At 29.2% G+C, this 72,089-nt stretch overlaps 3 protein-coding genes and 2 pseudogenes across 3 annotated transcripts; 2 read left to right on the forward strand and 3 right to left on the reverse strand.

Annotated features, from left to right (window-relative positions):
• Positions 1-6,187: 6,187 nt before the first annotated feature.
• Positions 6,188-10,220, reverse strand: LOC124945168 (L-ascorbate oxidase homolog). The gene is made up of 8 exons (XM_047485556.1): positions 9,993-10,220; positions 9,801-9,910; positions 9,450-9,720; positions 7,824-7,926; positions 7,397-7,742; positions 6,903-7,268; positions 6,722-6,800; positions 6,188-6,652 (listed from the first exon to the last, which is right to left on the reverse strand). Exons 1-8 carry the CDS (start codon positions 10,128-10,130, stop codon positions 6,440-6,442), a joined length of 1,626 nt encoding a protein of 541 aa, XP_047341512.1. The 5' UTR covers positions 10,131-10,220; the 3' UTR covers positions 6,188-6,439.
• Positions 10,221-16,163: 5,943 nt separating this feature from the next.
• Positions 16,164-20,747, forward strand: LOC124909566 (annotated as a pseudogene).
• Positions 20,748-21,471: 724 nt separating this feature from the next.
• LOC124909568 (MADS-box protein FBP24-like) lies at positions 21,472-22,020 on the reverse strand. Its single transcript, XM_047450236.1, has one exon. It carries the CDS (start codon positions 22,018-22,020, stop codon positions 21,472-21,474), a length of 549 nt encoding a protein of 182 aa, XP_047306192.1.
• Positions 22,021-53,062: 31,042 nt separating this feature from the next.
• LOC124909569 lies at positions 53,063-55,960 on the forward strand (annotated as a pseudogene).
• Positions 55,961-56,602: 642 nt separating this feature from the next.
• LOC124909570 (agamous-like MADS-box protein AGL28) lies at positions 56,603-57,034 on the reverse strand. Its single transcript, XM_047450237.1, has one exon. The coding sequence runs from the start codon at positions 57,032-57,034 to the stop codon at positions 56,603-56,605; it is 432 nt and encodes a 143-aa protein (XP_047306193.1).
• Between the last annotated feature and the right edge of the window lie 15,055 nt (positions 57,035-72,089).

Consider the following 72,089-nt stretch of genomic DNA (forward strand, 5'->3'; position numbering starts at 1 on the left):
ATTTATATTTTAAATATTAAAAAACATTTTAATCATTTATCCTTAAAAAATTAATATTTTTATCAATAATTTTCATTTAATAAAACCCATAAAAATCTAAAAAAAAAATAATTAAATTTTATAATTAAAATTTGTACAAACAAAGAAAATGCTGAGATTGATGGACCCCACTTTTCCCAATATTTAGAGGGTCTGAGAAAGGATCATTTGCGTGCACTTTTGTTCACAAGGCTCTCTTCATAAGTCCAGCATGTTCCAGCTCGATTTACGCACATACAGATCCAATTATTTATATCATGAGAAATTAAATTAAATTAAATAAATCAAAGTAGCAGTAAAATGGCATGACGTGCCAGAAAATGCATAAAATTAATAGTAACGGGATGATGAAATTAGTTGGATATATCTTTTACCTTTATTTCTTTTCACCATCAATGGATACAACATATGATAAAAACACATAAGAGTAAAGAAAACCGATTGAATTGAATCGTCAATCATGAAAACCGACCTGAATGATCAACTATATTTTGAAACTATTAAAGCGAACTCAAATGTTATATTGGACGATCTTGTTACTCTACCAATTGTAGTTAGAATTTAAAATTATATATTAGCTTCTTCAAAATCATTTTTTAATATAATTAAGACGATTTATTAGTTGTTCGCTACAAGAGTTACTCGCAGGTTAGTCTTAAATGCGAATGGACATACATACAAGAGAAAAAACACAATAAAAGTGTAAAAGAAACCGATCGAATTGGCTTAGTATAAATCGAACTTAATGATAATGATTTTTTTAAATCATTCAACCGAAACCAACAGTTAGATTGGACGGTTTAGTGACGATTGATAGGTTGACCAATCATAGTTAAAATTTTAATTATGAAAAATTTAATTACAACTTAGAATTGATAATTATAATTTTATTTTAATATTTAAGGATTTTTTAAAGTGTAAATATTAATAATAGATTTTGTTCTCAATAAAATGATTTTTTTGTATTCTAAAATAATTTATATACAAATTATTATTATTATTATTTTAAATATTAATATAATTGCATTATTTAACCATGTATTTTACGAACTAATAAAATCGATAAACAACGCAGTAAAGTTATTTGACTAAGAAAAGGGATAAAAATTCAAAATATTTTTACGCAATATTAAAGGCGTAAGCGAGAAATAATGCGATTAACTCGATTTCGATTCAGGGAATTTTTCATGATTGTAAACCGATAATTTCGGATAGTATCGTGCAATTTATTACTAATTTGGTTAAGAAATTATACACGGTGAGACCAAAATTGGATGGTATATCTTTTGATATTATCAATGAGTAATAGAAGGGTGTTTGTGAAGAGCGTTTCACACTTGAGAAAGTGAATTGACAATCATGAGATATGGTAGTGATAAGGCTCCGTAAAACGATAACTTTACATTGTGATTTTTCTAAAATGCGTGGTCCATAAATTTGATATCATGAAAGTGTTTGAGCATTTTTTTTTCTTAATCTCTTTATTTGACCAGAATTAGAACTAAACGTTAATTTGTTTAATAAGTAAGGCTCCAGGAACCATTGATATAAAGAACTTTAGACCGATTAGTTTTTGTTTCGTCGTTATATAAGATTGTATCCAAATATTTGGTGAATAGGATCTTCGTGATTGTGAATGGAAGTCCTAAAAGATTTTTTGAAAGTTCAAAAGGTATTAGATAATGTGACTCGTTGTCTTCATTCTTATTTGTCATTGTTATTAAAGCACTTTTTAGAATGTTTAAGTTCGGGGAATAAGATGGTCTCATTAGAGGAGTGGATTGTGAGGCAAATATGTCTAATTTTTTCATTTCTCATTTGCTCTTAGTTGACGATAGATTGTGCATGATACATACCATACGTAGAAATGTCAAGTATTTGTGTGATATTTTATGGTTGTTTGGTGCATACTCTAGATTGCGGGTCAATATCGGTAAGTCTAATATTTTCTTCTCGGACTCTATTTCCAATAGGAGGAAAACATATTGACAAGTATTCTAAGCTTTGACATTAGAACATTTTCGTCTACATATCTTTGTATGTCTCTCGGTGCTAAAGTCCGCTCCAAAGCCTCTTGGGACTTGATTATCTCTAAAATGGAGAGACTTTACCTATCTAGAAGAGCAAGATAATTTAAAAAATATATTGTTTGGTCCTCATCAAGAGTGCATTGGACAATATGCCCACTTTTATGATGTATTTATTTCTTATTCCCAAGAGTGAGAGCGTGGAGATGGAAAAAATTATGTGTAAATTTCTTTGGGATCCTCTAAGTCCTCCTTTGGTCATTTGGTGAGTTGGACTAAAGTAAAGAGATTCAAAGATCAACGGGGCTTGAGAATAAGGAATTTATATTCATTTAACAAAGTTCTAATGTCAAAATAGTGCAATAAATTCTCTTCAGAGCCTAACTGTTTATGGACTGATATGATTAGATACAAACATGTAAAGAATTGGCCTGGATGATTTACTAAAGCTAACCCCGACCAATTGGTTATAGTGTTTGGAAAGACATCTCTACTATGTGGAAATATTTTTGTGTGTAGTCTAGATTCTTGGTAGGCGACGACTCATCAATAAACTTCAAGGACGATATTTGGTGCATTTTCAGAAGTCTTGCATTGTCATTCCCAACCTTCGCTTCGACTGAGATATGTAGAAATGTTCAAGGACATATTCGATCAACGTTCAAATAGTTTTGCGAGTAGAATCAGATACATGATCATGTAACGCAATGATAAAGATCTAACCTCACATAAAAAGATGTTGCTCTTAGTTGGTTGCAAGGTGGTGATTCTTATAAGGTTGGTGATTGTTACACATTATTTGTGGAGATTGCTACTGACTTCATATGTGAGAAGTTTTGAGATTTTAAATTCTCTTCCAAAATCTCAATTTTAGATGGAGTGTCATACATTGAGGGATATTAACGAATGAAAGATACATAAAAAAATGTTGCATTATGGTTAGTCTTTGTAGAATGTGTTGTGAAGAGGTGGAGATGACACATCACTTGCTTTTACATTGCAAATGAGTGGGTGCGATTTGAAACATACTTTGAAATATGATTAACATTAAGTGAGTGATGCTTGAATTAATTATCGGTTGTTGAGATATTTGGATATAAACCACAAGCTCGGTTGGATTGATTCGATGAGTCTTTATCCCAATTATTTTATGGTGGACTATTTGGCTTAAAAGAAACTGTATTAATTATGTTCAGTGATCGCGGTCGACCAATGTGTTTACTTTACAGCACTATTATTTTGACGATGTGTGGGATCTCTTCTAGAAAATCGGTGGAGGAGGTCGGTAAACTCATTGATTTTCTTGAGAATCTCCAAGCTCGTTATTGTTAGATTTTATGCTACGTTTGTTTGTTTGTGAACATTTTTGTTTATATTTTCATTGTTGCTCTCAAATGATTAATTTTATTGTGTTTTTGTGTGTTTGATGACAAAATAAATACTCATTCTTGTATTGTTTTTATTATTATATTTAAACGAATATCATTTATATCCTATTAAGTGATTTTTTTTTTTAAATTAATCAATAAAATTAATATTTTAATTGACCAAATTGAACGAATAAACAACAATAGCTTATAGGGTAATATTTATGGTATGAGGGTAATATTTATGGTATGTTTGTCAATAAGCGTAAGTTGTAATGTAATTAATTTACTAAAATAATTTTCAAATTATTTGACTTGCAATTTTTTTCAAAAATATAAGTGTACGCGAATATGTGATTTAAAATTAATAATTTGTGAATGATGAAGTAACTTGATATATCATTTAATTAAATATATTAAGAATTTATTTAAAATAAATATTTTTGATGACCTATATTTATAATCACTTATAACTATAGATTTAAGTAAAAATGTGTTAAAAATAATAAACTAAAATATGAAGCTATTTATCCTTTTTATTTAATAGAATTCCTTTTATATATATTATAAAAAAATTATATTTTTTCTCATTACATAACAAATTTTCTTTTATTATAATTCATCTAATTATTTTTACGAAATTATTTTCAAATATTATAAAATAAAAATATAATTATATTTAAACTAATTATAAAATATAAACAAGAAATATATATATATATATTATTATCATCTCATATTTAAGTCTATATAAATGGGTTTGATGTTTCAATTTAATTAGTTTTTGGTGGAGTGATTTGATTGTTTTTTAAAAATGGTTTAATTGTCAATTAAAATATGGTTTTTATATTTTGTGTATGATATGATGTATGACCACGATGATTTTTTAGTTTGGAATGTTTTCATGGACAGGGAGGAAGACATGGAGGCAAGACATATTGGGATACAATGATTTGTGAAATATGCAATGTTGAATGCACTAAAAGAAATGATTAATGTAAGGTATGAAAGGAATGTTGAGAATGAGACATATATGAATGCCGGACAAAAAAGAAAACGTAAAAAATGCGACGAATAAGGAATATGTAAAGATCATAGAATCGCATTAATGAAATTTTTGTTTTGACTCAAAATCCTAAATTGACGATTCTAGATTTTCTAACCCTAATCCTAATATGCAAACAATTTAAGAGACAAATAAAAGAATTTAAATCACATTGTAAGTAAAAAGTTTGTCTTCATGATCAGGGCCTTTGGAGTTGTTATGTTATCACATAATGGAGCCGCTTGCGTAAGTGTCGACATTCATGAAGGCTGATGGTGTGAAATATTGGGATGTTCTTGTTGGAACTATCGTTTTAAGCATCCAGAGTCACTCTTTGTCACGATACCAAGGAGTAAAGTGGTCGTCATAATTTTTTACAAGGTTATTAAACACTTGGGTTTAGACTTTAGAGTATTCTAAAGTGCAATATTAAAAGTGCATAAATTTAAAACATAGGCACTTTTCCATAATGAATACACATTTTTGCATCATAACTTTAAAATAAAAGGAATATTAACAACTAAGTGGTTTAAGAAGTAATCAATGTGATGGATAACTCCTTCGCACCGACTTTTTATTAATTTTGGTATTTATACACATGTATGATCTCTTGTCTATGATTGTAGCAACTAGGTGTTATTCAACTTTTTTTTTTTCTAGTTTTGGATTAAGGTTTAATTTTTTTTTTTATCTTCCATATCATATAATATAAAATTAAACGAGTAAACAATGATAAAAAAGAATTAAAATAATATAGTGACCCTAAGTTTACTTTCCACCCCTAAGTTTACATATAATATTAGAAAATATCTCATTTTAATATGTTACTTTTCGTTTTAGTTTAAAAATAATATAAAAAAAGATTAAATCACGGACCAAATAGCAAAACGTGTAAATGAGAAGCAAATTTCATTTATTTATTTTTTGTCAAAAATAAAAAACACGTTAAGAAGAGATTTTTTCCTCGCAAAATACCAATCTCCTTCGAGGCCTTCCTCATCGTCCATGTCCAGAAACAAACTAAAAAAATGAAAGTCGTTAATTAAGAAACAAGAAAATTAGCTTTTCCAAATTTTTCTTGCTTTGGAAGGAAATTTAAATAGGAATTCAAGAAGAATTGAAGGAAATGGATATTGCTAGAAGCTCTCTCCAAACCTTAGAAAGTTTTGTGTGTTTTAGACATGAATGAGAAATGTTATTTATACTCAATTGAAACTAAAAATTTATGAACTTTGGAATTTGGCCATTGATTGCAATTTTGGCATTAAGGATTGTTTAACATCTATATTGTGTTATGGAATGATCCTCAAATCATTTTCAATCAATCCGAAAAGAAATGCGATAAAAACAAATTGTTTTTGTGTAGAATTTGTTTAGTTATTTGACTAGATCAATTCTAAAATTAATAAGGAACACTTTTTGTGAAGATTTTTTTTGAAATGGGCAAAACAAATTTATAAAACTCATTTCTAAGAGTAGCTCTCCGGGTGAGAATTTTAAATTTTAAAGATTTTAGTCTTATTATTAACTAAATAAGCTTTCAAATGAATTCAACTAAGAAGGTGTGGATAGGTGACATTGCTCATAACAATATTTTCGTTTGAATTTCATTTGAAATTTGTGAAATTCTTAGACCAAATAATTAAAAAAAAATGAGGGTTTACAATTGTTAAAATCAAATTTAATTGAATGGAGCAAATAGCATGAAGATGATAAAACCATTATAAATTAATCTATCAATATCGTAACAAATCGTTCTAATTGCGTGAATTTTGAATGAATTAAAGAAGAAGTTTCATTTGTAAAAGATAACAAATGTGACAGAATAGACCAAAGAAACCTCTATCATTTAGTTATGCAAAAGAGTCACCCTTTCATGACCGACCGCGATAATTTGTCTTGTTGAATTATGCAAAGAAGTCACCCTTTCGTGACCGATTTGTACTAACACCCGTAATTTGTCACAAAGGGCGCGTTTTACGGCCTGATGCCCTTCCGCATAGAAGGGCATTTTTGGGAATTGGATTTTCGTCTCTTGTAGAGTTAGCCGGAGAAAAAACACGAAGATAGAATTGTTGACCTAAGTATTGTCGAGCCCAATTCTCCGATCTTATGTTCCACATTCCTACATTGTCCAAAGGCATGTATAATGCAGTCCATGACATAGGATAAACCTACAATAAAAGGTGTTACACTCTTATAAGTTGTCGATTTTATTTAATTGTCGATGATTTATACTTTACCTGGACAGTGCAACGAGATATTCCGTCTCTAAGATTGTAATTCAATCTACTCTCGGGAGACCATTCACCTCCATCCATCCTGTAGATTTAAAAAAACAAGTTTTACTTACCCGCGATTTGTTTTGTCATTGTCATTATTGCTTAAACAATAAAAAGAACATTGAAAAAAAGAAAATGTTACCCTGCGACAAAGAAAATATGGCCGTCAATATGCCAAGATTGGACGATATCTTCTTGATTCTCGAATACGACCTCAAAGAAAGATCGAAAATCAGCAGCCATTACAGAAGTCTGCAGATAACCGCCACTACCGGTAGGATTATTTGGCATGGTACCAAAGCTAAAAACTCCCTGAATATTATAATAGTCTGCGAGTTTAAGAGGCGTGTCGGCTTGAACAAACGACACGCTATTGACTGCATATCTTTGTTTCCCGTTGATCATGGGGGCGGAATTCGCAAGTCTAATCGTGCGGGTAGTATTTATTAATCCATAATGGTATGATCCTTGCGGGTTAGGCCTCGGTCCACTAGCCGTTAGATTTTGCCTAGTCAATTCAATACACAAAAAACCAAACAAACAAAATAGATGAAAACTAGTTAATAAATTTATTTGAAAACACTTATTTATTTTTGTGACGTGGTTCAAAATTTATTGACAGTTTCTTGTACGTACCTAATTGATCGGGCTTGATTGAGTGACCAATCGATCTCAATTGTAGGTCCACCCGGGGTAGAACCGGGGGCTGCTCCTGCGGAATTTGTGTATCGAAGAAGAGAGGTTGATGTGAGAATTTGGGAGGTGAAACGAGTGGAGATGACAATGTAATAGTCGAGTGGAGGTTGATCGGCTATAACCAAAACCGAATACGATTGGCCGAGATGAACATCGAGAGAGTCGTAAGTGTTTTGCAAAGCATGCGTGCCTTCAACTTCAACTAGTTTCAATTTGTGGCCGGCGATTCTAAAATTGAAGGAAGTTGATAATCCCACGTTCGATATTCTAAACCTGTAAATTTTTCCTATTATCCAATTTTAAATATTGATTAACATCTTATTGTAATGAAATTTAACTTCAAAACAATAAATTATATCAAAATTACCTTGATCAACTGAAAATGTATATCCATTTGATCCTCGACCATTGATGAGAATGCCATCTGGGAAGGGAAGATCATTACCACCATCCAAAATTGCTTTTAAATCCTGTTGGATACAAAATTAATATTTAAAATACTATAAAATATAAATAGTGTAACAGTTTAGTTATAGATTTGAAAGTTTGAAATAAAATAAATGAAGATAAAATGCGTAGGATAATTGCAGATTGAATAAATAATTTGGTTTTAATAAATTGATTATAGACTTATAGTAACACTTAACTTGTCAATATTGGATGGATAAATAAATGAGTTTTTGACCTATAAATTGTTTCGTTATATAAACATAGACAGGTTGCGGGTTGACCCGTTTACAAAATTTGAAAATATTAGAATAAAATTATAAGATGCCTAAAAATATTAAAAAATATATATGACTCATAATAATAAATTTAATAATTAAATTATAATTAATTATTACCATTATAATTTTTTCTTTTTCTTCTAGGAAACTAGAAAAACTATTTACACTTGACAATGACTTCATTTAAGACTTCATATAGTCCTTAGTGAGTTATTCATTAACATAATAAGTTTTAAAATTATACTAAATTAAAAATACCTTAAAAAGTATACATTAGTTTTAAATTAACACAATTTTGTTTTTAAATTCCTTAAAAGGTTTAGAAAACATATAAATTAGTCATACTCTAAGTCTAAGTTAGTGGTTATACATTTTAAAGTAGGTCACATTGTTTAATTTCAACCCTCCTTGGAGGCATTTAAAAAACAAATATAGATTAATTAACCTTAAAAAAAGATTAAATAGGTTTGGTTTTGGTTATGTTAGTTGACTACACAACAATCCACTCTAATAAATCAATTTGTACCCTGTAAATAACACATATATCCAAGTTAATATATATGCGGATCTAGATAAATTATAAATTAGTCAAAGTAGTCAGTTCATTTTGTCGGATACAATGGTTATGAATGAATGCTAATTTCTATTATAAAAAAATAAGAAATGATAATTTGTATTACACTTATAAGAACTCTAAATTTACAATTTCTCAAATATATTTATTTATATATTCTACTAGAAAATTCTTCTTCTAATCTATTAGGTAATCTATTAGGCGTCAAGTTTTGTGGTTTAAATTAAGTGTGTTTACGGGTTATATATATTGTCCAATTTTCTTCTTTATATTATAATAGAATGAGTTTTATTCAAATTAATATTTCAATAAATAATCAGACTTTTTTTATTAATTAAAATACAAAACTATTATATTTAATCCATTTAACATAAAATTCAAAATAAAAAAAATAAATAAACTTTAGTTTCAAACCAAACAAAAAAATATTAGCACAAAAGTTAATATTTATTATAAATATAGTATAAAGTATAAACATAACCTACTAGATATTTAGAAAGAAATTTTTTTTTATCATATTTCTTATCATTTTAACTTTCATAATTAAAATATTTTTAATTTACTTTTATAAAATTTAAAATTTAAATTTTAAATAAATAAAAAATAGTAATTCTAACCCAAATAATACCAAAACAAATCTGACTTTTTCATAAAAAAAATAATAAAAAAATGCTGATATTAAAACACTCACAGTATGGTTCATCTTATACCAGTCGCCGGCAAGAATAGTATAATCTGCCGCCGGTGGATCAAACGGTACCGGAATAACAGACCGGCTAGCAATTCTAATTCCACCATATCCTCCGGCAGCCTTATGAAATCCAAGTGAAGGAAAATAAAAGAAGCTTCCAATCTGATCTTTCATCTGAAGAACATAAGTAAAATTGTTTCCAGGTTGAATAGGACAGTTAGTACCATAAACTCCATCCTGCCATGAATTCCTTCTTTGTTGAATTCCATTCCTACCCAACAATGGAGTACGATGTTTCAGTATTTCATTTACTAGATCAATCAAAACTATATTATATAACTAAAAATTTACCATGAAAGAAGAAAGGGTTCATCTAAATTGTTGAAAACACTAACAATCAAATTTTCATTTGTAACTGTATCTATCAATGGACCTGGAAATTGCCCATTTATCAATATCCCCTGCCAAAAACACAAAACAGTCAAAAACATGTTGTGGGTGTTTAGTATTTATTGTCTTGTCTGAAAAAGATTGAAACTTTACCTGTTGTTTAACTCCAAGTGGGTAAATATCGCCATAAGTAATATTCCAAGTAAAGAATCGATACCCATCTTCTCCATTGATGATATTGAAGCTCAATAATATTAGTATTGAAATCAGGGTTCTTCTCATCTCTCCCATTCTTTCTTTCTCTCTCTTTCTTTCTTTCTTCCTAGAGAGGAATAATAATGGGGTTTAGATCTGTTCTACAGGAATGATGGGTCTTTTTACTTTTACTTTGTTTTTGTTTTTTTTTTGCTTTGCGACTAATCTATGTAGGTCGGTGATATATAATTTTGGTATAAATATGAAGAAAGGAGACAAAATTATAGATCTTGAGAAAAAAAAATACAAAAAAAAATCAAATGTTTCCATAAATGAGGTTGAGCGGTTTTCTGAGATCTGACTCTCTGAGCATTAGTAAATAGTGAGCTGGTCACGACTCCCGAAAGACCGCGTAGTTCAATTTACATTTACTGCATTTTGGTTTTTTACCATACAAATTACCACGGTAACAAATTGACCCACACGGTAACTAAAAAAAAATAAATACATTCAATTAAATAAACTAAGAACTATTTATAAATAAAATATGGGATCCATATCGATGAGATGTAAGCAGTGCTAACTTTGTAAAATATAAAAAAAAAAACTAAGAATTTAAGAAGTTATAGTTTTAACCATATCCAAGTTAAGAGCACTTTTTATTTAAAAATAATGATTTTTATTATTTCAATTAATAAAAAATTGAGCAAATTGTATAAACAATTTATAAAAATAACTTTTTTATAGAAAATATTCAATGGTCTGAAAGCGACTCTAAAGACGAATTAATTTGAGTTCTTGAATAATTAGTGTAGTGTTGAAGTACATTAAGTTAAACTAACCAATTAAACATAGTAAAAAATCTCTGTATATTATTTGAATGGTATTTAAAATTATCTAAGTCCAGAGTTAATAAACAATGTCGAAAAAAAAAATATGTTTAATAATAATGGACCATTTATGTGTATAACCAAAATAATAAGAAACTTATCCAAATATTGAGAAGGTATTTGTAAGAAAATATTCATATAAAAGACTAGTACTAGTAACTCTTTATTGAAAAAAAAAAATTATGTTCAATTATTTTGTTTCATTTTCTCTTAGGTGACAAATATAGACTCGAGAAAGAATCAATAATACAATCAGATAATATAAACAGCAAACAATACACTAACGATTATAAGTATTATTTAAATTATAAAAAATTGAGATAAAAAATCAAATCCAAGTAAATAGAGTGAACTAGTAAAAAAAGTCGACCTAAGAGATAAAGATCATAAATTATATTTTTACTGAAAACGTTTTAAATTAAAACACCAACTCAAATATATACGAGCAATCAAAGTAGGAACAAAAGAAATAACTCTTACATTTATTTAATTAGTTATTTATTTTATAAACTTAGTGTTGGTGTTATAGGTGGGTTAGTTTAAATCTAAAAAACCATAATTTAAAAATAAAGAACTTTTATTTTTTTTTTCATGTAGATTTTGTCAAGAAAATTATATATATATAATATTTAAAAGTTAAAATGACTTAACATAGTTAATTAGTTATTTATTTTATAAACTTAGTGTTAGTGTTATAGGTGAGTTAGTTTAAATCTAAAAACAATAATTTTTTTTAAAAAAAAAAGGTGAACCTATCTTACAAAAATGGTCTTATGTTGATGAAAAAAAATTAATTGGTTTTTGGGAGAATGGGGTTTTATGAAAGATCCATCATCCCACCACCCTTTAATAATATTTATGATATTTTTTTATTTCCTCCTTAATTGTAACTTGTAATTGATTAATAAAAAAAATATGTGTAATAAATAATAAATATGATTTTTTATAAAAAAAAAAAAGGGTATCAAATTGCAATATTTATATATAATTGAAGTGTATGCACAGATCCAATTACTTTGAAGGTAAAGAGTCTTGGAGATTGAAATGGGTTTGGAATCTTGACAGCTAAGATCTACCTCCTTTTTTTATAAGCTTTTGAGCTAACATATTCCTATATATATATTTTAAATATAATTAGGCTCATTTTAAAATAATTTCTATAATTGGGATTATACTTTGGATCCTATCTGTTATAATTACGGTTACAAGATAAGTTGTTAACAAATATATATATATATATGTATGTATTTTCTCATTTATTTGTGTAATTGGATTCTCTATATTTCATGAAATGTAAGCTAATTATATTTAGTTTGAAAATTCTAAAAAAAATTGTTATAGTAATAAAGCACACATAAAACTTAATATTTAATCTTGTCAAGTGCTTTATTGTGACTTAAGTTCTAAGGAACAAAACTCAGCTTTGTTATGTAATTAACAACTCTCAAATACATAAAAGATATCCCATTGAAGGCGATACTCTTATCTATATATATAATGATGCTTAATTTTTAAAGTGTCCGGATTACCGGGTCGAGAGCTGTGGTTAATTTGGATATATGTGAGAGTAAATGGATACTTGGGTCGGAATGTGGGTTGACCCGCCCATAAACTTAAAACGGTTAAAAATAAAATTAAAAATGCTATAGGTATGGTTCAAACTTGCAACCTAACAAAACAAGTATAACTTTTTAACCAACTAAGATAATAAGACTTTATATTTTAAATTCAACTCAAAATTTGATAAACGCCTGACATTTTAACAATATAAGTTCACATTTTTAATTAATTAATCTATATATATATAATGATGCTTAATTTTTAAAGTGTTCGGATTGCCGGGTCGAGAGCTGTGGTTAATTTGGATATATGTGAGAATAAATGGATACTTGGGTCGGATTGTGGGTTGACCCGCCCATAAAAATTTTACCGTAATATTTTTTTCACGGTTTTTTATATTATTACTCGTGCAAATGCACGGGATATATGCTAGTACCTAAAAAAACATGTTTCAAGGAACAAGAAAATTGTGTGAAAGAGTCCGAGTTATTCAACCAAATAACGATTTTATTGATTATTTGAGGGTGGATCACTCATTATAGCTCAAATTCCAACATCTTTGCCATTTTCAAACAAATAAAACAACTGTACTTAATTTACACTTCAAAGCTAGTAATATATTTGAATACTCATTTTTGTTCTTACGATAATTCTGTTTGTATTTGTAGTTTCAGCTTTTAAACCCTTGAAATATAAGTACAACGTTATTTATAAAATTCAAATATCATGGTAAAGACTTGTTTCAAGTCAAACATCCAATATCTACATAAGAGTTTTTAAAAAAGATATATGCATAGAATCCGCCTAAAGGATAAAAACTCTGAACACGAAGAATTTCAAGTTCAATGGAGAAGTCTTCGATAAGTTAAGAAATTGTAGGTATATAAATAATCTAGTAATGTTAAACTAAGCCAAATTATAATCCTATAATTCACCTAGATAAGTTTAAATAAAATAAATAAATAAACTTATATACATAGTCTTAAATAATAAAATTGTAGGTAGAAAAATAACCTAGTTATGATACCTAAGCCAAGTTCTAATCTTATCATTCAACTAAATAAGCTTTATTTTAAATAATTTCACTTATCATAATTTTAATTAAATGATTTAAAATAGACAAAGTCTGATACCTTGTACATTCACCAATTGAATTGCTTGTGTTCGAACTTCGAATTAGATTGTAAAATTTATTTTAATTTGGCCCTTCATGCTTTTATCCTATTTTTAAATTTGGATTATTGGGCTTATTTGTATGTTTGGACCATATTGTTGGGCCATTAAAGAAAATCAGTTGGGCAATGTTAAATAACTGGGTAATTAGGATTAATTTTTTTTTTATCTCATATATAGAAAACCAACCATACACACATTAATTATAAATCTTAAGAATTCAATAATATCTTAATTTAAAATAAAAGTAAAACGGGACCATAGTTCCGCACGTCTGTCTGTCTTGATAAGGCAAATTTGATGAAATGACCTAAGAGGGTCTAATTTAAAAAAAAGGATAAACTTTGAAAAAAAAAGGGTCTTTTCGCTTATAAAATGTTCGTATTGCTCCCTCGCGCGTCACTTTATCACTCATTAACGCGAAATACTACTCTCGCACTTTTCTTTAAAACATGTTTATGAACTCACGAGTTTTAAATAAAACACGTAAGTGACATTTCACGTTAATAGAAAGACGTGAAATGCCACTCGCGTGTTTCATCTAAAACGCGTTTATGAACTCACGTGTTTTAGATAAAAACGCAAGAGTGATATTTCGCGTATTTCATCGTATATATACTTTATTTTTCCCTAATTTAAAATACACCAATTCACGACTTCCCCTCTCTCTCCCGACTCTACTCTCAAACCCTACTCCTGCTAGTGATTCGATAAGCAATAGCAGCTGAAGACCACGACCACGACCAACAGATGACGACGACTACGACCACGACCTCTCCGTTTGAAGACCCACTACTCTTCATTCTCAAAAGGGGTATGTTTATTTTATGTTATTTAGTGATTATGAACACTAGATTCGTTATAGTATAGTATAACTAGGTTGTATTTTTAGTTAGTGATCCAATAACTCCTAAATGAATGTGAATGAATACTATGTTATATGAACAAAGACAAATGTGACTCACACGTATTTTGCTCGCTCACTCATGCGTATTGTTTCTCACTCACGCGTAATACTCACTAAGAAGGAGTTTGCTGGTAGGTTTCATGGAAGTACAATGTGCCAAGAATTTCCCACACGTTTTTTTCAATCGACCTATTGGATAGGGGGCTCATATCCATTAGATCCATTGCAGCAAATTTCTAGAAAAGTTGCTGCATTGGATTTCCATGAAACTCTACCAGGAAACTCCACCTCGGTTATGGTTCACGCCATCTTCAAAAAGTAACAACCGAAGTAAGTAAAAATCATGAGTGAGGCAACAACAAAACATTATAATACGCGTAGTTCTTGTAATGTTGTTGAACTGTTTTCAATTGCAGCTCAAATAATTCTTTACTTTAATGGAGAGTGGAAAACTACGGATGATGTTACTCATTTTGCTCCAAACTCAAATAGAGGTTTGAATGTTCCCCGAAATTCTACTTATGCCCAATTAGTTAATCTAATCTATTCTGCTACTAATGTTGACAAATCTAGATATGATTTATTATTTCAATCCAAGTATAATACTCCGGGCATGAATGTCAAATTTTCTTATATAACTGATATAAAAAAAGATGTGGATGTGGAGTTCTTTTTACATGAAGCAATTTCAGCCCACAACCGCACTCCATTGTGTGTATCTTTAATAGAGAATTCACTACCTAGAAATCCAACAAACCCAACTCAAGAAAGTGTAGTGGTTCAAAAAATTGATGATCCTAACGTATTCTCGAAACAGCGGGAGGTTGTCTTTGAAACTCAAAATGACATTGAAGATGAACCATGTTTGCGTCTAAATGAGGGGATGATGATTGGTTTCCTATTACCCAACCTGTAGTGCTACTTGGATTCCTATTACCCAACCAAGCAGTGCTTAGTTGCTAGTACCAATCCAAGCAATGATTGGGTTCCTAGGATTGGGCTCTAACCAAGATGCAGTGATTGAGTTACTAGTAACATACCAAACATTGAAAATTCGATAACTGAGGCATTAACTTGCGAAATTGAAGTCAGTTCGTTGTTTAAGAATAAAAAAGAACTTCAATTGAGGTTACATAAATTTGCGATGACCAATCATTTTGAATGCAAAGTGGCGAAGTAAAAAAAAAAGATATTTTAGTGGTGAAATGTTTGTATTAGAATTGCAAGTGGAGATTGCGTGTTGTGAAAGGAAAATCCTCGGAAATGTTTGAGATTCGGAAATTTGTAAAAAATCATACATATTCAATTACGCCAATACGCAACAAATTACGTGTTACTCATAAGAGAGCTATATTGACGTTCCTTCGATGGTCAGAACATGATATGCATCGACCAACCTCAAGCATCCCATATCATGAAGGAAGTACATGTAAGAACATGTGGCCCACACATGAACAAATCAACACTCGCTAAGAAGATCATTCGTTTTGGCTATTACTAGTAGAGCATGGAACATGAATGTTAGAGTATGTTAAGAAGTGTCATCAATGTCAAGTCTACAAGAACTTGAAGCACACTCTAGTATCTCTACTATACAACATGACCTCACCGTGGGCATTATCGACATGGGGAATAGATATCATCAGAAAAATCTATCATCACGCTTCGAACGGACATGAGTTCATCCTTGTAGCTATCGATTATTTCACAAAGTGGGTCGAAGCTCAATCATACAAGGTGCTCAAATCATCACATGTTGCCAAGTTCATACGCAACAACATCATTGCACGATACGGAGTTCCTCAAGCCTTGATCTTAGACAATGGTAGACACTTCTGAGGAGATTTACTCAAAGTACAAGATGAATACAGGATTGAACACCACAAGCCCTCACCTTATCGTCCTTAGACAAACGACACAATAAAAGAAGCCAATAAGAACATCATCACCATCATCAAGAAGATGACTTAGACGTACAAGCATTGACACGAGAAACCGCCATATGCCCTCTAGGGCTACAGATCGACCATTTGAATGTCAACGGGAGAAACGCCATTCGCATTGGTCAACAAAATGGATGCAGTGCAACCTATCGAAATCGAAGTCCTTACTCTAAGAGTCTACTCAAAACACAAGTAGTGGAAGAAGATTGGTGTAAGTCATAGTACAATTAGCAAGATCTTATGAAAGACAAGAGATTAAACACATTATGTCACACGCAAGCATACCAAAGAAGAATGATCAAAACTTTCAATAAGAAGGTGAAACCTAAGAACATTCAAGAAGGCGATCTAGTTCTAAAGAAGAACTTACTAATACAAGACCCTAGAGAGAAATTCTAAACACCATGGGAAGGACCCTACCTCGTTAAGAAGGTATTTTTAGGTGGTGTCACGCGATTGACCACCTTGGATGGATAAATACTCTCAGCACCCTTCAACGTCGACATGCTCAAAAGATACTTTGTCTAAAGCATGCATGATGAAATTCATTCACAAAATTCATACAACCAAAGTTCATAACTCACAAGTTGTGAACTATGTTCGGACTTAGTTTCTCATTGTTAAGAGAATATGTAGACAACCTGTCATGGGTGCGGTCTCACTAATTTAAAAAAAAAACACAAAAACTCTATATCAATACTGAGGATATTTTTATTAAAATAAAAATGATCAAAAAAAAAAAAATTCATAAAAATTATAACATATTTAATTAACAAGTGATATATGCTAGTTGAGATAATAATAGTACATTGATTCTAAATACAATTTTTTTAATATATGGATTCTGGATATCACTATTGTTGTTATTTTTCATAACACATCAGTAGTATGGTCCAAAAATTGAGCTGCCCATCCTCATGTTTTTTTTAAAAAACATATATTTTTTTATCATAAATCAATAAGTTACCTACTCTTATCTTAAAACTTAATAAATTTATCTGAAAAACTAATTATTTTATTTAATGTGCTAACCCTGGATGGTCTACCCTACGGCCCTGAACATCAGTGGAAGCACATAGTGTAAAAAATATTTGATACAAACAAAATGTCTTTACTAAGTAATACTGACTTTAAAAGCTAATTTTAAATGATGAAACAAAGTCTAAGAAATATAATTTAATTTGAATTCAGAGTCATCCAGATAATGATATATTCTATGTTTGGTTAATTTAATTTGCGGGTTTGGTTGTGATATCTAACTTTGTTCTTCGATTTAAACCTTTTACTATATTTGAGGGACTTGTTTCTATGAAAAATTTATCCGACTAATCCAATAAGTTGCCCTTTTCCCTACCGTTTGGTAAATTTCTGGCGGGAAGCACAAAAATCTGGACACAGAGAGAGTTTTAGTTTTTTAAATGGAATCTGGAAGTCATGATCTTCCTAAATGGGCTTCTGAACCCTCCTGCTGCATCATGGGCGGGCATTGACGAAACCGGACGAGGCCGGCCCTGTCTTAGGTTTTTCTTTTACCTCCATCTCTCTTTCATCACATCGATTTCTTTCTGTTTTCACGAATTTGTTTACTTGAACACAGCTCCCCCCATGGTATACGGATGCAAAAAGACTCTTTCCTCGTTGCTTGTATTATTTTGCAGGTTACCATACTTCCTCAACTTACTTACATTACTTGATCATTTTTTCTTTCTGGGTTTGTTTCAATTTCATAGCTTTGAATGCTTAAAATAAATCAAATGAAGTTGAATACTGAACTGTATATAGCTAATTTAACAATCATAATCATTCTATATATAATCCTTGAGTTTAGTCATCTTATTGTTCCATCCAATACACTCATTCACATAGCACATCAAAGACCTAGGCATAACCGAAAACAATGATATTTGGTCTTGAACATTAAAATGAAGTTGGATAGTTAGCTATACAATATATATAGCTAATTTGACAATTATAATCATTCATCAGCTTATTGTAGATTCAAAGACCTTAAAGGAAGAAAAAAGGGAAGAATTATTTGATAATATGAAGGCTGATGATGAATCTCTGGGATGGCTGTGGATGTCATAGATCCAAAGGAACTATCTGCAAAAATGTTAAACAAGTTAGTCCGTGACTGTTTAATATTAAAATGGACTATTATAAATCACATTCTTTGATGATGCTAAGCTATTTGTTGCTCATTTGGTCTCAGAACCAAGATTAACCTCAATGAGATCTCACATGAATCTTCCATGAGCCTTATCAGAAGAGTAACAGAAATGGGGGAGTTCTTCTGACTGAGGTAGTAATTAAGAAGATGATACTTTGTCTGTCAAAGAATTTCAACTATTTTCATGATTTGATTCAAATTATGGGATAAACTATAAAGGGTATCAAACAAGGACTTTGTGTTAATGGCTACTGTTTCAGGTTTATGTAGATAAAGTTGGAGATCCAGAGAAATACAGAGTGAGATTAACTGAACGATTTCCATTCATAAAATTTGTAGTCGCAAAAAAAGTTGATAGTCTATCCAGTTGTGAGTCAAGCAAGCATTGTTGCTAAGGTGATTCAAATTTTCTTAACACACTGTGAATGCAAATCCTTTTTGTTGAAACAATTCCAAAGCATTTCTTTGACATGTCAGGTTACAAGAGATCGAGCACTTCGAAATTGGGAACTAGATGAAACTGCTGATAATATGAATAGAAATTTTGGCTCTGGGTATCCAGGAGGTACAAATCTATACTCTTTCATTATTTAACAACTAGTGTTTTGAATCAAGTTATAGAACTTGGTATCTGTACTATCTTAAAAGGCGGAGTATGCCTTTTACATCCCAACAGGAAGAATGAAACTAGAGTAATGTTTATCTGTTTCAAAAATATCCATTACAAACTTAACTGTGTAATTTATGATGATAGTAGTTATTTCATTTGCTTGCAATAAGGTAAATGCATTCAAGAGTTGTATATCAAATTTAAACTAAAATTCTAACGAAATAGGGGGAAAAAGGTTGGATGCATGCTGAAATGAAGCCTTTTTGTTATCATCTTCAGATTGATTTAGTGTTCATTAGGTTGTCTTCTCTAATTTTCACAACCATTTTATTTACTATCTTTCATTGTATATGTATTTAGATAATGTTGAGCCACTTGATAGTCACATTTTATGATCCGATAAAATCTATATTTGTAAGAATTTAGAAAACAGTTAGGATCATATCCAAATAATAAATTTATTTTGAACGAAGTAAAATTTCACAGTATAATTTGGAATATAATCCAGAAATATCATTTTTATACAAAATGAAGAAAATTACCTATAATAATCTGGATTATGATAAAAAAACAAACAAATGTTATATACCAAATGAATGAGAAAAACACTTTAATTCTAACTATGGAAATCAAGTAAAATTACAGTCTATAATCTGGAGTATGATACAAAAAAATACTTATACCAAATTAAAAAAAAAAAATTGGCATTTTCATTCATATTGTGATTACGAAAATTTCAGTTTCCAAGTAAGCTTGTTATTTAAATGTGAGTGTTTTAAACAAAAATTGATGGATGATTTTTGTGCATATGTTTGTATTCAGACCTGCAACTAAAACTTGGTTGGGTGATCACAAACACCCAGTATTTGGATTTCCAACATTAGTACGGTTCAGCTGGGGTACATGTACTCCCTTCTTCAAGAATATGGTTGAATTTCTTTGGTAAGACAATTTATATAACACTTGCTTTGTTACTTTATCTTTTACTTTGTGTTCTTTAGGCATATGGATTAGACTTTTTTGTTGTCATTTAAGGTTTAATGTCATTTTGATTAGATTAGATCATCCTTAGTTTTTAGTTGGTGTTTTGAATGATTAGATTGAAAATGTGATGTTGGATGGAATGGTGTAACTGTTATTTTATGGTACAAAATATAAATAAGGTATAAATTGTACATTGAATCATGAAACTCGCAATGAAATAGAATATTAGTTTATATTGTGATGTTTATTTCATAACTTCCATTTATGAGAGTCTTTGCATAATGTTTGATAGGGAATCTGATGAAATCGAAGATGATTATTCTACGAACAATAATAAGAAAAAACAACCGAAACTAAGTAGTGTTGACTTCACCGGATTGAAGAAGACTACAAAAATAGAAGAAACTGAATCAAGTGGAAATGGGCGTTGCAAATGTTTTCAGGCTCGAAAACTGCAGCAAGTCTGTCAATTCTAATCGAGAAAAGCTGGTAGCGTTAAAGTGTAATTCTGGTGATTTTATAGAACAAAATTGTTTGTAATATCTGACAGGAGGAACCGATTTCTTGTTTGCTTACCACCATTTAAATTGGAAGCAGTTCAGTTTCTCTGACATTGTTTTAAATCGATTCTAAAACACATAAAAACAACCTTATTTAACATCTCTGTCCTGTATAGTTCCATTTTAAGTATTTAATAAATCCTCCTAAATTTAGGAACAGATTTATAGTATCTACTTGCAGCCCATGTCATATATTTTGTTAATTAACAAACAGCCGAATATTCTTTTATTAATTAACTAATTTTAATTTACGTGAGTTCTTTTTTAATAATAATAATAATAATAATAATAATAATAATTTACATGTGTATATATGTTTCTTATCTGAAAATGGATATAAATTGGATTTGTTTAGAATATTTGTTTGAAAAATAGATCTGTTTGTTTGTTTGAACAGAGATTACAGTACTACTAATCAAACATACATTATAATATGATGATAGAATTATGCATGATTAACAAACAAGCGGTGAAGATATAATCCCAATTATTAATTAAACAACAGTACTATAATTCTGAAAAAAATATGTTTAAGAAAAATAGGGTTTCTTGAAACCATACATACATATATAGCTAATAGTGAAATACAACAACAACAACCATTAGGATCATCAGATTAGATATCTAAAAAGTGATTTAATTAAGAAGAAGTTATGCGGCTGTCGACCTCCTCTTTAATCCTCTCGAGATCCGCCATCTTGGACGCCAGTAATTGTAAATCATTGGACTCAACAAGATCATCATCAAAACCAATTGCATTGAGGATCCATCCGATCAGAAACGCAGAGTCGTCGTTGTCGCTCTTGTCGGATGATTCCCTAGTCGTCGTCGTCCTCATCCTGATATCTTGTTGTAATTGTATCGTCGAGGTGGAGGGATCGCCAACTTGCAGGATTCGGTCAACAATAACGTCAAAGGAGGAGGGCTCCCCGTTGTTGTTGTTGTCGTTGATGGAGGTGTACATTTGACCGGCGGGGGAGAAGACTACGGCGCCAACCTCTTGTCCTGTTAATTTCTGAAACTCACTCACATTTTTTAACAGACTGGATTTGCGCTTGGAGAAACTCACCATTCTTTGAGATTTGTTTTCGATTCGCGCAATGTTAATCTTCTTCTTCCCTTGGCCTCTGTTATTTCTTCTCCCGTCACTTTTACTATCATCAGATGTCGTCGCCGCCGCCGCCGTCATGATCTATATATCTATTCGAGCAGGAGACAGGAAAATCAATGAGATTTGCTTTCTCTCTTCCGATCTCTTCTTTCTCTCTTCCGATCTCTTCTTTCTCTCTTTTGATGAATGATCTCTTCTTTCTCTCTTTTGATGAACTATTGCTTGCTTTGCTTGGATATAAAGCTGTTCACCGCCGTGTGTATATATATATATATAATTATGGAGAAAAATTCTTTTTTAATTTTGGTTGAAAAACAATTTTATGTGTTTTTTTGTTTGAAATTTAAAAAAAAAAAATCAAATGGAACTTTCAAATGAAGAAATTATGGAAATAATTAAAAATTTCTTTTAATACGTTAATATGTATTATATATATATTAATTAGATTAATTTATTTGATTATTAATTAATTAGATTAGTTTGAATTTGAATTAATTAATTAGTAATATTTGCTTAATAATATGAATAAATAAAATTATTTCCTTTAGAATAAGTTTTGCAAATGTTATATTTTTTTCCCAATTATTATGATTATTGCAAATATAATTTCGATTATTATATATTAATTAGATTAATTTATTTGATTATTAATTAATTAGATTAGTTTGAATTTGAATTAATTAATTAGTAATATTTGCTTAATAATATGAATAAATAAAATTATTTCTTTTAGAATAAATTTTGCAAATATTTTTTTATTGCCTCCCCACACACAAGAAGAGACCATCATAGACCCGAATTTTACATAATTTTGTGACCTTGCACTGCCAAAATTTTCCAACAACTGAAATTCCTCAAGAAATCAAGAGCATGTCATCATTGTAAGATCTTGAATTTCCCTTTTTTTGCATTTTAATTTTAATTTGCCTATAACATTAAAAATATATTTGCATGCTTTTAAATTTTATTTTTATTTGGTTTTAATTTTTCCACATTCATCTCTACCTAATGTAACATAAGTAAATCAAAAAAAAAAAAAACTGCTCAAAACTCCGGAGACACGAGTCGAGTCCTAGTCGTTGCGGTCCGTTTCCCGGCTTCGCTTGTGCTATTTGCATTTCTGATTGGTTCCATCCATCCCCGATTCTAATGAATCGAGTATTCAGGGGTCAGTAAAGTGGTTCGGGTTTTCGGTCGGTTCCCGTTCACCTGCCCCCTCATAATCCATTAGGGGGCGGGGTGGTAAACTTAGGGGAAAGAAGAAATGCTCTGAAATTTAAAACCAAAAACGGCTAGTTTTGGTTATATTTGGTCTAAGCTTTCTTGGAGCTCATATTCATCATTTTAAAAATAAAAACATTCTATCCAAGCCAAAATTGAAATTAATATCTTAAAATAACACTTGAACAAGAATATCTCTAATTTAAAAATTTTACCAGTCATGTGTTTTAGAAATAATTTAAATTTGAAATCGGTTTGGTATGGGCTAGACTGTTCTTTATTATTCATAAAACATATAAATTAACTTGAGTGAAATTTTATTCTAACGAGATTAATAAAAAAGTTAATCTCACATTTGTTCATAAAAAGTTTCTGTCTATGTTGATTAATTCTGAATTTTTGTGTTATTATTCAGTAATTCTAAAAGAATCGGTGGCACCAATAGAGACAGGGGTCTAACTTTTGATGACAACTTCGTGTAAAAACGGTTTGATAGAAATCCTATCACTTTCTATTCTTCACAAACCCTTGCAAACTCTTGAAGCGAATTAAGTGTGGAAACGTTTGCTCAGGTTTGAAGCTAAGAACCGATGATGGAGAGGATGACAAAATGTAAATGACACAAAAAGTCGTTTATGGATGTTCGGAGCAAAACTCTCATACGTCACCCCTTCTTCCAACCACCGGAAGGATTCACTATACTTTTCTTAGAATTAAATACAGTTGCAATGCTAGCTCACTGTTGAACAGAACAGACTCTGTTCAACTTACAGTATATTGAAAAATACCACTCAGCTAGACAATACTTTGATTATATCTCTCTCTTGATGTACAAAACACAGTAAGCAAGAAAGCATATCGTAAGATCGATTGTGAATTCAGTAGTTCGTTCGTGTATCTTCTGTATGTTTGTCGCTTGTTTTTGTCCGTTCTCCTTAAGGATCTTTAAATAGAGAACATGTACTAACGGTCGAATATTCTATAATGACACGTGGAAAACACCCATTGGAACGCCTCCATAGTACACAGGTACAACAGACACTGTGCACCAAGATCGTGGCCGTAACAATCTAGTAGTGCACCGAATATTCTTCTAGGATTGTCCTGCAAGAAACAAGTAGTGGGAAGAATATTTGCTTACGTGACATTAATTCATTGGATGTAACTTGATGGCGTACTGATCTGCATGGATAAGTGGAGCAGGAGTAGCGTATAACTAGTTAATCGTGGGTAGACGGATGCTAACTTCAAGCAACTGCTGATGTAAGGCATTAGACGTGCTTCAATTAGACTGACAAGTCTAATGAAGTTAGACGCCCCCGTCTAATAGTAGGATCAGTTAGATCACCAAGTCTAATGGAGTTAGACGACACGTCTAACTACGTGTCCCCTCAGACTAGTCTGAAGGAGTTAGACTGCACGTCTAACTACGTATCTATTAGATTATACGTCTAACTACGTCTGTTAGACTGCACGTCTAACTACGTATCTATTAGACTACACGTCTAACTACGTATCTGTTAGACTGCACGTCTAAATACGTATCGGTTAGACTGCTCGTCTAACTACGTCTATTAGACTACACGTCTAACTACGCATTTATTAGACTGCACGTCTAACTACGTATCCGTTAGACTCCACGTCTAACTATGTACCTGTTAGACTAAATGTCTAACTACGTATCTGTTAGACTGGACGTCTAACTACGTCTTTTAGAATGTACGTCTAACTACGTATCCGTTAGACTGCACGTCTAACTACATCTGTTAGACTGCACGTTTAACTACATATCTGTTAGACTGCACATCTAACTACGTATCTGTTAGACTCCACGTCTAACTACATCTGTTAGATCGTACGTCTAACTACGTATCTGTTAGACTGCACGTCTAACTATGTATCTGTTAGACTACACGTCTAACTACGTCTGTTAGATTGCACGTCTAATTACGTATCTGTTAGACTGCACGTCTAATTACGTCCGTTAGACTGCACATCTAACTTTGTATTTGTTAGGCTACACGTCTAACTACGTATCTGTTAGACTGCACGTCTAACTACGTATCTATTAGACTACATGTCTAACTACGTATCTGTTAGACTGCACGTCTAAATACGTATCGGTTAGACTGCTCGTCTAACTACGTCAATTAGACTACACGTCTAACTACGTATTTATTAGACTGCACGTCTAACTACGTATCCGTTAGACTCCACGTCTAACTACGTATCTGTTAGACTAAACGTCTAACTACGTATCTATTAGACTGGACGTCTAACTACGTCTTTTAGAATTTACGTCTAACTATGTATCCGTTAGACTGCACGTCTAACTACATCTGTTAGACTGCACGTCTAACTACATATCTGTTAGACTGCACATCTAACTACGTATCTGTTAGACTCCACGTCTAACTACATCTGTTAGATCGCACGTCTAACTACGTATCTGTTAGACTGCACGTCTAACTATGTATCTGTTAGACTACACGTCTAATTACGTCTGTTAGATTGCACGTCTAATTACGTATCTGTTAGACTGCACGTCTAACTACGTCCGTTAGACTGCACATCTAACTATGTATTTGTTAGGCTACACGTCTAACTACGTATCTATTAGACTACGTCTAACTACGTATTTGTTACACTAGACGTCTAACTACGTATTAGTTAGACTACACGTCTAACTATGTATCCGTTAGACTGCACGTCTAACTACATCTGTTAGACTGCACGTCTAACTACGTATCTGTTAGACTGCACGTCTAACTACATATCTATTAGACTACACGTCTAACTACGTATCCGTTAAACTGCACATCTAACTACGTCTGTTAGACTACACGTCTAACTACGTATCTGTTAGACTGCACGTCTAACTACGTATCTGTTAGACTGCACGTCTAACTACGTATCTGTTAGACTGCACATCTAACTACATTTGTTAGACTGCACGTATAATTACGTATCTGTTAGACTGCACGTCTAACTCCGTATCTGTTAGACTACATGTCTAACTACATATCTGTTAGACTACACGTGTAACTACGTATCCATTAGACTGTACGTCTAACTACGTCTTTTAGACTGCACGTCTAACTACGTATCCGTTAGACTGCACGTCTAACTACGTACGTCTAATAAGCAATACGTCTACTGAACCTAATTCAAGCTAAGTCAAACTTAGCATGTTTTGATGCACATGCACAAAAACAATTAGATAATTTATTTATTTTTAGGCAAAGAAGAAAAATATATGGACTTCAAAGAATTTGAAAGACTCAACCCATGAAAGATAAGGTGGAAGGACTTAGAAACTTATTGACCGTAAGCAAAGAAAAAGAAAATTAGACTTGTTCATTTATTGAATTAAAAATTTGAATGACACTTATCTTAAGGATTGGAATTTTCTACCGAAGGAAGAATATGAAAAGATAATAAACTGGTCAGTTAAAACAATGAGGGAGCTGATGAAGTCCCCTAAATCTAAGACCTATACTATCCGGAGCAATTCCAGCTGGAGAGTAAACGAGGTCTAAAAAATAACACATGAAAGAAAAAAGAGGATAATGCTTATAAAAGAAAAATCTACTTAGACAATGTTAAAACAAAATTGGAGGTATTCAATTTTCCTTTTAAAAGTGGAGGTACTCACCATTTCTTCTTCCCTTGACCTCTGTTATTTCTTCTCCCATCACTTTTATTATCATCAGATGTCGTCGCCGCCGCCGCCGTCGTCATGATCTATATATCTATTCGAGGAGAGAAAATAATCAATGAGATTTGCTTTCGAGTTTCGAGTGCTTCTTTCTCTCTTTCGATCTCTTCTGCCTCTTTTTTTTTATGAACGATTGCTTGGATATAAAGCTGTCCGCCGACCGCCGTGTATATATAATTACGGAGAAAAAATATTTATAATATAGTACATGTATTCTTATTATTATGAAAGATTAATAAATTAAAATAGATATTATAATAATTATTTTGTTTTATATCTCATTATAAAATAATTTTTTTTTTTTACATATAAATTATAAATAATAAAAAATATTATATTTTTAATTATGATTTTACTATAAATACTCTTATTTACTTGGTTAATATAAAATTTATTTATTTAAAGATAATTTTTATAAAATACTTATTTTTATTTTAATAATATAATAAAAATAGGTATAGTAGACTCTTTATAAAGTTATAATGTTAGTGTAATCGATAAAATAATAATTTACATGTATAATAATAAAATATAATTTATTTAATGTTGTTGAAATTGAAATTTTAAATTTTGTATAGTGGTTCATCTATTGGATAAGTTGTTAAAGTATAATTAATGGTAAACATTTTCTCTTTGTAAAGTTATTTAATATTTACTGTAAATGGTGTAATATCATATGTTGTAAGATGTTTTTTATCTCAAAATATCCATCTTCAAGTACATACATGCAGTACACAATCTTCTTGTATTAATCTCTAAGTATATACGTCAGACAAAATAATGAAAAAAAGGAAAACACATAGAAAAAAGTTAAGAAAATTTAGCGATATTCTTTCCATCGCTACGAGACGTATATATGTATGAGCTTAAGCCCACCCCTTATAAATATTTTTTAATATACTATTAGTGAAAAGGTCGAATATAATTTTGTTATACTTTAATGGAGATAAGAAAGATGATCAACTATGAAAAGAAAGAAAACTATGCCTAGTAGATTTATAGTGCTAGATATTTGTTAGATAAACTCTCTTCAACTATCTAATGCAACAATTTGTAATTTACTATTTTTTTATTTATATGATTATATATATTATGTTTTATAATTTGATATTTATATTTAAATTTTTGGTTGACATAAAAGTCAAAGTTTAGATTTTTAATTTTTGAAGGCATATACAAAGATAGTATAAATTATTAATTCAAATGTTTTTTATATAGGTGTATTATGATTAAAATGAGATTTTCATTCTAAGTTCTCAGGTATTAAAAAAATGATTAAGATGATATTTAAGGATAAATTGTGTAAATAATTTTTGTTTTATAAATAGATGTTATCCTAAATGTTCTGTTTATTTTTGTAATAGCTTGTATATATGAGACAAACAAAATAATTATTTATTCCATAATTTTCTATTATTTTTTGTTATGAAATATTTAACTATAAATTTGAAAGTGTTGAAATTCTTTTTTTTGTTATTTTTTATCTCTTTTCTTAGTTATAGTTCATGAATTGGACAATTCTATTGTGAGGTATACCTCAAATATTATTAAAGCCTTTATTGTGCAACATTATTTGTGTATTAAAATTTTTGATTAAAAATGTCAAATATTAAATTTCACGATTACTAGAACATAACATTTTCATGGAGAAAAATGTAATCACTAAGATCCATGAGGAAAAAGACTGCAATGCAACAGCAACAATGACGGATATAATAGTTAGAGTTTCTACTGGATTTTCAGCATTCAAATTACTATTGTCGCCCTTCTCTCTCACCGATCTCTATCTTTCACGTATTACCGATGACGAATCTTGCACTACTCCGTCGTTCTATATTCATATTGTAGTACGTGCTTCTCATTCTTTATCACTCTCTCTTGCTGAATTTCTCATTCAACTTTCATGGCTTATGCATGAACATATCGTTAAATTGTGCAAACATCGATGTTTAGGAATACATTCCACTACAAAATATGGGCAATTAGCGACGTTTTTTATCTACAGTTTTAGTGACGGATAAAACTTTTGCAACGAAAATTCCATCATGAAAGTTAAGTTTGCAAAATAGCTCGTGGGTAAATCTTCGACGGCTATTCAATTAGTCGGAAAGTACTTGCGACGGATCTTGCGACGTAATATTTTCGACGGATCTTACGACGTAATATTTGCGACGGATCTTCTGATGTAATCTTTGCGACGGATCTTCTTACGTAATAATTTAACATTCTAATTTGTCACGAAATTTTCCACGGAAAAGAATTAACTTTTTTGTTAATATTTTCGACGATTTAACTAAAATTTTGAACATTATTTATTTTAATATTCGTTGTATTTTTGTTATTCCATTCAAATTAATATTATATATTTATTTTAATATTTTAATAAAAAATAATTTTATTTTATATTAAACATTATTTTATAAAATCTCATAAATCAATCAAATACATTAAAATTAAAATTAATATATTCCAACCATAATTTACCACATAAAAAAATTAAATTAAACCTCATTGAAATAACACAAATCATTCTTATATCTAAATCTAAAAAGTTAAAATACTATATCTTAATATAAAGTCATAAAATACTTATATTCAAATTAAACCTTAAAAAAATATCATCATGTCCAATCCAAATGCTTAAAATTCATTAATAACCTACAACAATTTCAACAAAGAGATCTAAATTAGACAATTATTTTCACATAATACTCATATTTAAACATAAAATAGACAAACAACAAAAGAAGAGTCAATAACCACATTATACAAATACAAAAATTCATCTAAATTACTAAAATCAACGTAAGAGAATTATAACAACAAAAGGAATCAATAATGACAAATTATACAAATTTGTCAACTAACCACATAACTAATTTACTAAAATCAACACACAACAAAACTAAATTTAAACATTTGATTAATCATATTTAGCTTGACGTCTTAACTATTTTTTTTTAGATTTTAAGATAATTTGAAGTTGATTAGATTATGTTTTAGATTTTACCTAATTAGAGTGCAGGCTAAAATGTGAGCAAACAACTAAGAATAATTGATTGTTTTAATGATTTGAAACTCAAGTAAAATGAACGTATCAGATTTACCATTGAAAACAGTTCATAGTTAAACACATATACACAAATTTATTGAAGTCTAGATTTAGATCTCAAGTATTTCTAAATGGCACATATTATCATAATAATTTTATTAAAGAAATCACTATTTTTGCTAGACAAACCTAGTGGCTAAAAATAATTCTTACAAGAAGTTCTAAAGTCCTCTATTCGGTTGAGGAGACCTAAATTATTATTGTTTGATGACATACTTTGGAAATACTGAATAGGCAGTTTTTAAAGATATATTATCAAAATATGTCATTATTTAAGACTTGTTTGTGTCATCATCAGTATATAAATCACAATAACTACAATAATGTTACTCAAATTTTTAATAAATAAACAAACTGATCTAATTATGAAATCAAATTAGGTTTGCACAATTAATCGATCCAATTCAATGTAATGAAATATGTAGACAAACGAAATACTCAGGTATACGGTTATAGAAAAGGAGAGAGCTTACATTGAGAGAAATGAATGGTTCAAATAAAGGGTTTAGGAATCCTATTGATATGTTCTTCCCCTTCCCTTTACAGTTCTCTCCAACCTCGTCGCATGGAGCCTGCAAACCAAGGTTAATAATTCATTAAGTAATAAATAACCATAATCTATCTATCTGGCTTGCAAATTGAAGTGGGAACTGATTTTACTAATTGATTTTGAAAACAACTATGCATTTCTTTGAGAAAGCATTCTATATATGAATCATAATCTCAAAGAAAAAAACCTTAAGTTTAGGTGAAGCAGTTTCTGTAAGAAGTCCAATTGAAAGAGGAGATGCATTAATAATCTTTATCTCTTTGTTTTTCAGATAAGGCATCAAATCTTCTAACGATGAATCGTTTATATAATAATGGCAGTATGAAATAACCATATCAACAGTCCCTGTAGGTGTACGATCAATGACATATGTAAAAACCCTCAAAGCAAGACATGTTATACCGTTGCTCGATTCCTTCAAGTTTTGAAGAGCATGGATTGTTTCATTAATAATCTGCCAAAGGAAGAAAAATAATTGTGATGAGAGTAAGTATAATTGATATTTAAATCTATATCTATGATAGTTAAAGAGAAAACCTGATCTAGTGAACCGATTTTGATGTCATGGGTCTCATGGCACTGTAATAAATTATGGACTAGGGCCAGTTCAAGCCAATCTCCATCTGTCACACCAGGCATTGCACTAGGGCTACTTCAAGCAAGGAAACAATTGAATTCAAAACAACCATGTTAAAAACTGAAACAAAATTATGGAAGCTTAAAAAACTGATTATTGCATATTACATATTATCAAGTATGCTCATAGAATACAATCAGTCAAGCCATCCTATCTTATTATCAAGTAAACATTGCAAACAAGAACCGATACAAAGTCTACTCCATCAATGTCCATATAAATATCCCGAAATTACCATCAAACCAATCTCTGAAATTGTGTGACCCATTCTCATTGACATAGAGATAGACCAACTTACAACCGGCAGCCAAATTAGAGGAATTGCCCACCAATGTGTAAGGGTTATAAACTGCTTCCAGTTCCCCCAACAAAAAAGTAATAATAGTATTGAGTTTATTCGAAATGCTAACATTATTTCTGTTTGATACGCTCAAATATGTTTGGCAACAATCCCACATGAGATTTTTGAAATTGAAAGGATGCCCTTATTTAGAAAAGCGATTTACCTCCCAAAAAGCATTTTGGAAAAAGCGTGAGCCTTCCTTGGTGACTATAGGCTGGTGAACTCATTCTTGATAAGCTTCTCCAAGGTGGCCTACCTATGTGAAATAAAGGAAACACATATGAAATGATAGCTAAGCTAAGCACCTCTTCAATCAACTAAAACTGTCATATAGTTGATGAAATTAAATCCAAACACATTTTTCATCAATATGAAACAAAAACTCGGATTCAAATCCAACTAAGAGAATAAAGATCTCAGGTTCGATTTTCACTAACATTGCCCGCCCTAGAGGCTCAAAAAAGTAATCACAATAAAAAATAAAAACTAACATAACAAAATACTGTAAGCTAGAGGAGTAAGGAAGGTGATGATATTAGACCTGGAACACCAGTGATTTATTCAAATCCACTATAAAGCCTTGTGTCACCATCTTCCTGACCTAGCTAGGTTTTGCACCTAAAAACCATTGACAGCGTCACAGCAACTTTGAAGAACAAGAAGAAGTAGAAGAACATACCTATATAATTAATAAAAATGATTTCAATTTCATAGTTCGTCACTCTTAATTTCATCTCATGACGCTTCGTTTTTGCTTCCATGGCATGGCGATACCGTAACTCATTTAACCTCTACATTTATAGAAATTGATACTAGTAAATAAACCACGAATCTTCTTTTCGTTCATTCATCTCACTTCTTTTCGTTCGTTCATCTCACTTCTCTCACGACGCTTCGCTTATAACTTATTCAACCTCTAATTTTTTTGAAATTGAGACTAGGAATGAATACAAATTAGATAGATAGATCTTCCATGAATATAATAATGTGATACTGAAACAAAATTAGATAGATAGAGATGGAGTGAGGGAACTTACTTGTGAGAAAGAAGTCGGATCGATTACGCTAACTTACTGATGCAAAAATAAACAAGAGAATGTTGCTGGCTCCTTGATCGATCTATATATCGGAACTTGAGAGATTCAGAGAACTAATTTTTGAAATCGAAATTTGTTCCGGTGAAAGATTGTATCCATATAGTGGCGACCAGAATCATCCACTTTCTCGATTCTCCAGCCATCGTAGGGAATCAAGTTCCGATCGTGTTCGCCTAGCGCCGCATGTGACGGTTACGAACTATTAGAAAAAGTAGATTAGGAAATAATCCAGTTAGATATGGGAGGTAAAATTAGGAGAAATGAAATATTAGAGGGATTAATATATCATTTTTCGTGTTGTAATTGCAATTGAATCTATCTTCATACTGGCATGTGAAGTCAAATTTTATACTAAAAGGATTCTCATTCGTTTTGCGTTTACTTTTCTATTCTCATTTTTCGTGTTTTGTTTGATGAATTAATGCTCTTATGATGTAGAAACTTGAACTTAGCTTGAGAGAGAGGAACAATAAAATTGAAAGGATAATTATCAGGATTCTGTTCCTAAATTTGATCTTCTTCAAGGAGATTTTCTTGGTAGATGGAGTTCCTTTTAATTTTATATTTGGAGATTCATTGGCTGATGTGATGAACAACAACTATATTATCCAACCGAAAGATATAAAATTCCAGAACTATAGTCGACATAATAGGCATCCACCGTCTTCTTATTAAAACATCGGAATCACCTTCTACTTTTCGTATCCAACTCAGTCAATAGTGTATGTTATCAGTTCCCTTTGTTCTTCAATGAATTGATTGAGCAACATATTCGTTTTTCATGAATTTTGATCGATCTCCAAATATAAAATATCTTTGTAGCAGTTGCTCCAGAAGCAACAGTAACTCCTTTTGAAGACTAACTTCTACTTTACCGATCAATGTAAGAGTTCACTTCCTTGATTTATAGCTAGATTGACTCATAACTCTTATGTAATTCTTGTTTGAAGTAGAAGGTTAACAATTATAGAAAACTATTTTCTCTAATCACATGAATATTGAATTGTTGTTATATATCATCCTGAGCTTATTGTCATATATATATTATTATTATTATTATTAGAATTAGATGAAAGGGCACGAAGATTACAATAGACTAAGACATTGAGTTATCGTGAGGCATATATTTTCATTTTGGCATTCTCTTTAATTAACAAGACTAGCTATAAAAATGTATTTAGAAATGTATGAATTATGAATGGGGTCGGTCTTTTTCATGATTCTCATTGTGTTTAATTTTTGGATTCTGACATGTTATATAAACGTTATTTGTAGTGGTTTCCTGAAATGAAACATTATCCTCATGGAGTTTCTATAGTTTTGTTGGAATCAAACTTGGTTAAATCTTTTGACCACTTTAATAATATCATATTATGTATGGATGGATGAATGAATAATTTCATATAATTATGAGCTTTTGACTTTATAATAATGGCTTCAGATCAATGGGATGATAACAAATTCTTCATAGGTCATCCTAGCTCTGTCCCGATTACAACTACACAAGTAAAATTACAGTTAACTGTCATATTCTATGTCCTTTATAGTCTCATTTTTTCTGTCATATATTTATTGGGACATCAACTAAAGGACTAGATTGCTGCTCTAAATTACATAGTGTGTAGTTCCAAATCTCAAGATTACCAGCTTCTAAATTTTTTTATTTTTTAACTCAATAATAATGTTTTGGCTAATAATTGATATTTTGGTGATAATGATGACAGCCTGACTGAGAAATATATGAAACTTTAATGTAACATTGATCCATTTCCATTTAACAGTGAAGATTATCATTTGGTTGAGAAGTATCTACACATAACTCATGCTCCTACACACACATATTGGGATTCTTGCTTTCTCAAAGTTTTCCTGAAATTAAGTCATTCCTCGCTATTCTCTATTTGCATGCTTATTGATGATGGGATTATAAGATTAAGCACAAGTATAAATTCTCAGGGTTGGATTCTTGAGCTTGAAGATATTTTTTCTCTTGCTAGGGAGGGAGAATCCAAAAAGTTTACACCTTACAAGGGAAAACTCAAAAACATAAGGCTCTTTTTGCACGGTTAGTACTATTTGAAAAAACTTATGATGCACTAACCTAGAAACTTATAGTAGAAATGTATTACATTCTACTGTCTCTTACTTAGAGATTGTTTATTTAAATACATATTTTTTTTCAGAAATAACAGCAAAAAAGTGGGTTATTTAGGTTAAATAACAATCCTCTGTATTTTATATTTTAAAATGTCATAAACAGGAGTAAGTTCTTTTTGATAATGACTTAATGATGAAGTGATTGATGATGGAATAAGTTAGCTTATTTTGGATTATATCCAAATAACTTTTCACCAAACAAGGCCTAGTGAAACTATATTGGCTATGATTATTGTTCTTCTCTGTAGGTTCTGGACTAACAAATTTTGTGGGTATTCTTAGCCAACGACTTCGAATAGCTCCACCTGAGACTCGTGCAACTAGATACATAGTTTTCACTTTCCTATACTTCATGTTTTTATATGCAAATAAATTTATACAATACAATTGAAAGTCATATCTTAAAGTAATTTTCTGTTATCTACAGTTTGGAGAAGGGGGTATATTTTGTGGACCTAGTGAGTAAAAGTTCTCACTAGAGAAACTAGGACTGTTTTCCATGAAATATGTTTTCAACATGGATGAAATTGTCTTGTTTTATAGATTACAAGTTGATCATTCATTAACTACACAACAACTCGAGAGAAGAAAAAAGGACAAAGAAATAATGACAGTAGCCATTTGTTGTAATGAAGATGGGTTAGAGAAAATTCCTTTATGAATCATCAGTAAGTTTGCGGAACCACGTTTCTTTAAAAATGTTAATTTACAAAGTTTAAATTTCCAATATCATGCCAATAAACGAGCATGGATGACTGGAGTACTGTTTGAAGAATATGTTTGATGGTTTGACAAAAAATTGGATGGACGAATGGTTTTATTGGTTATTGACAATTGTTTTGTCCATCCAAAGGTATTTTAAGGGTTACAAAATGTTGAATTGTTTTCTTACCACCCAATACAACTTTAAAAATTCAGCCTTGTGATGCAAGAATTATAAGAGCATTTAAGATTCATTATCGCCGCAAATTTTGTCGTTCTATTTTAAAGGGTTTTGAAGCTGAAAAAACAAATCCAGAGAAGGTCAATGTTTTCGATGCAATCAATATTGCTATCTAAGCTTGGATGAACAATATTAAGAATACCACAATTGCAAATTTCTTTCAACATTGAAAACTTCGTTCGGTAGAAAATGTGGTTCCACAACCTTTAGAAGAAGAAGGCATTAGGGAATTATGGTCACCAATAAATGATTTACACAATCGTAACACAATGAATGTGGATCAACTCTTAGATTATCCGGGTGAAAACAACACGACTTAGATTTTAGCTAATGAAGAAATCATTGAGGGTCTTAGAGAAAACAATCAAGATGAAGACAATGAGGATGATAATCTTGTTTTGGAGCATGTTTCTCGCAATGAAGCAATTATAGCAGCAATGAAACTTAGTGATTTCCTCTTACAATATGATAGAAGCACTCCATAAATTCATAAAGCTTTGCAAAAAATGTGGGATGGGATTCAAATAAATATAAATTTTCATATAAGGAAGACTACGGTAGACTCATATTTCACTAAGGCACTCGGAATTATTAAAAAAATAGTAGATATTATCACTTTATATATCGGTTGGGACCTATATGCGCCAAAAAAATATATTACTTAGTAAATTTATCGAAATTACTACTTTAACTATTCTGCCCGAGTCATGACTGTAAGAATTTATTACTTTACCGATGTTATAATTTTATCGAATATAATTTTATCGAGAGTCTACTATAGGTGTAAACAATTAAATTACACTTTTCAAATTTATAAATATTAAATAATTATTTTAAATATATAAATTCAAAATAGTCAAAATCATGACTAATCTAGATTGCGTGGCATACACAGTGTGTAGTTGCAACATATTTGGCTTCACATGTAGACAATGTGATGATTGGTCCACATAAACCGGTGAGTATGAGTTCAAGTGACTTTGTAACTCTTGATGTTGACTCATTTGGAAAACTCTTTCGGAACTAATTTACAAGTAGACATCCTTCACATAGTTCATTCGAATTGTGGATGGAAGATATGCCTCTCACTATCTTCTTATTCGTTAGAAGTTCAAGACTGTCAAAGTTGAGATGCTCGAATTGTAGATGCCATAGCTATAATGGTTATATAGCATGTTTTAAGACACTTTGCTATATCAATTGAAATTAGTTAAACGCTAAACACTCTAAAGAGATCCCTCAAGTTGAGAAAACCAAATCAAGAAAATGATAGAAATATGAAGTAAGACACAAGTGAAAGATATGTTACCTTCTACAATATCTCTTTCCTCCTAATGATGATAGATATGCCAATTCATTGTCAATAACTGCGAGTTAATAACACAAACTTGGAAATATGAAACACTTATTACCAAAATTTGTAATAAATCAACCACTAATCAATAACCCCATTGAATATTAAAAATTCATATTTAAAACATGCAATTGCACACAAGAACTATAAAAAAAACGTGAAACGCTTATAACTGTAATAAACATGATTTAGAAGTTGTTGGTAGTAAATTAGATAATTGTCTATGGTCTATAAGATGTAACATCATACTAGTGGAAGATTGAAAAATGAAATCACTTAGACTTAGAGAAAAAAAACAAGAAGAAGCATCAAATATAAAGAATAAAGTCACAATCGAGTAACTAATCACTCATACCTCAATATCTTTTATTAATTCTTGTCGTTGAACGAAATCATTCGTCAATATAATTCTTGGTGAACCAACACTTTCATTATTGGTAGGCAAGGTATATTTCTGAGTTTCGAAGGACCCGACCCGGACCTGAATTTACCCAGAAAAATATGGGTATTTAAATTACCCAAAATATCGGTTCGGAACTTATGTGTATCCCGATCTGAAACGAACTCAATTTTTTTAAAACTATTTCATTTGGACTCATTTAACTAATTTTAACCTATTAATATATTTTTAGTTCTAAAAATATGTTTTTAACATAATTTAAATTAATTTAACAAAATTTTATAATTTGAACTTAATTTTAAATCATTTAATTTTACATTAACAAAATAAAATTAATTCATGTGTATTACGTTTTATAAAATTATTTAATAAAAAAAGTTATAAATATTATATTAATTAAAATAAAACGAACAGTCCTATATTATAAATTAATAATATTTAAAATAAAATATATATTAAAAGATAAAATACTCCATTTTCTCATATACTTATTCTTCATAGTCTCTTATTCTCTTCCTATTTTTTTTTCTAATCCTCTACGTATTTGAGTGGAAGGAATAGAAGTAGAACCATTTGAAATTGTAACCGAACAGTGCTAACCAAAATATGTTCTTTTAGTTATTGGAATCTTTTTCGGTACTTGGAACCGACTTGAAACCGATCGGTTCTATCCCAAAATTAACCGGAATCAAAAATTAAACTAATTATCCAAACTGTTCGATTCGATTCTTTGGATACCCAACCTATTATACAACACTACCATGCCTAATTGTTGACATACAAATTAGAAAATATTATTACTAATTAGTAAATTGAGTTATACATATCCTTGACTTCTTTTGCACGTTCTTAGACGATCTATATTAAATTGCACATTAATAAAGTGAGACGTCTACTCGTGCTTCTTCAAACTAACACGTCTAATGAAGTGAGACATTTACTCACACTTCTTTAGACTAACACGTCTGATGAAGTGAGACGTTTACTCGCGCTTCTTCAGACTAATACGTCTGTTGAAGTGAGACGTCTTTGTTGCTCATTCGTATTTTGTTTATGACCACATCATTAAAATTATGTCGTATTGATTAACTTATTCACCTAAGTTTATTTTAATCTATTAAAATTTGTTTTCTTAATTAATGACTGGACCCTTGATGAATCAAAGTCAACCAAAGCACCTACTCGAGCGGAGAGACAAAGACGGTTCTCTACGGAATCAAAGACGGAGCGGAGATCTTCTACAATTGGTAGGTCACCGGGTTATTCAAATAAGTCGTGTTTTCCGTGGTTTTCCCATGTTACAACTTCTGTACCAACTCAACGAAAGTTACCAAAACCCGTTCAGTTGCTGAAAGAGATAAGCTTGAAAAAAAGGGGACTGATTACTCCAGCTGTTCCGAGAATCTCCGCTAGTTGAACCGTTTCTATATTAATTAATTTTCCTTTTTTCTTTACTTAACTTAATCTAACACCTTTCAAGTTTTCCCTTTCATTAAAACTCATTTTCTCAAGTCTGTTTCTTTACCCAATGCTTTCGTTATTGTTTTATGCGTTTTTCCTGTTTCACATGTTAAATATTCTCTCTTGAAATAAATTACAGAAATATATATAAAATGATGTACAAATAAATGAAATAAATAAAATATATGAAGAACGAAATCACCAATTCGATGCATGTGTTAGACAAATTTCCCTTAAAATAGTTTCATCGTCCCCCGCTTGTTCTGGAGCTAAACGTAGATGGCTGTCTCCCAGGGTACAACGAATCCAGTAGTGATTCTGCACTAAAATCACTACTCATCGAACTTGATTAGCGTACCTGAACTATCACCGGGTTTTAACGGAAATATCGAGCAAAGAACTCGAAGAACACTCACAAAACAAGAAGAAGACTTTTGGAATTCTAGAGTGAGAAAAAATGAAATGATGAAGTGAGTTTTAGATTAGAGATGAGAGATTTTATATTGTTGAAAAGTTAAACCATTAAATAAAATCATCATTTGATCCAACGGTTGGCATTGTTTGCCTCTTCATTACCTTAATATTTTTCTCTTCATTATAGAGTAATTGTTTGCCAAAACAATTAAGGCATTTACAATTCAATAGTAACGTTACATGGTTTTCCAATTTGTTAATAATAATATTAATTATCATAAAAAATAATAATAATAACAAACTCATGTAAGTTACACTACAAATTAACAACATTTTGTTAATTGGTCATCAAGGCATTTTAGATAATTAATTGATTTAAATTATACATTTGGATCAAATTTCACCCTTTAATTCACGTTTGAATTTCATGTGAATTTGATTTGATTTTATTACCCACATTCTAATTTCCATTGATTAATGGAATTTATAGAATTAGTTTAAAAATTCCAACAATCCCTCACATTAATGTAAATTGAAAGATTAACCCGATGAAAGGTTCAACAGTTGAATTCTACATAGGATAGGTAGGGGTAACCCTTTGAACCTTCCCTTATGAAAGTATATAATTTTACTAGCTGATTAGTAGACTCGATGTCCTTGAACTATTCTGCCATTTGTATAAACGATTACACACTTTCACATATAATTCTCCCTGATACATGTCAAACTCTCATGGTTGTGTCCGTTTTGGCCATGGAACACACGTCTGGTTTTGTGAGAGGGTCCAGAATTGAGCCCTGCAATTTATTCGAAACAGCCCCACTTCTCCCTCACATAGGTGATCTCTTTGTTTACAAAGAATCATTAAAAGCTACATGCTTATCCTCGTCAAAATGTATATTGTTTTATTATTGGATTAATCCTCAACAATAACTTTCCAAGTTAGTACAATTTGGTTGTCCCATTGAACCTTGTTCTTGGGATCTCCAGTCTGCATATGTTGGGTTTTCCTTCATACCAACTTTTAGTAGGCTGATGTCTCAAAAGACTTCAAACTATCTCTCTATTCAATAATCTGATTAGTGGATCCACAATGTTATCTTTGACTAATCAAATTTGATAACTCCATTAAAGAGTATAGTCTAATGACATTATGTCTAAGACATGTATGTCTAGACTTGTCACTAACTCTAAGCTTGTCCAATTTCTAATTACTATCACAATAATTAGAAATTTATGTTGGTACATTCTTAGTTAACCTTGGAACATCTTCTAATAAGAAGCATAGTCATTCGTACATTCTTATCATTTAATTTTTTATGAAAATATTGTTTACTTGACTAACTAGTAGACAAAATGTCTTTTAACTATTCTGCCTTCGTGTAAACGATTATATATTTTACATAAAAATATTTTATTTTTCGACATAAGTCAAAAATATAGATTATAACGTTTAATCTATCCATCATAAGTTTCTTAGAAGATTTTCATACGTAGATTGCACTTCTAAGTGTAAACATATTCACTTTAAGACGTAAAGTTTTTCATTTAATAATATCAATATATCATTTGATATCAATATGATATTTCGTTTAGTGAAATTCATATCCTTTATGGATTTAATCATTTTTATCGTAATTTTCAACGATAAAAATATCGTACAAAAGACACGTAATGAAATAATTTTAATTGTCTTCATGATATATAATTGTCACATCCACTTTTTAATAAAAGTATGATCAAATTTTCATATCATTATTATAAAATTTGTTATAAGTCATATCAAGACTTTATAAACTATATTTTTCATTTATTTCATAAATTCTTTTGAAGACATTGGTTCTTCAAAGTTTTATGAAAATAGTGTCAAAATATGACACGTTTCTTGATTTTAAAATCCTCAAATCTAAAATATCGATTTGAACATCAACTCAGCAAATATAAACAAGACATTTTCTTATTATTTTATTTCTTTTTATAAAGTTGCGCAACTATATCTTTTATAGAGAACATATTTCTATAACAACAAATTATTTTTACATTTATCATAATATACAAAATTATTTTTGTGTTATAATCAATAAAAATATTTACCCCCACATTCGTGTTGGTATCCTTTTTAAATCACACACATTTGTATGATTTAAATCGATAATTTTCTAATCAAGATATTGTCACATAACTCTTTTACAAATTTTTTTGTTATACTTATCATACATTGAATAAGATAACTATATTATAAATATTTAATTGAATAAAACATAATTTCTATACGAGAGATTAGAATGTTTATTCATTTATAAATCATTCTTCACATAATCTCTACATAATAAATTAAAATATTTAATCAATTAAAATATTTATTTTAACACTTCATTTCTATAAAAGAAATTAGAATATTTAATCAATTAAATATTCACCATATTACATTATTTCTACAAAATAAATCATAATGTTTCAAGCATCTTTGACCGATGTCGCTTAAATATTTATTTTCGGTTGCACGTTTGCATCCCATAATATCGGCACATTTGCCACATTATTCTCAAATCAAACAAGACATTCCTTATAATTATTTGATTTCAAAATTATCAAATTAAGTAAGTCTTAATGATGCATTGAACAATGTATATCAAATATATTATATTAAACCAAAATTAATATATTCATATATATGATATTGTATATTATTGCTTCTTTAATTTTAGTCGCCACAACAAAACAACTATAATATATATAGTCAATAACATAAAAACGTAATCAAATAAATAATATGTCATATATTATTAAATAAATATATATACAATTTCATTTATCATTAAAAATACGTTTAAAAATACATCATAATTAATTAGAATATTAATTATTACACTTAATTAGAATGTTGACCATTTATCTTTAATCAAATAGAAACTAACTAATTATATAAATAAGTATCCATGTCATCAATTATTTGTTTCTTAATTAATTAGATGACCTTTAGCATTCTATAACAAATATTTGTCAATCAAAGAACACATAATTCGTGACAAATTTCAATATTATCTATTAAAATAAAATAGATGGAAATTAAATCTTTATTTATATATGTATATAAATTTCTAGATGATCATACTTATTATGAATGAATATGAATCATCATATTATTAGCTAATATGTATAATTTATATTAATAATCACTTAGCTATTAACATCTCATTAGTTGACTAGGAATGGCTTTTAACATCAATGACCATAGTCATTTTATTAATAATTCATATGGAATGGCTTTTAACATCAATGACCATAGTCATTTTAGCAAATCTGATTTCTCCAAAAGATATCATCTCATTAGTTGGATTCGAACAAAGGACCACCCTTCCCCCACAAACCATTGCGTTTGAACTTTGAACTACTGCGCCAACACATCCTTTTATCATTGTACCGCTTTTATGACATTTTATCTTCTTTCTAGAGACAACTTATACTTCATATTTGACTAGGTTCTGTCAACAAATAAATATATACACATTTAAAATGATAACTTAACATCATAATCAAAATGTAATATATAAGAAAATATATATACTTATATAAATAAATATATTATCTCTTCTTAGTTATCATATTCTTATTAATTATCACGTTTAATGAATTTAAGATTGTATATATTTATAATTAATTATTTTAAAATTTAAACCATATGTTTCAATTATAATTAATTTTAATTACTATTAAATATAACCATTAATTTTCTTTTATTTTGAAAAATATAAGTTAACATTTTAGTTATCTTTTCATTTATTAAAAATAATAATTCTAGTAACTATCAAACTTTTAATGAAAAAGAAAACAAATTATTGTTTTCTAAATTATTTTCAAGAAAACGTTTGTATAATGAATATACATCATTTTTTTATAGAATATAAATCTACATCAACATATATTAGCTTATAAAAGTAAGCTTTCATACAAATAATATTAATAATAATTAACATTATATGTATACACTAAAGACTTATCTTTATTTGTAGATTATTCTATTCCTTTAGATGAACAATTTTATCTTATCGAAATACATCATCTTCTTTGCAACATCGCGACTCATATTTCTGAAACATCAAAGACAAAGATTTTCGACGATAAAAGCTACTAAATAACTTAGCACGCGAAACTGTTATAAGATTGTTAGATATTCCGTCTTGAAATAAAGTACATAAATATATATATAAAATGATGTACAAATAAATGAAATAAATAAAATATATGAAGAACGAAATCACCGATTTAGATATTGATTCGATGCATTTGTTAAACACATTTCTCTTAAAACAGTTTCATCGTCTCTCATTTGTGCTGGAGCTTATCATAGATGGCTGTCTCCCAGGGTACAACGAATCCAGTAGTGATTCTGCACTGAAATCACTACTCTTCGAACTTGATTGTTGAGTTATGGAGCCTACATTTATAATAAACTCTACATTGTTAATTAGAGTTTATTGTGTTTTCTTTTTTTTTCGGTTTTGGGCTTGGGCCTGACCAAAGTTATTTAGGTTTATTACCTGAATGTTTACCCTATAAATATGTGATTATTAAGGGTTTACATGGTGTAGACAGAATTCTAGAGAGATAAAGTGTGAGGGAAAAACTCTGTATTCCTTCTTCTTCTTCATAGTAAATCTGGTTATGGATGAAGTGGATGTAGCTCAATTTGAGTGAACCACTATAAATCTGTGTATTCCTGTGTTCTTCTTTCTTGTGTTTTTACAGATTGTTTTCAAGCAGGTCGGATTTGGGAGATACAAATCCTAACATTGATCAGCGTACCTGAATAAAATAGATGGAAATTAAATCTTTATTTATATATGTATATAAATTTCTAGATGATCATACTTATTATGAATGAATATGAATCATCCTATTATAAGCTAATATGTATAATTTATATTAATAATCACTTAGCTATTAACATCTCATTAGTTGACTAGGAATGGCTTTTAACATCAATGACCATAGTCATTTTATTAATAATTCATATGGAATGGCTTTTAACATCAATGACCATAGTCATTTTAGCAAATCTGATTTCTCCAAAAGATATCATCTCATTAGTTGGATTCGAACAGAGGACTACCCTTCCCCCACAAACCATTGCGTTTGAACTTTGAACCACTGCGCCAACACATCCTTTTATCATTATACCGCTTTTATGACATTTTATCTTCTTTCTAGAGATACGTAGATGAATTGTTAGTCAAATAAATTATATATTCATACAAAAAATTATAAATATAAATTAACAATTTTAAGTGATCTAATGGTTAAAGTGTTCATGATACATAATAAAACTAATGTTTAAATTTCGATAGGCGCAACTTTTAAACTATTATAAATAATTTATGAATAAACAATGGTAGTTAAATATGTGAATAATACTGTTGGTCCGTCGAAGTGAGGGTAAAAAATCGATAACGATGAAATAGTTAAGTGCAAAATTCTAGAAGTGAGATCACGATATTAGTAATGAATAGTCTTTTACAGGAACACATAATATTGATGGTTAAATATGTGAATGAGATGATAAGTTGATCGAAATGAAAGTGAAGTCACGAGATGAGATGTCAATTGAGTTTGCTGATTGATTTACCGAGGAATAAGATGTCGGTAACAAAAGAGATATTGGTAGTTAGAAAATATATGAATGAAATGTTGATTGACCGAAGTGTAAAAATGAGGTCACGAGATGAGAGGTCATTTGTATTGTGGTTGGTTTACCAAAGTGGGGGTAAGAGGTTGGTAATATGTTATGAGATGGTTGGGGTATAAAATTCTCCAAGTGAGGTCATGAGATTAGTAATGTGGTCGATTGGGGAACATAAAATATTGGTGATGAAATATGTGATTAAAATAGTTGGTTGACTAAAGTGTAAATGGGAGATCACGTAATTAGAGAGGTCAATTTACTTGATGGATGGTTTGTTGAAGTGAGGATAAAGTGGTTACGATAATACAATATGAGACGGTTAATGTACAAGTGATGTCACAATATTTAATAATGGGATAAGTCCATTGGAGAACAAAGAATATTATTGATGCATTCAATAATATCTCACTAATATTCATTTTATGATAAATAATGTATATCATAATAGTGGACAAATATATGTGTTCATATCACATTCAATGCTCAAATAGCCCATTTATTTATTGTTGTTGCATCTTTTTATACCTTCTTCAATACAACCTTCATTATTTATTTGTATGATAAATCGGGTTCAACAAGCTTTTATTGATTTTAAAATAGATTCATCTTTGACAAGTATTTCTCATTTGTGAGATAAATTAGTTCAATTAATATATATATATATATATATATATAACAATTTATTTAAATATAGTTTATATTATTTGATAAATCATTCAATTTTTTAACCTATATATTATTTTTTTAAAATAAAAGTAATATAATATAAATCATAATCGTTTAAACATAACGACAAAATCAATACAAAAACACGAGTATTTACCTTGTCACCAAAGACACTTGAAACACAATAAGATTAACCATTTGAGAACAACAATGAAAACTAAGTCAAAATGTTCATCAACAAACAAACATAACATAAACTAACGTTAAAAGCTCAAAGATCGTCAAGAAGATCAATGAGTTCATCGACCGCCTCCACCGGTTTTCTAGGAGAGATCTCCCATATCGTCATAATAATAGCATTGTGGAGTAAACACATTGGTTGACCGCGATCACAGAACGTCTTAGAGTACCTTTCGAGCTAAATAGTTTACTAAAAAAATCAGGATATGACTCATCGTCTTAATCCAACTAAGCTCATGGTTTCTATCTAAACACCCCAATAACCAACTATTGACTTAGATATCACCTACTCAATGTCAATCATATTTATAGACACTCAATATTCACTATCCAATTGTATAGTTTATATTTTTGATAAATCCCGAGCCTAATGTCATACAAAATCCATATACGGACTAACTGCACAGACTATTAAAATGAACAATTAATTTTGGAATAGTTGAAATTCCAAGAAGGATTAATTTCAGTTTTTTAATAAGTTAATGTGATAATAGACTAAATTGAAATAGTTTAGACTATTATTATACTTAATGTATTTACAAAAAAAATTAATTAGGCTTAATTAGAAAATCTTAAGTGTTAAATAAAGTTTAAGAAAAATAAAACAAATGTTTTTTTAATAAAATCGTTGGTTTTAATTAAATTTAATAAATTAATTTTTAATAACTAATGTTGACTTGTTTTTTTATTTCCTTAAGATTAATAATTTATTTTAAGGAGTCAATTCTTACTAGAATAGACGACTAAGTCGTTTTCTCTTTATTTAATTATTAAGTATTAAATAAATTTCAAGAAAAATAAAACATATTTTTTTTTAATAAGAAGTTGATTTTAATTAATTATACATCGTTGGACAAAGTATATACATCTATTCTTTATGTGTTAGGATTGTTAATGTGGATGACAATCTCAACCCTCCTTTGAAGCTTATTGTGTGAATTGTTTGATGAGTATATAAACATAGGAAAAAAACTCGGGGCTAACATTTTCTTCCACTTAATGTATCCCTACTATTAAAAATGAGGGATCATGAGTGGCGGCAAGGTAGATGACCCAATGGAGAGTGCTCTTTACATCGGTGCTCTTTTCATGTTCAAAGATTTAATATTTGGTAATTTTCATATTAAAAAAATCAATCCATAAACTCAATCCATAAACTCATTCCATTGCTCATATATTAAATGAATACTATTTAAAACTGCAATACTAAGAACCAAAATCTTAAATCACGAATATAGAAAACAAATTCCATTAGGAATGTAAATATTCAGTATTTTACAAGTCTAAGTAAACAAAGGATGCAAATCACAAGAAGCGATAGATTCAAGCAATATTGTGTGAGTAACACCATATTCATCCAAATATGCCGACAAATGATTCACTGTCTCAAATATCCAAATGACTCCATTAACATGGTGTCGAGACTCATCGTATACTACTATAATTTTGTCGTCCTCGGGCTCATAAAATGGATTCTCCATTTCTTTAATGGTACCTCCTCCAGTAATTACAAACCCTATGAGATCCTGTTTATAAGCTGTGATAAATTCACCTATAAAAATAAAAGTGAAACTGTCGAACAGTTTCGGCAGCTGAAAAACAAACGAAACAATTTCAGTTATCGTGGAAAATAATGAAGATATAGAGGAGAAATCAGACCAAACTTACATTGTTCAAATACCGCAGTCTGCCAGCTCTTTAACCGCCCAAGGTCCCATGATTATCTTGCTGAACCTCGTACGGTTCCTCGTCAACGTAAGTTTTTGATTTCAAAGATGATTTTATCCCTATACAAAAAATATTTGTATTTAGTTTCCTATATGTGAAGTTTAATATTGAGTTAAGACTAATAGAGTCTCACAATCAATTTTGAGGACCCATCTCCCGTTCAATATTGCATGTAAGAATTTGATAGATCGACAACATCCACCATTAGCATCAGTGGAAACTATGACACGTGTTACGTCGTCTCTCCACCTCATTGACACCGTTGCACCACAAGTGTCAGCATATTGCAATATCAATTGCTGTGTAAAAACAATAATATTATCTATTACAAACATGGTAATTTCAATGAAAACTTACATAATATGGACAAAATTGTTATAGGTCAAGAATAGTACTATATCTTCACTAGATAATGCATTTGGGCAAAAAATTCATTCTTTGCCTATAGTGTATAGGATGATATCGTTGTTTGTTGCCTGCATATCAAAAAAAATATGTTTTGTTAATATAAAAAATGAGTTCTCACTACATCAGTAACTAAGGTTTCGTGGAAATAATATACAAAACCCTAACCCTAACCCTAAGTACGTTTTCCTAAATACGAATAATTTTCATTGAACGTGAAAATGTCGGAGTAGGGTTTCTTAAATCTGAACGAAAAGATAAAGAAAAGATTATTATTTTGGTGTACGTACCCTTGTCGAGATGTGAAGATCTTCTGGTCTGGTAGACGGAGGAGCCGGATTCGAATCACCATGAAAGGAGGAGGACACTGGAAGAGAGAGAGGAATCGGACAAAAGTGTTTATTATTATAATGATATTAGAGTTTATATATATTCAAGTTGTTCATACAAGTGAAGTAAACATCGCTAAGTAACTCTTCAAACGAAGTATGCTTCACGAAAATGGGTCTATTCATTCTGGTTCACATGACGGATGGACAATTGAATATTCGCTCGAAAAGCGTCTCTTCATTCCATTTTACATGAGGCGATGGAAACACCGCTCGAAAAGTGTCTCTTCATTCGGTTTTACATGGCTCTTGGGCGATGGAAACCCGCTCGAAAAGCGTGTTTTCATTCGGATTTACATGGCTCCTAGGTGATGGAAGCACCGCTCGAAAAGCGTCTATTCATTCGGTTTTACATGGCTCCTGGGCGATGGAAGCATCGCTCGAAAAGTGTCTCTTCATTCAGTTTTACATGGCTCCTGGGCGATAGAAGCACCGCTCGAAAAACGTCTCTTTATTCTGTTTTACATGGCTCCTGGGCGAAGGATGCTTCGCGGAAAACTTAGAAATTTCTTTTTATATAATAATAAGTAATTAAAGCGAAGTGTGCTTCGATCCAGTCTCTAGATTAGTATAATTTTTTATTTTTTTTCTAATTTAAAAATAAATAATTTTGGTGAATTTATGTATTTACATGCATGAGTAAATGTTTTTACATGATAGGTAAACTATCTTTTCATGGAGGTGTTAGGGATTTTACATGAGCGTCAGGGTAAGAAAATACTTAAGGCTAAGTATGGTTCGCCCTGAAAGGCAGATCTCTTCATTCTGCCTTCCATGGCTCCTGGGCGAAGGAAGTTTCGCCCGATTCTATAAGAATATAAAGTAATTGAAACGAAGTATGCTTCGATCAAGTCTTTAGATTAGTATAATTTTTTCATTTTTTTCTAATTTAAAAATAAATAATTTATGTAAATTTATGTATTTACATGCATGAGTAAATGTTTTTACATGATAAGTGAACCATTTTTTCATGGAAGTGTTGAGGGTTTTACATGAGCGTCAGGGTAAGAAAATACTTAAGGCTAAGTATGGTTCGCCCTGAAAGGCAGATCTCTTCATTCCATTTTACATGGTTACTAGCGATGTACGTTTCTCTCCGTATCTCATATCTATATACACTGTGATTACATGGTGCCTAAAGCGAAATGAGCTTCGCTCTAAACTTATATCTGCATTCCTTTTAAAATGGAGCCTGGGGAATGGACCTTCAATCCATACGTTAACTAGACATTCCGTTAACGTCGTTTGGGGTAAATCCGAATAAAAATCCAGATTCCAGATACTCTCTCCCACCCTTCAACCCAGCTTTGATTTATTATTAAAATAATACTCTTGCAATTTTATTGGTCCGCAACAGGGGAACACTAAAATCAGGAGCAAAAGATCCAAATTAGAAAATTGAGAGAAAAAAGTTGTTTTCTAATATATATATACACACACGGAGGAAGAAATGGATTATTATAATTGTACAAAAAAAAAAAAAAAAAAATAACACCTCACACATTTTCTTATAATACATTTTCATATATTTTAGTTCAGACTTTATTTTATTTTTTTAAATAAAATATTTTATTATTTAATAAAAAAAATATGATTATTGCGTCCAACTTATAATTTTTTCTAATATTTAGGAAGTTAATATTTAGAATTGAGTTTTTTTTATAATTTAATAAATTAAAATTTTAAACAAATTTTATTTTTTTTAATTTAAAAAGTTAATATTTCGAATTGACATTTTGTTTTTTTAAATTGTTGATAATATATATATATATATATATATATATATATATATATATATATATATATATATATATATATATATATATATATATATATATATATTTCGAATTTAGGAAATTAGAATTTCTTATATTTATTCATAATGAGAATCGAAACCTTAAAAAAATATTGAACACTTGTGTTATTATAATAAATTGTGTTGAAGCAATATTTTAATTATATATAATATATATATTTAAATTTATTTTATTATATTCTTTCTCAAACATAAACATTAGAATTGAACTTGAATTACAATTCTAAAGTTTTTCCAAACACGATAATTGAATTGTAATTGAATGTAAAATTTTATAGAATTGGAATTAAAATTTTAATGTCAATTCTAATTTAATTCATACAAATGGACCCAATAATCCATATAATCCTCCTTACGTGTTTCAAAAATACTATTTTTCGATTACTTTTCATTTGTATTTGTTTTCGACATTTTAAGGAGGCAAAGTTGAATGCTGATGTATTTAAATGTTGTTAAAACATTCGCTAGCTAGATTTAAATAACATAAAAATCGCCTAATTGTATATTAAGTGAATGGCTAGTTGTAAATAACATAAAAATTGTCTCATTATTCATGAAGAAAGCATACATTTTTTTTTATTTTTTTTTTTGGTTTTTATCTAGTAAAAAAAATTATTATTCCAACTTATTTATCATGATAAAAATGGTAAAACATGAAAATAAAAGCTTACAAAAAAAATTAAAAAATGAAAGAAAACTAATACAGACTTTCTTTAATATATATTACTTTTGTTTTTTCACTCACTCACGGTGAATATATAATAATAAAGGTGCATGTCTTTATAAATTAATAATACTATAATTTATATAATTATAATATATATATATATAACAACTTATTTAAAAATTAATTTGTGATACATTTAAATAAAAATAAAATAATTTGTTTCATTATTTGTACCTTTAATATTAATTTTTTTCTTCATATTTTTTTAATTTTTTTTACTTTTTTCTTCATATTTATGAGATACGTCACTATATATATATATATATTTAATCTTGTAAATTTTCTTTACATGATTTTTTAAATAAATAATTATATATATATATATATATATATATATATATATATATATATATATATATATATATATAATGATTCTATTTTTATTTATTATTTTATACTATATAATTAAATTTTAAATTTTAAAAATATTCTTACCTCTCTAAATAAAATTTTCAAAATAATTTATTAAAAAAATATTTTTTTTATATACAAAATATTTATACACAAAATTATAAATTGAATTTAATAATCACAAGTGGTGTAATCACATTCAAAATTTGAGATTATGTTTTTTATCTTAGTTGATGCGCATTTTAAATGGTGTATTATAAAAATAAAATAATTATGATTATCATACATGTGAGTGTAAATTTGAGAGATTAAAAAAAAATTCAATTTTTAGATGGGATGAGTGTGAATTTAAGGAATTAAGAGAATAATGGTTAAAATTGAAACAAACGCACAAAATGAGTGTATAATATGATCGATAATGGCGAATTAGTTGAAAAAAATGCCCAAAATTAAGGTAGATGTTGGTCGATAATGACATGTAGCAAAATGTTAGTATTTGGTATTAATTTTTTTTATTATTTGCTTATTTTCATTCATGTTTTATAGTTACAATTGTACCATATTTAAATGTTTATTTAATAGTTTCTCTTATTTTATAACGGTGACTTTATTTAGAAGTAATCTCACTTTTAACCACAATTTTTTTTTTTGTTAAATATTATTATTTTTTAAATATTTTATTTTAATTTAATCGAAATAATTTATAATATACTCTAATTATATATATTAACAAATTTAATAACATTTTTTTCGTTTAAACACAATTTAAAAAAAATAAATTATATAAATGTAATTAATTTAAATAAAACATTGTCTACATTTAATTTGAATTAGATTAAAATTTATAAATTAATTCTGAAAATATATAATCTTAATTATTAATTCTAAAAATATATAATCTTTAATATAAATGATTTTGGTTTATAATAACGTTGATTTTTTTTATTTTTAACTCTTTAATTTAATATATTTAATTAATATTTATAAATTTTAACATATTTAATTAACAAGGGATTTAAGATAGATGAGGTAATAATAGTACATTGATTTTAAATACAATCTTTTTAATATATAGAGTCTGGAGATCACTATTTTGTAATTAACGTATTTATTTTTCGTAACACATATGTAGTATCGCCCAGAAAATTGAGTTGTCCCATCCTCGTAAAAAAAAACGTGAATTTATTTTTGACAATCATAATATTAGTTTAAAAAATTATTAAAAATATTGTTTTTAATGAGATTAAAACTCATAATCAAATAAAAACTACATTTTTTTTATCCTAAATTACTAAGTTATCCATTTTATTTTAAAAAAAACTTAATAAATTTTTCTAAAAACCCGACACATTTACCATAAGTTGGTCTGCCCTTTCGACCCTGCACATAAGTAAACAAAAATGACTTTTACTTAATAATACTAACTTTAAAAAGGTAATTTTAAAATAATAAAAAATAATTAAATTTGAATTGAGAGTGATCTAGATAATTTGATAATGAGATATTCTAAGTTAAAAGTTGATAATATGGTTACATAAAATAAAATGAGACTAAATTTCATGGTTAATTTAATTTGCGGGTTTGGTTGTGATATCTAACTTTGTTCTTCGATTTAAACCTTTTACTATATTTGAGGGACTTGTTTCTATGAAAAATTTATCCGACTAATCCAATAAGTTGCTCTTTTCGTTGGCGGCTAGTTTCATCAATGGAATCTGGAAGTCATCTTCCTAAATGGGCTTCTGAACCCTCCTGCTGCATCATGGGCGGGCATTGACGAAACCGGACGATTTCTTTTACCTCCATCTCTCTTTCATCACATCGATTTCTTTCTGTTTTCACGAATTTGTTTACTTGAACACAGGTCCCCCCATGGTATACGGATGCAAAAAGACTCTTTCCTCGTTGCTTGTATTTTGCAGGTTACCATACTTCCTCAACTTACATTACTTGATCATTTCTTCTTTCTGGGTTTGTTTCAATTTCATAGCTTTGAATGCTTAAAATAAATCAAATGAAGTTGAATACTGAACTGTATATAGCTAATTTAACAATCATAATCATTCTATATATAATCCTTGAGTTTAGTCAGCTTATTGTTCCATCCAATACACTCATTCACATAGCACATCAAAGACCTAGGCATAACCCAAAACAATGATATCTGGTCTTGAACATTAAAATGAAGTTGGATAGTTAGCTATACAATATATATAGCTAATTTGACAATTATAATCATTTATCAGCTTATTGTAGATTCAAAGACCTTAAAGGAAGAAAAAAGGGAAGAATTATTTGATAATATGAAGGCTGATGATGAATCTCTGGGATGGCTGTGGATGTCATAGATCCAAAGGAACTATCTGCAAAAATGTTAAACAAGTTAGTCCGTGACTGTTTAATATTAAAATGTACTACTATAAATCACCTTCTTTGATGATGCTAAGCTATTTGTTTCTCATTTGGTCTCAGAACCAAGATTAACCTCAATGAGATCTCACATGAATCTGCCATGGGCCTTATCAGAAGAGTAACAGAAATGGGAGTTCTTCTGACTGAGGTAGTAATTAAGAAGATGATACTTTGTCTGTCAAAGAATTTCAACTATTTTCATGATTTGATTCAAATGATGGGATAAACTATAAAGTGTATCAAACAAGGACTTTGTGTTAATGGCTACTGTTTCAGGTTTATGTAGATACAGTTGGAGATCCAGAGAAATACAGAGTGAGATTGACTGAACGATTTCCATTCATAAAATTTGTAGTCGCGAAAAAAGTTGATAGTCTATCCAGTTGTGAGTCGAGCAAGCATTGTTGCTAAGGTGATTAACATTTTCTTAACACACTGTGAATGCAAATCCTTTTTGTTGAAACAATTCCAAAGCATTTCTTTGACATGTCAGTTTACAAGAGATCGAGCACTTCGAAATTGGGAACCAGATGAAACTGCTGATAATATGAATAGAAATTTTGGCTCTGGGTATCCAGGAGGTACAAGTCTATACTCTTTCATTATTTAACAACTAGTGTTTTGATTCAAGTTATAGAACTTGGTATCTGTACTATCTTAAAAGGCAGAGTATGCATTTTACATCCCAACAGAAAGAATGAAACTAGAGTAATGTTTATCTGTTTCAAAAATATCCATTACAAACTTAACTGTGTAATTTATGATGATAGTAGTTATTTCATTTGCTTGCAATAAGGTAAATGCATGTGAGAGGTTTATATCAAATTTAAACTAAAATTCTAACGAAATAGGGGGAAAAGGTTGGATGCATGCTGAAATGAAGCATTTTTAGTTATCATCTTCAGATTGATTTAGTGTTCATTAGGTTGTCTTCTCTAATTTTCACAACCATTTTATTTACTATATTTCATTGTATATGTGTATTTAGATAATGTTGATCCGATAAAATTTATATTTGTAAGAATTTAGAAAACAGTTAGGATCATATCTAAATAATAATTTTTATTTCGAATGAAGTAAAATTTCACACTATAATTTGGAATATAATCCAGAAATATCATTTTTATACAAAATGAAGAAAATTACCTATAATAATCTGAATTATGATAAAAAAAAACAAATGTTATATACCAAATGAATGAGAAAAACACTTTAATTCTAACTATGGAAATCAAGTAAAATTACAGTCTATAATCTGGAGTATGATACAAAAAAATACTTATACCAAATGTAAAAAAAGAACTTTGGCATTTTCATTCATATCGTGATTACGAAAATTTCGTTTTCCAAGTAAGCTTGTTATTTAAATGTGAGTGTTTTAAACAGAAATTGATGGATGATTTTTGTGCATATGTTTGTATTCAGACCCTGCAACTAAAACTTGGTTGGGTGATCACAAACACTCAGTATTTGGATTTTCAACATTAGTACAGTTCAGCTGGGGTACATGTATATGGCACTTGCTTTGTTACTTTATCTTTTACTTTTTGTTCTTTTGGCATATGGGTTAGACTTTTTTTATTGTCATTAAGGTTCAATATCAATTTTGATGCAATCCTATGCTTGAATTCCTTCAAATAATTCAATAGCACCTTTTCTCTGTAGTTTCTTAATGAGACTTTTAAAGTTAATAATTCTCCATCATTACATTTCCTCTCTAGTTTATGCTTTGATTATCTGGAAAAAAAGAAATTTGTTTGTTGTAAAAGTGGTTTATTTTAATAAAATGATCAAAATATCCTTAGTTTTTAGTTGGTGTACTTGAATGATTAGATTGAAAAGGTAATGTTTGATGGGATGGTGTAATTGTTATTTTATGGTACAAATATAAATAAGGTATAAATTCTACATTGAATAATTAACCTCGCAATGAAATAGAATATTAGTTTATATTGTGATGGTTATTTTTTAACGTCCATATTTGTTAGAGTCTTTGCATTGTGTTTGATAGGGAATATGATGAAATGGAAGATGATGATTCTACGAATAATAATAGGAAAAACCAACAGAAACTAACTAGTGTTGACTTCACCGGATTGAAGAAGACTACGAAAACAGAAGAAACTGAATCAAGTGGAAAAGGGCGTTGCAAATGTTTCAGGCTCGAAAACTGCAGCAAGTCTCTCAATTCTAATCGAGAAAAGCTGGTAGCGTTAAAGTGTAATTCTGGTGATTTTATAGAACAAAATTGTTTGTAATATCTGACAGGAGGAACCGATTTCTTGTTTGCTTACCACCATTTAAATTGAAAGCAGTTCAGTTTCTCTGACTTTGTTTTAAATCGATTCTAAAACACATAAAAACAACCTTATTTAACATCTAAGTCTTGTAGAGTTCCATTTTAAGTATTTAATAAATCCTCCTAAATTTAGGAACAGATTTACAGTATCTACGAATATTCTTTTATTAATTTACTAATTTTGTTGTAAGTATAAATGTATGATGCTTAATTATATATGTTTCTTATCTGAAAATGGATATAAATTGGATTTGTTTAGAATATTTGTTTGAAAAATAGATCTGTTTGTTTAAACAGAGATTACAGTACTACTAATCAAACATACATTATAATATGATGATAGAATTATGCATGATTAACAAACAAGCAGCGAGGATATAATCCCAATTATTAATTAAACAATAGTACTATAATTCTGAAAAAAATATGTTTAAGAAAAATAGGGTTTCTTGAATCCATACATACATATATAGCTAATAGTGAAATACAACAACAACCATTAGGATCATCAGATTAGATATCTAAAAAGTGATTTAATTAAGAAGAAGTTATGCGGCTGTCGACCTCCTCTTTAATCCTCTCGAGATCCGCCATCTTGGACGCCAGTAATTGTAAATCATTGGACTCAACAAGATCATGATCATCGAAACCTATTGCATTGAGAATCCATCCGATCAGAAACGCAGAGTCGTCGTCCTTGTCGGATGATTCCCTAGTCTTCGTCGTCGTCCTCATCCTGATATCTTGTTGTAATTGTATCGTCGAGGTGGAGGGATCGCCAACTTGCAGGATTCGGTCAACAATAACGTCAAAGGAGGAGGGCCCCCCGTTGTTGTTGTTGTCGTTGATGGAGGTGTACATTTGACCGGCGGGGGAGAAGACTACGGCGCCAACCTCTTGTCCCGTCAATTTCTGAAACTCACTCACATTTTTTAACAGACTGGATTTGCGCTTGGAGAAACTCACCATTCTTTGAGATTTTCTTTCGAGTGCTTCTTGATCTCTTTCGATCTCTTCTTTCTCTCTTTTTGATGAACGATTGAATGCTTGGTATAAAAGAACGATTAAAAGTTGTCCACCACCGACCACCGTGTATATATATATATAATTATGGAGATTTTTTTTTTAATTTTTGTTGAAAAATATTTGTAAGTGTTTTTTTGTTTGAAATTTAAAAAAAATCAAACAGAACTTTCAATTTCAAATGAAGAAATTATAGAAATAAGTAAGAATTTTTTTAATACGTTAATATGTATTATATATATATAATTTCGATTATTATATATTAATTAGATTAATTTATTTGATTATTAATTAATTAAATTAGTTGGTTAACAATTAATTAGATTAGTTTGAATTTGAATTAATTAGTTAGTATTATTTGCTTAACAATATGAATAAATAAAATTATTTCCTTTAGAATAAGTTTTGCAAATGTTATATAAATATATATATTTTTTTTTTGTGAGAAAAATGTATGGACTTCAAAGAATTTAAAAGATTCAACCTTAGAAGCTTATTGACGTGAGCAAAGAAAAAGAAAAACATCAGACGTTTTCATTTATTGAATTAAAAATTTGAAAGAGACTTATATGAAGTATTGAAATTTACTAGAGAAGGAAGAATATGAAAAGATAGTAAAGTGGTTAGTTGAAACAATGATGGAGCTGATAAGTCCCCTAAATCTAAGACCTATATTATCCGAAGTAATTCCAGCTGGAGAGTAAACGAGGTCTGGAAAAATTACACAGGAAAGAAAACGGAGGATCATGCTTATAAAAGAAAATTTTACTTGGACAATGTTAAAACAAAAGTGGAGGTACTCAATTTTCCTTTTAAAAGTGGAGGTACTCACCATTTCTTCTTCCCTTGACCTCTGTTATTTCTTCTCCCGTCACTTTTAGTATCATCAGATGTCGCCGCCGCCGCTGTCATGATCTATATATCTATTCGAGGAGAGACAAAAATCAATGAGATTTGATTTCGAGTTTCGAGTGCTTCTTTCTCTCTTTTTGATCTCTTCTACCTCTTTTTTTTATGAACGATTGCTTGGATATAAAGCTATCTGCCGACCGCCGTATATATATATTATGGAGAAAACATATTTATAATATAGTACATGTATTCTTATTATTATAAAAGATTAATAAATTAAAATAGATATTATAATAATTATTTTGTTTTATATCTCATTATAAAATAATTTTTTTTATTACATATAAATTATAAATAATAAAAAATATTATATTTGTAATTATGATTTTACTATAAATACTCTTATTTACTTGGTTAATATAAAATTTATTTATTTAAAGATAAATTTTATAAAATATTTATTTTTATTTTATAATATAATGAAAATAGGTATAGTAGACTCTTAATAAAGTAATAATGTTAGGGTAATCGATAAAATAATAATTTACATGTATAATAATAAAATATAATTTATTTAATGTTGTTGAAATTGAAATTTTAAATTTTGTATAGTGGGTTCATTTATTGGATAAGTTGTTAAAGTATAATTAATTGTAAACATTTTCTATTTGTAAAGTCATTTAATATTTACTGTAAATGGTGTAATATCATATGTTGTAAGATGTTTTTTATCTCAAAATATCCATCTTCAAGTATATACATGCAGTACACAATTTTCTACTACTCTTTTATCTTTTTTCTTCTCTAATCAATTATCTTGTTGTATTAATCTCTAAGTATATACATCAGACAAAATAATGAAAAAAAAGAAAATACGTAGAAAAAAGTTAAGGAAATTTAGCCATATTCTTTCTATCGCTACGAAACGTATATATGTATGAGCTTAAGCCCACCCCTTATAAATATTTTTTAATATATTATTAGTGAAAAGATCGAATATACTTTTGTTATACTTTAATGGAGATAAGAAAGATGATCAACTATGAAAAGAAAGAAAACTATGCCTAGTAGATTTATAGTGCTAGATATTTGTTAGATAAACTCTATTCAACTATCTAATGCAACCATTTATAATTTACTATTTTTTTATTTATATGATTATATGATTATATATATTATGTTCTTTAATTTGATATTTATATTTAAATTTTTGGTTGACATAAAAGTCAAAGTTTAGATTTTTAATTTTTGAAGGCATATACAAAGATAGTATAAATTATTAATTCAAATGTTTTTTTTGATAAGTGTATTATGATTAAGATGAGATTTTCATTCTAAGTTCTCATGTATTAAAAAAATGATTAAGATGATATTTAAGGATAAATTGTGTAAATAATTTTTGTTTTATAAATAGATGTTATCCTAAATGGTCAATGGAGAGGTACATATGTTTATTTTTGTAATAGCTTGTATATATGAGAAAAATAAAATAATTATTTATCCCATAATTTTCTATTATTTTTTGTTATGAAATATTTAACTATAAATTTGAAAGTGTTGAAAAATTCTTTTATTGTTATTTTTTATCTATTTTTTTAGTTATAGTTCATGAATTTGTCCTTGGACAATTCTATTGTGAGGTATACCTCAAATATTATTAAAGCCTTGTGCAACATTATTTGTGTATTAAAATATTTGATTAAAAATGTCAAATATTAAATTTCACGATTACTAGAACATAACATTTTCATCAAAAAAATGTAATTGTTGTCGTCGTTCAATCGTTAAATTAATTTGCATACAAAGGAAACCGTCATCTTCAAGCACAATAAATGTCATTTCTATCAATTTGCTCAAATTTGCATTACTTGACTGCAGCTTGAAGAAAGTAAGAATCCCAATGTGTGTAGGAGCATGAGATCAATGTGTGAGGAAGAAGACTGCAATGCAACAGCAACAATCACGAAGATATTTCTCATTCAACTTTCATGGCTTATGCATGAACATATCGTTAAATTGTGCAAACATCGATGTTTAGGAATTCATTCATTTTCCGTGTTGTAATTGCAATTGAATCTATCTTCATACGGGCATGTGAAGTCAAATTTTATACTAAAAGGATTCTCATTCGTTTTGCGTTTACTTTTCTATTCTTCCTCTACTCTATGCACATAAGATGTTTGATAAATGTTTTGTGTGACGAATTAATGCTCTTATGATGTAGAAACTTGAACTTAGACTTGAGAGATAGGAACAATAAAAATTGAAATGATAATTATCAGGATTCTGTTCCTAAATTTGATCTTCTTCAAGGAGATTTGCTTGGTAGATGGAGTTCCTTTTAATTTTATATTTGGAGATTCATTGGCTGATGTGATGAACAACAACTACATTATCTATTTTCTAAAGCTAACTATGATCCGTTTGGAGATCCAACTGAAAGATATAAAATTCCAGAACTATAGTCGACATAATAGGCATCCACCGTCTTCTTATTAAAACATCGGAATCACCTTCTACTTTTCGTATCCAACTCAGTCAATAGTTTATGTTATCAGTTCCCTTTGTTCTTCAATGAATTGATTGAGCAACATATTCGTTTTTCATCAATTTTGATCGATCTCCAAATATAAAATATCGTTGTAGCAGTTGCTCCAGAAGCAACAGTAACTCCTTTTGAAGACTAACTTCTACTTTACCGATCAATGTAAGAGTTCACTTCCTTGATTAATAGCTAGATTGACTCATAACTCCTAGTAATTCTTGTTTGAAGTAGAAGGTTAACAGTTATAGAAGGCTATTTTTTCTAATCACATGAATATTGAATTGTTGTTATATATCATCCTGAGCTAATTGTCATATTATTATTATTATTATTATTAGAATTAGATGAAAGGGCATGAAGATTACAATAGACTAAGACATTGAGTTATCGTGAGACATATATTTTCATTTTGGCATTCTCTTTAATTAACAAGACTAGTTATAAAAATGTATTTAGAAATGTATGAATTATGAATGGGGACGGTCTTTTTCATGATTCTCATTGTGTTCAGTTTTTGGATTTTGACATGTTATATAAACGTTATTTGTAGTGGTTTCTTGAAATGAAACATTATGCTCATGGAGTTTCTATAGTTTTGTTGGAATCAAACTTGGTTAAATCTTTTGACCACTTTAATAATATCATATTATGTATGGATGGATGAATGAATAATTTCATATAATTGTGAGCTTTTGACTTTATAATAATGGCTTCAGATCAACGGGATGATAGAAAATTCTTCATAGGTCATCCTAGCTCTGTCCCGATTACGACTACACAAGTGAGATTACAGTTAACTGTCATATTCTATGTCCTTTTTTAGTCTCATTTTTTCTGTCATATATTTTTTTCGGAAATAACAGCAAAAAAGTGGGTTATTTAGGTTAAATAACCATCCTCTGTATTTTATATTTTAAAATGTCATAAACAGGAGTAAGTTCTTTTTGATAATGACTTAATGATGAAGTGATTGATGATGGAATAAGTTAGCTTATTTTGGATTATATCCAAATAACCTTTCACCAAACAAGGCCTAGTGAAACTATATTGGCTATGATTATTGTTCTTCTCTGTAGGTTCTGGACTAACAAATTTTGTGGGTATTCTTAGCCAACGACTTCGAATAGCTCCACCTGAGACTCGTGCAACTAGATACATAGTTTTCACTTTCCTATACTTCATGTTTTTATATGCAAATAAATTTATACAATACAATTGAAAGTCATATCTTAAAGTAATTTTCTGTTATCTACAGTTTGGAGAAGGGAGTATATTTTGTGGACCTAGTGAGTAAAAGTTCTCACTAGAGAAACTAGGACTGTTTTCCATGAAATATGTTTTCAACATGGATGAAATTGTCTTGTTTTATAGATTACAAGTTGATCATTCATTAACTACAAAACAACTTGAGAGAAGAAAAAAGGACAAAGAAATAATGACAGTAGCCATTTGTTGTAATGAAGATGGGTTAGAGAAAATTCCTTTATGAATCATCGGTAAGTTTGCGGAACCATGTTTCTGTAAAAATGTTAATTTACAAAGTTTAAATTTCCAATATCATGCCAATAAACGAGCATGGATGACTGGAGTATTGTTTGAAGAATATGTTTGATGGTTTGACAAAAAATTGGATGGACGAAAGGTTTTATTGGTCATTGACAATTGTTTTGTCCATCCAAAGGTATTTTAAGGGTTACAAAATGTTGAATTGTTTTCTTACCACCCAATACAACTTTAAAAATTCAGCCTTGTGATGCAAGAATTATAAGAGCATTTAAGATTCATTATCGCCGCAAATTTTGTCGTTCTATTTTAAAGGGTTTTGAAGCTGAAAAAACAAATCCAGAGAAGATCAATGTTTTCGATGCATTCAACATTGCTATCTAAGCTTGGATGAACAATATTAAGAATACCACAATTGCAAATTTCTTTCAGCATTGAAAACTTCGTTCGGTAGAAAATGTGGTTTCACAACCTTTAGAAGAAGAAGGAATTAGAGGATTATGGTCACCAATAAATGATTTACACAATCGTAACACAATGAATGTGGATCAACTCTTAGATTATCCGGGTGAAAACAACACGACTTAGATTTTAGCTAATGAAGAAATCATTGAGGGTCTTAGAGAAAACAATCAAGATGAAGACAATGAGGATGATAATCTTGTTTTGGAGCATGTTTCTCGCAATGAAGTAATTATAGCAGCAATGAAACTTAGTGATTTCCTCTTACAATATGATAGAAGCACTCCATAAATTCATAAAGCTCTGCAAAAAATGTGGGATGGGATTCAAATAGATATAAATTTTCATATAAAGAAGACTACGGTAGACTCATATTTCACTAAGGCACTCGGAATTATTAAAAAAATAGTAGATATTATCACTTTATATATCGGTTGGGACCTATATGCGCCAAAAAAATATATTACTTAGTAAATTTATCGAAATTACTACTTTAGCTATTCTGCCCGAGTCATGACTGTAAGAATTTATTACTTTACCGATGTTATAATTTTATCGAATATAATTTTATCGAGAGTCTACTATAAGTGTAAACAATTAAATTACACTTTTCAAATTTATAAATATTAAATAATTATTTTAAATATATAAATTCAAAATAGTCAAAATCATGACTAATCTAGATTGCGTGGCATACACAGTGTGTAGTTGCAACATATTTGGCTTCACATGTAGACAATGTGATGATTGGTCCACATAAATCGGTGAGTATGAGTTCAAGTGACTTTGTAACTCTTGATGTTGACTCATTTGGAAAACTCTTTCGGAACTAATTTACAAGTAGACATCCTTCACATAGTTCATTCGAATTGTGGATGGAAGATATGCCTCTCACTATCTTCTTATTCGTTAGAAGTTCAAGAATCTCAAAGTTGAGATGCTCGAATTGTAGATGCCATAGCTATAATGGTTACCTATATCATGTTTTAAGACACTTTGCTATATCAATTGAAATTAGTTAAACGCTAAACACTCTAAAGAGATCCCTCAAGTTGAGAAAACCAAACCAAGAAAATGATAGAAATATGAAGTAAGACACAAGTGAAAGATATGTTACCTTCTACAATATCTCTTTCCTCCTAATGATGATAGATATGCCAATTCATTGTCAATAACTGCGAGTTAATAACACAAATTTGGAAATATGAAACACTTATTACCAAAATTTGTAATAAATCAACCACTAATCAATAACCCCATTGAATATTAAAAATTCATATTTAAAACATGCAATTGCACACAAGAACTATAAAAAAAAACGTGAAACGCTTATAACTGTAATAAACATGATTTAGAAGTTGTTGGTAGTAAATTAGATAATTGTCTATGGTCTATAAGATGTAACATCGTACTAGTGGAAGATTGAAAAATGAAATCACTTAGACTTAGAGAAAAAAACAAGAAGAAGCATCAAATATAAAGAATAAAGTCACAATCGAGTAACTAATCACTCATACCTCAATATCTTTTATTAATTCTTGTCGTTGAACGAAATCATTCGTCAATATAGTTCTTGGTGAACCAACACTTTCATTATTGGTAGGCAAGGTATATTTCTGAGTTTCGAAGGACCCGACCCGGACCTGAATTTACCCAGAAAAATATGGGTATTTAAATTACCCAAAATATCGGTTCGGAACTTATGTGTATCCCGATCTGAAACGAACTCAATTTTTTTAAAACTATTTAATTTGGACTCATTTAACTAATTTTAACCTATTAATATATTTTTAGTTCAAAAAATATGTTTTTAACATAATTTAAATTAATTTAATAAAATTTTATAATTTGAACTTAATTTTAAATCATTTAATTTTACATTAACAAAATAAAATTAATTCATGTGTATTACGTTTTATAAAATTATTTAATAAAAAAAGTTATAAATATTATATTAATTAAAATAAAACGAACAGTCCTATATTATAAATTAATAATATTTAAAATAATATATTAAAATAAAATATATATTAAAAGATAAAATACTCCATTTTCTCATATACTTATTCTTCATAGTCTCTTATTCTCTTCCTATTTTTTTTCTAATCCTCTACGTATTTGAGTGGTAGGAATAGAAGTAGAACCATTTGAAATTGTAACCGAACAGTGCTAACCAAAATATGTTCTTTTAGTTATTGGAATCTTTTTCGGTACTTGGAATCGACTTGAAACCGATCGGTTCTATCCCAAAATTAACCGGAATCGAAAATTAAACTAATTATCCAAACTGTTCGATTCGATTCTTTGGATACCCGACCTATTAGACAACACTACCATGCCTAATTGTTGACATACAAATTAGAAAATATTATTACTAATTAGTAAATTGAGTTATACATATCCTTGACTTCTTTTGCACGTTCTTAGACGATCTATATTCAATTGCACATTAATAAAGTGAGACGTCTACTCGTGTTTCTTCAAACTAACACGTCTAATGAAGTGAGACATTTACTCACGCTTCTTTAGACTAACACGTCTGATGAAGTGAGACGTTTACTCGCGCTTCTTCAGACTAACACGTCTGTTGAAGTGAGACGTCTTTGTTGCTCATTCGTATTTTGTTTATGACCACATCATTAAAATTATGTCGTATTGATTAACTTATTCACCTAAGTTTATTTTAATCTATTAAAATTTGTTTTCTTAATTAATTATTTCTATATTAATTAATTTTCCTTTTTTCTTTACTTAACTTAATCTAACACCTTTCAAGTTTACCCTTTCATTAAAACTCATTTTCTCAAGTCTGTTTCTTTACCCAATGCTTTCGTTATTGTTTTATGCGTTTTTCCTGTTTCACATGTTAAATATTCTCTCTTGAAATAAATTACAGAAATATATATAAAATGATGTACAAATAAATGAAATAAATAAAATATATGAAGAACGAAATCACCAATTGAGATGTTGATTCGATGCATGTGTTAGACAAATTTCCCTTAAAACAGTTTCATCGTCCCCCGCTTGTTCTGGAGCTAAACGTAGATGGCTGTCTCCCAGGGTACTACGAATCCAGTAGTGATTCTGCACTAAAATCACTACTCGTCAAACTTGATTAGCGTACCTGAACTATCACCGGGTTTTAACGGAAATATCGAGCAAAGAACTCGAAGAACACTCACAAAACAAGAAGAAGACTTTTGGAATTCTAGAGTGAGAAAAAATGAAATGATGAAGTGAGTTTTAGATTAGAGATGAGAGATTTTATATTGTTGAAAAGTTAAATTATTAAATAAAATCATCATTTGATCCAACGGTTGGCATTGTTTGCCTCTTCATTACCTTAATATTTTTCTCTTCATTATAGAGTAATTGTTTGCCAAAACAATTAAGGCATTTACAATTCAATACTAACGTTACATGGTTTTCCAATTTGTTAATAATAATATTAATTATCATAAAAAATAATAATAATAACAAACTCATGTAAGTTACACTACAAATTAACAACATTTTGTTAATTGGTCATCAAGGCATTTTAGATCAATTAATTGATTTAAATTATACATTTGGATCAAATTTCACCCTTTAATTCACGTTTGAATTTCATGTGAATTTGATTTGATTTTATTACCCACATTCTAATTTTCATTCATTAATGGAATTTATAGAATTAGTTTAAAAATTCCAACAATCCCTCACATTAATGTAAATTGAAAGATTAACCCGATGAAAGGTTCAATAGTTGAATTCTACATAGGATAGGTAGGGGTAACCCTTTGAACCTTCCCTTATGAAAGTATATAATTTTACTAGCTGATTAGTAGACTCGATGTCCTTGAACTATTCTGCCATTTGTGTAAACGATTACACACTTTCACATATAATTCTCCCTGATACATGTCAAACTCTCATGGTTGTGTCCGTTTTGGCCATGGAACACACGTCTGGTTCTGTGAGAGGGTCCAGAATTGAGCCCTGGAATTTATTCGAAACGGCCCCACTTCTCCCTCACATGGGTGATCTCTTTGTTTATAAAGAATCATTAAAAGCTACATGTTTATCCTCGTCAAAATGTATATTGTTTTATTATAGGATTAATCCTCAACAATAACTTTCCAAGTTAGTACAATTTGGTTGTCCCATTGAACCTTGTTCTTGGGATCTCCAGTCTGCATATGTTGGGTTTTCCTTCATACCAACTTTTAGTAGGCTGATGTCTCAAAAGACTTCAAACTATCTCTCTATTCAATAATCTGATTAGTGGATCCACAATATTATCTTTAACTAGTCAAATTTGATAACTCCATTAAAGAGTATAGTCTAATGACATTATGTCTAAGACATGTATGTCTAGACTTGTCACTAACTCTAAGCTTGTCCAATTTCTAATTACTATCACAATAATTAGAAATTTATGTTGGTACATTCTTAGTTAACCTTGGAACATCTTCTAATAAGAAGCATAGTCATTCGTACATTCTTATCATTTAATTTTTTATGAAAATATTGTTTACTTGACTAACTAGTAGACAAAATGTCTTTGAACTATTCTGCCTTCGTGTAAACGATTATATATTTTACATAAAAATATTTTATTTTTCGACATAAGTCAAAAATATAGATTATAACGTTTAATCTATCCATCATAAGTTTCTTAGAAGATTTTCATACGTAGATTGCACTTCTAAGTGTAAACATATTCACTTTAAGACGTAAAGTCTTTCATTTAATAATATCAATATATCATTTGATATCAATATGATATTTCGTTTAGTGAAATTCATATCCTTTATGGATTTAATCATTTTTATCGTAATTTTCAACGATAAAAATATCGTACAAAAGACACGTAATGAAATAATTTTAATTGTCTTCATGATATATAATTGTCACATCCACTTTTTAATAAAAGTATGATCAAATTTTCATATCATTATTATAAAATTTGTTATAAGTCATATCAAGACTTTATAAACTTTATTTTTCATTTATTTCATAAATTCTTTTGAAGACATTGGTTCTTCAAAATTTTATGAAAATAGTGTCAAAATATGACACGTTTCTTGATTTTTAAATCCTCAAATCTAAAATATCGATTTGAACATCAACTCAGCAAATATAAACAAGACACTTTCTTATTATTTTATTTCTTTTTATAAAGTTGCGCAACTTTATCTTTTATAGAGAACTTATTTCTATAACAACAAATTATTTTTACATTTATCATAATATACAAAATTATTTTTGTGTTATAATCAATAAAAATATTTACCCCCACATTCGTGTTGGTATCCTTTTTAAATCACACACATTTGTATGATTTAAATCGATAATTTTCTAATCAAGATATTGTCACACAATTCTTTTACAAATTTTTTTGTTATACTTATCATACATTGAATAAGATAACTATATTATAAATATTTAATTGAATAAAACATAATTTCTATACGAGAGATTAAAATGTTTATTCATTTATAAATCATTCATCACATAATCTCTACATAATAAATTAAAATATTTAATCAATTAAAATATTTATTTTAACACTTCATTTCTATAAAAGAAATTAGAATATTTAATCAAATAAATATTCACCATATTAAATTATTTCTACAAAATAAATCATAATGTTTCAAGCATCTTTGACCGATGTCGCTTAAATATTTATTTTCGGTTGCACGTTTGCATCCCATAATATCGGCACGTTTGCCACATTATTCTCAAATCAAACAAGACTTTCCTTGTAATTATTTGATTTCAAAATTATCAAATTAAGTAAGTCTTAATGATGCATTGAACAATGTATATCAAATATATTATATTAAACCAAAATTAATATATTCATATATATGATATTGTATATTATTGCTTCTTTAATTTTAGTCGCCACAACAAAACAACTATAATATATATAGTCAATAACATAGAGACGTAATTAAATAAATAATATGTCATATATTATTAAATAAATATATATACAATTTCATTTATCATTAAAAATACGTTTAAAAATACATCATAATTAATTAGAATATTAATTATTACACATAATTAGAATGTTGACCATTTATCTTTAATCAAATAGAAACTAACTAATTATATAAATAAGTATCCATGTCATCAATTATTTGTTTCTTAATTAATTAGATGACCTTTAACATTCTATAACAAATCTTTGTCAATCAAAGAACACATAATTCGTGACAAATTTCAATATTATCTATTAAAATAAAATAGATGGAAATTAAATCTTTATTTATATATGTATATAAATTTCTATATGATCATACTTATTATGAATGAACTAACATTTAGCCCGTGCATTTGCACGAGTAATAATATAAAAAACCGTGAAAAAAATTACGGATAACATTTTTAATTTTATTTTTAACCGTTTTAAATTTATGGGTGGGTCAACACATAATCCGACCCAAGTATCCATTTACTCAACATCATTATATATTAGTTAGTTAAAAAGTTGAACTTATATTAATATTAAAACATCCCGCATTTATCAAATTTGGTGTTTGAATTTAATATATAAAGTCTTTGTACCCTAGTTGGTTAAAGAGTTGTACTTGTTTTGTTAGGTTGCAAGTTCGAAACATACCTCTAGCATTTTTAATTTTATTTTTAACCGTTTTAAATTTAAAAACGGGTAAACTCACAATCCGACCCAAGTATCCAAATTAACCACAGCTCTCGACCCGGCAATCCGGACACTTTAAAAATTAAGCATCATTATAAAGACTATATATATAATGATGCTTAATTTTTAAAGTGTCCGGATTGCCGGGTTGTACTTGTTTTGTTAAATAGTCTTTATAATGATGCTTAATTTTTAATGTGTCCGGATTGCCGGGTCGAGAGTTGTGATTAATTTGCATATTTGGGTCGGATTGTGGGTTGACCCGCCTTTAAATTTAAAACGGTTAAAAATAAAATTAAAAATGCTAGAGGTATGTTTCGAACTTGCAACCTAACAAAACAAGTACAACTCTTTAACCAACTAGGCTATAAAGACTTTATATTTAAATTCAACACTAAATTTGATAAACGCGGGACGTTTTAATATTAATATAAGTTCAACTTTTTAACTAACTAATCTATATATATATAATGATTTTAATTTTTAAAGTGTCCGGATTGCCGGGTCGAGAGCTGTGGTTAATTTGGATACTTGGGTCGGATTGTGGGTTGACCCGCCTTTAAATTTAAAACGGTTAAAAATAAAATTAAAAATGTTAGAGGTATGTTTCAAATTTGCAACCTAACAAAACAAGTACAACTCTTTAACCAACTAGGCTATAAAGACTTTATATTTTAAATTCAACACCAAATTTGATAAACGCGGAACGTTTTAATATTAATATAAATTCAACTTTTTATTAACTAATATATATATATATATATATATATATATATAATGATGCTTAATTTTTAAAGTATCCGGATTGCCGGGTCGAGAGTTGTGGTTAATTTGGATACTTGGGTCGGATTGTGGGTTGACCCGCCTTTAAATTTAAAACGGTTAAAAATAAAATTAAAAATGCTAGAGGTAAAATTAAATTCAACATCAAACTTGATAAACGCGGGACGTTTTAATATTAATATAAGTTCAACTTTTTAACTAACTAATCTATATATATAATGATGTTGAGTAATGGATAGGGTTTAGGGTTAACCCACCCATAAACTTAAAACGGCTAAAAATAAAATTAAAAATATTATCCGTAATTTTTTTTCATGGTTTTTTCATATTATTAATCGTGCAAATACACAGGCTAAATGCTAGTTTTATTAATAATTCATATGGAATGGCTTTTAACATCAATGACTATAGTCATTTTAGCAAATCTGATTTCTCCAAATGATATCATCTCATTAGTTGGATTCGAACAGAGGACCACCCTTCCCCCACAAACCATTGCGTTTGAACTTTGAACCACTGCGCCAACACATCCTTTTATCATTGTACCGCTTTTATGACATTTTATCTTCTTTCTAGAGATACGTAGATGAATTTGCTACATATATATATATATATATTTATTAATTCTTATTAGTTTTGATTTTTATAATGTTATAGAATGTGGTTTTTCATTTGAATTGTGTGGTTTTATTTTGAATTGTTAGTCAAATAAATTATATATTCATACAAAAAATTATAAATATAAATTAACAATTTTAAGTGATCTAATGGTTAAAGTGTTCATGATACATAATAAAACCAATGTTTAAATTTCGATAGGCGCAACTTTTAAACTATTATAAAAAATTTATGAATAAACAATGGTAGTTAAATATGTGAATAATACTGTTGGTCCGTCGAAGTGAGGGTAAAAAATCGATAATGATGAAATAGTTAAGTGCAAAATTCTAGAAGTGAGATCACGATATTAGTAATGAATAGTCTTTTACAGGAACACATAATATTGATGGTTAAATATGTGAATGAGATGATAAGTTGATCGAAATGAAAGTGAAGTCACGAGATGAGATGTCAATTGAGTTTGCTGATTGATTTACCGAGGAATAAGATGTCGGTAACAAAAGAGATATTGGTAGTTAGAAAATATATGAATGAAATGTTGATTGACCGAAGTGTAAAAATGAGGTCACGAGATGAGAGGTCATTTATATTGTGGTTGGTTTACCAAAGTGGGGGTAAGAGGTTGGTAATATGTTATGAGATGGTTGGGGTATAAAATTCTCCAAGTGAGGTCATGAGATTAGTAATGTGGTCGATTGGAGAACATAAAATATTGGTGATGAAATATGTGATTAAAATAGTTGGTTGACTAAAGTGTAAATGGGAGATCACGTAATTAGAGAGGTCAATTTACTTGATGGATGGTTTGTTGAAGTGAGGATAAAGTGGTTACGATAATAAAATATGAGACGGTTAATGTACAAGTGATGTCATAATATTTAATAATTGGATAAGTCCATTGGAGAACAAAGAATATTATTGATGCATTCAATAATATCTCACTAATATTCATTTTATGATAAATAATGTATATCATAATAGTGGACAAATATATGTGTTCATATCACATTCAATGCTCAAATAGCCCATTTATTTATTGTTGTTGCATCTTTTTATACCTTCTTCAATACAACCTTCATTATTTATTTGTATGATAAATCGGGTTCAACAAGTTTTTATTGATTTTAAAATAGATTCATCTTTGACAAGTATTTCTCATTTGTGAGATAAATTAGTTCAATTAATATATATATATATAACAATTTATTTAAATATAGTTTATATTATTTGATAAATCATTCAATTTTTTAACCTATATATTATTTTTTTTAAATAAAAGTAATATAATATAAATCATAATCGTTTAAACATAACGACAAAATCAATACAAAAACACGAGTATTTACCTTGTCACCAAAGACACTTGAAACACAATAAGATTAACCATTTGAGAACAACAATGAAAACTAAGTCAAAATGTTCATCAACAAACAAACATAACATAAATTAACGTTAAAAGCTCAAAGATCGTCAAGAAGATCAATGAGTTTATCGACCGCCTCCACCGGATTTCTAGGAGAGATCTCCCATATCGTCATAATAATAGCATTGTGGAGTAAACACATTGGTTGACCGCA

Source organism: Impatiens glandulifera, chromosome 7, assembly GCF_907164915.1.
Source record: "Impatiens glandulifera chromosome 7, dImpGla2.1, whole genome shotgun sequence".
In the NCBI taxonomy this organism is placed as follows: Eukaryota; Viridiplantae; Streptophyta; class Magnoliopsida; order Ericales; family Balsaminaceae; genus Impatiens; species Impatiens glandulifera.

Excerpts from the sequence above, each read along its gene's own strand:
- LOC124945168 (XM_047485556.1), bottom strand. The coding sequence starts at position 10,130 with ATGGGAGAGATGAGAAGAACCCTGATTTCAATACTAATATTATTGAGC. Across the intron at positions 9,911-9,992 it reads CACTTGGAGTTAAACAACAG|GGGATATTGATAAATGGGCA; the intron begins GTAAAGTTTCAA and ends TGTTTTTGGCAG. Across the intron at positions 7,269-7,396 it reads AATCAAGCCCGATCAATTAG|GCAAAATCTAACGGCTAGTG; the intron begins GTACGTACAAGA and ends TGAATTGACTAG.
- LOC124909568 (XM_047450236.1), bottom strand. The coding sequence starts at position 22,020 with ATGACGGCGGCGGCGGCGACGACATCTGATGATAGTAAAAGTGACGGG.
- LOC124909570 (XM_047450237.1), bottom strand. The coding sequence starts at position 57,034 with ATGGTGAGTTTCTCCAAGCGCAAATCCAGTCTGTTAAAAAATGTGAGT.